Source organism: Sturnus vulgaris, chromosome 5 (genome assembly GCF_052056855.1).
Source record: "Sturnus vulgaris isolate bStuVul1 chromosome 5, bStuVul1.hap1, whole genome shotgun sequence".
In the NCBI taxonomy this organism is placed as follows: Eukaryota; Metazoa; Chordata; class Aves; order Passeriformes; family Sturnidae; genus Sturnus; species Sturnus vulgaris.
In genome coordinates this window covers 23,188,737-23,249,684 of record NC_142247.1, presented here as the reverse complement: position 1 = coordinate 23,249,684, position 60,948 = coordinate 23,188,737, and the positions used below count along the sequence as shown (strand labels likewise).

Genomic DNA, 60,948 nt, shown 5'->3' with positions numbered 1-60,948 from the left:
CATTGCTTGGTGAAAGTAACATCTCATCCAAGCCTTAAGATGCATTCTTGAACTACATCCATGGAATAAGAAACAGACAACATAAAGCTGAGTAGTTCCAGATTCTGAAAAGCAGGAGAAAGCTGTAAGTGCAAAATGAACGAATGTATGAAGTGAGTTTACAGTAACTTCTCAAAACCCATTCCTGGGATGTGTTTTTATTAAACAAACATACATTCAACCACCAAAGAAAATCTCCAGACCAAATAAATCCCAGTAATTTGCAAAAGAAGCTTTGAACTCAAGTATGTAATCTTTGAACTCAGTATGTAATGTGGAAAAGGGTATGATTCTAAGATAATTTTTGAATCTGATCCTTAGGCTAAAGTTTTTATTAAGGATACTTTACTGTGGTCATAAGATAGTTAAAGAAAAAGGCAGAAAAATGAATGAGTCACTTGGCTGAAGAAGAACAGCAGCATTGAGGTCTGAGTGCTATGTGTTAGCTCATGTCTAGCAGTATAAAATAAGCTGGAAAACAAAAGCTTGTTTGCAATTTGTTTTACAATCTAACACGTTTTCCTTCTAAAATACAAAAAAAAAAATTTGGTTAAACCTATGGCTTTTTAACCTTCTCAGGTTTGTGAAATATCATTTCCTGATCCCACAGGAGGAACAGATGGGTTGTCCTTGTACAAAATATGGTATCCACCTGCACTTCATTAGAGAGCTGCATTTTTGTACATGCCACACCACAAGATCACCATGATGACATAGCAGCTTCAGAGAACAGCGTGACTAGGGCTTTTTTTTTCCCCTTGTAACACAGAGGATCTGGCAGACTTTTACCTCCTGACACTGTTTAGAGCATATATTGGTCGATACAGTCTCTTATTGCATCTGCTCTGGGAATTAAGGAAAGCAGCTTGAAGGCAGTAAGGTAAGTGCTGCTGCATGCTTTAACCGTAATGTTCAGCTGTTTAAATGTAGCTGCAATGGGAATGTGAAAACATGACAGGATAAGTTTGCCAATTTGTAAATTGAGCACAAATCAACAGTTGCTTAGTCGATTCACTTTCTCAGTTTCCTTAAAACAACTTCACGTATCTTGTGCATCAGTATTGCAATTTTTTACAGTCTATTTTGTTCTACATCAGAATAAGATTTGACGTACAGTACAGAGAAGTTTGTCAGAGTACTCACTGTTTACTTTTTCATTCATAATATTAATGAGAGCTCCGTGAACCTCATTTTGCTTCATTCTACAAAAAGATAACATAAACATATCCTGATATTTAAATGGTTAATCACATAAATAATGAGAGGAAAGCAATAGGTATTTTTAAATTTCTAATTAATTTTAAAGCACATTTTAAATATAATAGTGAAACTTTTAAAAAATACAATATTTTGCAAACTGTGTAAGAAGTTAAGCTACATAATTAAGGTTGATTGACTGTTAATTTTATATTTATTTTGTTTCACAATAACTTAATGATTAAGGAAATATAGAGAAGGTCAAACATAGTTTGAATAGTACTTCTACCTTAATGTAGCAAGCATTTTCCCAAAATCATGGATTTACTATTTAGTATGTTTTGGCAAGTTGCCTGAGCAACTTCACAAATTTTTTCACAGGTATTTTGCAACACGACTGCTTAGAACAGGCACATGCAATTAGTTAAAGCTTGTTTATGTTGTAAGAGAAACACCTAAGAATGTATTCTGATTTTATCTTCTGGATTAATGCAGTTCAGTGCAATAAACAAGCATGATCTATTAACCTTTTACACTTCTGACAGTGAAAGACTCAGATACCTGAATGAGAAATGCATGAATAAAACAAGTCAAATAAATTTCCTATTTACTTTGCTATTTTATGTCGCACACATGCCCACATATCCTTGAACTACAGAATTGTCACAAAAATTCTGAAACATTTTTCATAAATTACTTCAAAACACTTGCTATCTAGCATTTTAGTTACTTCCAGGGTTCTGCATAGCAGTTAAACCTTGTACTCTATTTAAAGCACTATAAGACTATGATATCAATAGTGAACTATAGCATTACAAATATAATTTGAAACTAGAAGAAAAATAGAATTTGAATTTAAGATGTCTATGTTATTTTAAAGCTATAAAGTAAAGGAGGTGTGTAAAAAATGTGAATATAAAGCCAAAGAGTGTAGTCCAAGGGGTCCATTACACTCTTTTTATACTTTGAATACTGAAGCACTTGATTTGCTTTCTGTAATGTTTAGTACCTAAATAGGACCAGATTTTGAGATGAATTGTGTTACTGCAGTCTTTGCTTTCAGATGAGCTCTACTGATTTATACCAGCAGGGGACTGAAGCTCATGTCCATGTACTCACACAGTAATGAAAGACAGGCAAAGAAAATGACACTGACAACTAATATTACAATGATTATCCTAGGGTTTGTAATTAGGTAAATGTGATGGGACTAACACCTTGCAGATGATATGCAATCAGACTCCTTTTTCAAGGGACAGCAGCTTAAAATCTACCAGTGGGACTTTATGGGTTATTAAGTGGAGGTAACATTACAACATTTTTTTAAATTTTTTGTGCTGTACTGCATGAGATCAATAGGCCCTGCCTACAAGTGCTTTAAATAAGATTGTCATCTCACTAGAATATGATGTGTCTTTTAGGAAGTCAATAGAAGCAAAGACATTTAGAATTAGTGAAAATTTTTTAGCTATGGCCCTGCACTTTAATATTAAGTCCTCAGTGTAACAATTCCAATAGCAAGACTAACTTACTCTGCTGGAAAATTGCCCAGATCTGAGATCAATGTCTTGTGGTCTGTTTACAAGCTTCACATACTTTCTGAAATTCCTTGAGAAAAAAAGGTTTTATGGATTTTCTTAATCCTCCCGTTCTCTGAAAAGTGTTGAGCCTTGTCTTTTACTGGTGAAAATCAAAGTAAGCTTACTGACTTTATTGATTCTAGACCTACTTTTCCAGGAGAACGTCTATATAGCCAGTAAGAGGCATAAACAAGATACTAGTCTTCACAGATTGTCATCTTGTGGAGTACCTGATGAGAAAGCTATGGCATTAAAAAGCTAAGTGACCCCAATTAAACTGAATCACAAACCTCCTCATGGACACCCAATGTCCTTTTGCTGTATATGAACTAAAAGACTATGTGAAGCCAAGGTTTTATTGTTCAATTGATTTAGAATGGGCATAAAATGTAACCAACACCTCTTTTGTATGGAGAATTTGCAACATTTTCACTATTTGAAATTCAGTCAGGTCCACTGTCAGATTCAGTCATTTCAGATACACTGCACACATATGCACTACTGGTTATTTGGCATGTTAAAGATACTATGCTTTATATTTCTATTTGTTTGTTCTTTAGGTGACTATGAAACTTAGTGGACCATGCTTTACAGAACATAATCCATGAGAAAAAAATCTTTCAAGCTGCACACATCTTAACAACACACAATGCATGAGAGCATTACCCTCTGTTTTTGCTTCTCTGCCTCTTTCAAATTTAAGGGAAATAGCCACATCTTTAGATATGAGACAATTCAGCACATTAGGAATGCTTGATAGAATTTAAATGGCAGAACTGCCTCTGAACATGGCCTTCAGCAAACTGAAAACTTCTGTGGCAAGTTTAAAAACCTTGCACTTCATCATCTTTCTTGTGACTTAATTAATGCAGAAAGATATAAAGAAAGTTTTACTTACAACAGCAAAATGACCAGCAATTTTGCATTACAAAGGAAGATTATACAAGACAGAGGTAGTAATATAATAGTAACAATGTAATACTAACAATTGAGTATTTTTTCTTAATTAAAAACTTTAAATAGGAACTGTAATTAGTTTTTAATTATAACCTTTATGTGGTAAAATTTCAAATATTGCTGAAAGATATAAAAAATTAAAGTTATATCTTGTTTATTCCCTTTTGCCATACAGGAACAAGGCACGTTAGAAAGATGACTTTAAACTCCCTACCTGTCTTTCTGCTGTTGATTAGTGGCATTTTTTGCCAGTATGACTACGGTCCTGGAGATGATTATGGTTATGATCCTTTTGGGCCATCTGCAGCAGTCTGTGCTCCAGAATGTAATTGTCCTTTAAGCTACCCCACTGCCATGTATTGTGACAATCTTAAGCTGAAAACCATTCCAATTGTACCCAGTGGAATAAAATACCTTTATCTTCGAAACAATATGATTGAGGGAATTGAAGAGAACACGTTTGACAATGTAACTGACCTACAGTGGCTGATCCTAGATCACAACCATTTGGAAAATTCAAAAATTAAGGGAAGAGTCTTCTCTAAACTAAAGAACCTGAAGAAACTTCATATTAACTACAACAATTTGACTGAAGCTGTTGGACCACTTCCCAAAACTCTAGATGACCTGCAATTAAGTCACAACAAGATCACAAAAGTCAGTCCTGGTGCATTTGAGGGGCTGATGAATCTGACTGTCATTCACCTCCAGAACAACCAGCTGAAAGCAGAGTCTGTTTCTGGGGCTTTTAAAGGCCTGAAATCACTTTTGTATCTTGACTTAAGCTTCAATCAACTTACAAAGCTACCGACAGGACTGCCTCACTCTTTGCTCATGCTGTATTTTGACAATAACCAGATTTCCAATATTCCCGATGAATACTTCCAAGGTTTTAAAGCCCTGCAATATTTACGTTTATCCCACAATAAATTAACAGATTCTGGAATACCAGGTAATGTCTTCAACATCACATCACTCGTTGAGTTGGATCTCTCCTTCAATCAGCTGAAGAGCATTCCAACTGTCAGTGAGAACCTGGAAAATTTCTACCTCCAAGTCAACAAAATTAACAGTAAGTTAAATTTGCACATATTCATCAAGGCTTACCACAGACTAAATACTGATGGTCAATGCAAGTATCTGAAATAATAGATGAACCAGTCTGAAAAAAAAGTACTGGTTAGACTGCTAGCACACTGACATTTACCTGACAGTTGTTCACATTCATTTTATTCATTCAGATATTTACCTAATAGCCACTCAATATATCCTTAAAATGAGAAATTTATGCTTTGAGACTAATGTGGATTTTTTCCTCAAATTCTTATCCTGTGTAAATTGGACAAAATATACAGAAGCCCATAGAGTTGTCTTATAAAATTCAGGAAAAAACTGAAAAGTTTTTCAGAGATCTTTGCAAAGATCAGTGCAAAAGATGTTCAGAATTCTTAAGTGGACAAAAAGAGAGAGATGTCAGATGAGGATCTGACTATGGAAACCTTTCAGGAGCTGGTAGTCAAAATGCTGGAGGGAGGAAAAAGGGAAAGGACAACAAATTCATGAGGTAGCAGGCACAAGATGCAGTGAAAAAGATGCATCAAAGCAACAGCATTTGTTTCTTTCCTCCCTTGCCTCATGTGGTATCCCTCCAAACATATCTTGAAATCCAAAGAGCTGCCCCTGTTCTTTCTTTTCATTCCTGTTTCATATGATCAGGTGGCAAGTTTGTCTCCATTCACTTATGGTTTGAAAAATGTTCCTTCTGAAGTTAAGAAATGCCACACCTTGCACGAGACCATGCAGGTTTCTGCCGAGGCTTTTACAAGGCTGTCCCATTCCTGGGCTGACAGGGAGGTGTTGCAGAGCTGGAGGGGCCTCACCATCATGTCAGAAGTTCTCCAGCTGCACCTCTGTCAGTGGTAGTCCCTGATGTAGAGGGACATATGCCAAATATAGCTGTTGCTCTTCAGGAGGATTTATATCTTCTTGCTGGTTGACGTAAAGTAAACCACAAACACCTCCCTTCTGTTTACCTACTTGTATCCATCAAGGATTAAGGGTATCAGTGTTAGCTACTCCATACATAGCTAAGTCCATGGAGATGTAGTCTTTAAAACCAAATATTTTCAATGCTGGTCTTATCAGACCAAGGACAAGATATGTTAAAATGTTTTGTATTTACTATGTTTCATTTTTCTCAGTGGCTTTTTCTTCTACAGCATCTCAATTTCTTGCTTTGATGAGGGAAAACAATGAGTTAATACTTCCCACCTAAGGCACTACATACAGTAACCTGTGATATTCTACCAGATACTCTGCCATTCCTAAAATAGCTAACAATGATGATTTTTAATTTTTCATGAGATATATGAAGCACTGTCCCCTGTTTAGAATGATCTGAGCCTTCTGCAAGACACCCAGGTAACAGGTTTGGCTGCTATTCACTTTTCCAAGGACATCAGAGTCAAGGACCATGACAGCAATTTTAGTTTTTCATGGAAAGCTGCATTTTCAGGGGGGTGGTGTGGGGAGTGGATGCTCACCAGCTACACTATCATTGCTTCCCTATGGACTGATGCAACAGAATTATGATTTACTGTTTTTTATCTTTGCCCTAAAATCTAGCAGACTTCAAGGATCAATTTTCTCAGCTATCTATTTTCACAGGCATAATATATAGTTCCCTAAGATGCTAATTGACATTGTGGGATAAAAAATAATTAGAAATAATCATTAATATAGGGCCATCAAACTCCTTGGATTTCACCATTCATGACACTTGACTTAAAGCTGTGAGTGCTTAGTCTTTTGCAAAATTGAGTTGATTGACCTGTGATTATTTAAGTGTCAAACCAACAACCAGTTCCTTTGTTTAATAAATTATTATAATTTACCAGTGATTTTTGAAAGGATTACTGTCAACTAGGCCAGCTTCCTTTCCATACAATGGTACACATATGCAGTGAAAGACTTCTGTCTAAGGAGTAATGATAATTTGTCCTCAAATACACAAAAGGTTTAGTCTTTCAGTTTATGCTTACTTAGTTTGAAGTTTTCATTATACTGAGACCTAACATAAAGATATTTCTCCAGAGTTCTTAACTTGCCAGATCTTCCTTTTTCTCAAGTACCTTAAAGCTTGCAATTAACATTTATATTTGTCTAAGAAAGCATAATCTAGCTCCAACTTTGTCGATATTACTGGAAAGAATATTTCTCTAAATTACTGTCCATGAGTTTCACCATGGACTTGCTACAAACATTATGCATTGTCTTTCACAAAAAAAAAAAAAATTGTTTGAGAAATACCCTTATTTGAAGAGTCACCTTGTTTGTTTGAGTGACTCTGAGTTTTTTTGAACTAGAACTGATGAATAAACACACTAAAATATGTAGCAGAATTGGCTTAACCTTAGTATGTTGTTTCACTCTGTATTGCAAGGAGCAGTGGATGAAGCAGATAGCAAACTGTTAAGAAAACAAATTCAGATTGCAGGTGTGAAGCCTACAGTTTATCTACTGTACTTGATGCTCATTGGATCTCCAAGCTAGAATAGAACCATGGAAGATTTAGAAAAGCCTTTGCTTTCTCCATACCTCAAACCTAAACTGTAGTTTCTAAACTGAAATATCTTTAAGATGCCATTATTATTATACACACACACACATGCATGCACACAAACACACACAGACACAGAGACTTGTGTTACAGACTCCTCAAAGCAAAAAAAGAAACTCTGTAGGATGAAAAAAAAACAAGAACCAAAGAAGTTCAATGAAAGAAGAAGAGGGTCCAAAGATGGCTTTCATATTTCATCTGTACTTGTAAGGGATTAAGGAGAAAAATGTTGCTTCCACATGAAACCCCAGGAAGCAACGGAGTTACTCCATGTAAATGGAGTATGAAAAGGGAAATATGAAAATGTTACAGAGGACAGTTAAGAGACTATATATTGAATTGTGGAGGTACTTTATGGTCTTTTATCTAGCTCACTCCATCAATTCTCAAAGGAGTTTTTTAATGGCCTGTCTAGAAATGTTTCACATGTGATTAGTGGAAAATAGACCAACAATAATGACTGTGGGACTTCAGATCCTGTTAGGATTGCTCAGTGTACTGTTGAAAATCCAATTTTCATCCAATATTTCTTATTCTCTCAGTGTCTGGCCTATGCAGGAAATCTGTGCTGTGAAAAAATGTGGGAAAAATTCCAGTTCTACTCTCTTTAAACCTGAATTTTATAAATTCAGGAAGACATTTTTTCACTTGCAACATTAATAAGTGTAACAAAAGATGAAGTAAACGACTGAGATATTTTATGCCATAGTACTCCAGCCTAAAAGATTGCAGTCCCCCATGGAGATCATACAGGTAACAGCCCATCAAGTGCAGTCCCAAGAACAACTGCTCTTATTTTCTGCTAGTAGAGACTGCAATTAAAATGAAACATTTTTAAAATATGCTTTTAACAACTGACAATTATATGAAGAGTTTAAAAAATTGATACCCACATTTAATCTATGTAAACCAAATGTTGGAATAAAATCCCACTGAGGTCCATGACTGAGTTCATTTGACTTCTGTGAGGAAAAGATCTCCATCCACTTCCTAAGTGGTTTTAGTCTCACAAACAGTCAGCACAGATCAGAATTTTGTTATTACAGCTAAATTTTGTGGTTTACATGTAAGAAGTTTATGTCATTTGAGTGTTAGCCATCCAGCTTGTATAAACATATCTTCTTTTGCAGCCAAAGGTTTTATGCATTTATATTCAAAAGTGACAACATGGAAAAAACCCCTAAAATTTAAATTTAGAAAGTTTTAAAATATTTTTCATCAGCAACAATATACTTACAACATCATTCCTGAATGACAAGAAGATGGAAAAATTTGATATTAGAATTCATGTTTATTTTAAACTTTACAATTTAAACCCAAGTTATCCGAAGAAAACTGGAAGTAAATAGTCAATGGTATAGCCCAAGAGTTAAACGCTCTTAAAATTTATGTTTTCATTCAGCAAAACTCCACACAGACATAATCTATAAGCATTTCTTAGATCATATGATCTTAATGAATAAGAATCATTAGTTTGTTTCTGCTGGTACATTCTGAGCCAGAAGAATATCAGAATTGGTCTGAAGTCTTAAAATGTAACTATATTACAACATGGACTGCCCAAAGGATGCAATTCGTCTCTCACCCTTCCGAAAGAAGGCTACACACTACATAAAATCTAGGAAATTGCTTTGATTTGTTTTAATCAAATTGATGATCAAGATCTGACTGTTAAATTATATTTCCTTAACCCCTACTCAAAACAGCTTATTTTGTGGAAGGTGCATGAGTCTTTATCCACTCTTAACATCATATCTCTCTCAAAAAATGACCTAAGCTCTTATTCTCTAAAGAGCTGCCTATACATTTATACCAAGTTTACAAAAACCATGTTTCATTAGTGATAGAAAATTATTCTAATGCAAGTCCTGGAAGAATCCAGTTAGAAGAATGTTAATCCAGAAGTTAATGAGAAGGTATGAAATGTACTTCCTCCACTTCCTTTAGTACTGCAATTTGATCATACTTAGATGAGTTAAGCAGCCATAGAGAAAAGATACATAAGGTATCCTATGGAAGGTAAATCAAATGGTATTTGATTTGATAATACTGACTTGATGGCTCAGATATTACGAGGTGCATGGGTTCATTGAAGGAGTCCCTTTAAGCTTTTAAAATATTTTCTGTGTGAATTCATCTGATGTCAGTGTTCTGAAGAAGAAGTCTCTCAGACTGTAGTTATGGAGCTTTTCAATAGACTAATCCTCTGTCTGACTCAAAGGAAACACAGGTTAGAATGAAGACCCTCTTTGCAAAATTACACAATGTAGTATGCAGGGAACATCAGATTTATTCACATACATTCTCTCCTGAGGATAGATCTCTGCATGAAAGGGGTCTACAATATGGGTATGTGTGTGCTCTGCATACTGAGCAGAGAACATCAGTGATTCATGTAATTTCTAGCTTACAGTTAATACTGATCATAGGATACAAGACAAATTTCCATTCAAGATCTATCTGGTGTTATGTGAACCAAATAATACCTCAACTGAATAGAGACCATACATAACACAATATATAGATTATAATAAATATAAATATTTCATAAGTATTTTTTGCATTCATAGTCATATTCTAATCCTTATGCGGAAATGTTCAACCGCACAATTTAAATGTAAAACTCTTCTCCAACCCTAGATCCAAATTTCATTCTCAAGCTGGTAAATCAAAATGGCACATATAAAATACATAGAAAATACACAGACACCCATTGAACTGCCTGTTATTTAGAGTGAAGCTGTATTATGGTTTCAGTTTCTCCAGAAATTTTTAACTTCCTTCAATATCTTATATAACAGTTTTATCCTTCCATTGTAATATACATAAACTGACTGATTCCTCCCTCTGCATCTTTAGCTTTTTTTAAAAGAATGATTTTTCCTTTTATCTAAATGCTAGATTAGACCTTTATAAACTCTATATAAACCTATATAAACTCTGAAGTCTAAAAGTCAAATTTGTACTGGAAGAAAATGGCATTTGAAAATCTCAGTCTTGAAATTCTGAAACTCTCACAACTGACAGAAAGAACATCTCCCAATACAAGTTGCTCAAATTCCAATAAATTTACAGGGATTTATATCGGTGTAAATGCAAAATATTGAAAATAGTATGATGAATTAATGCCACAATTTCCAACTGAAATTAAAAAAAAGCAGAAAAATAATGGCTTTGTCCTGTTTGTCCTAATTATTCATGTTTTCCTCTTCTTTCTGTTCTCTTTTCTTCAGAGTTCCCATTGAGCAGCTTCTGTAAGGTAGTTGGGCCAACCACCTATTCCAAGATCACACATTTGCGCCTGGATGGAAACAATCTCACTCGGGCTGACCTGCCACAGGAGATGTACAACTGCCTTCGGGTGGCTGCTGAGATCTCACTGGAGTGAGATGCCTGACATCATCCAGTTCCCTTCCAGGGGCAGTAACTACAGGAAAAACACATCATGATAGTGCTTTAAAATTAGGATTTGCCTTAATGCGTCGATCTGCATATTATCTGTTCTGTTTGTTAATATTTAGCATGGACTCAGCAAACTTAAGGGAACATGTGCATATTTTTACAAATGGTTCTATTTAGAAAACATAAGAATTACAGAATCTGGTGCGAAATGTGTCTTTATCTGGCTAGATGAGTTGATGAAAAAGATTCAACTTCATAAAAGTCTATATCCATGCATGCAGTACATGCCACCATGTCCCAGACTCACAGGGAAGTGAAGTAGGATTCAGTGTGGGTTACAGTGAGCAGTAGGGGCTGGCCTGTGTCAATACAAGGTTCCTGTTCAACTAATTATCTATCATACCTTTCATATATTGTTACCCATTGCAAAGAAAAAAATATTTAACATTATACGAAAAAATTAAAATTTGTGAAAATATGTGTTCAGAGCTATGACATTGTTAAATTAATGGATTACATGAAAGATAACAAGGAAAAAATATTCAGGTTAAATAATTGTTTGCTCTTCTTTCTGTCATACTTTCATTTAACTTTCATGATAAGATTTTTATTCATTGTTGGTATAATTGTTATTTCAAAATAAATCATATATACACATATTTTATTCAATTACTTGCATGCTATTTTTAACCAGACTGTAGAAAATAAAACATATTAAATAGTGTCCTTTTGTCCATATCATTGACAACTATGTTTCTTTCTTTTATAAAATGGAAAAAAAAAAGGTTAAGACAAGAAAATCTAAGCTATTCTGTTATTACTAAAATTTATTGTAAGGTTAAATAAACTGTTTTCTCTACTTTGATGTTTCAGTATGTTTGTATACATAATTTAACATGTGCCACTAGACTTGTGTTGGCCAATAAATCGATGCCTTATGAAGTTTGCAGTATGGGAATCATGCCACTATGAAAACGTGCAAAATAATGTTTCAGTATTGTCAAAAGAACAGTGAAATCTCTCAGAAACCACAGGTGGTGAGTAAAATGCAGCTACACGTGGTAAAGACATGGTAGTATGTTCCACTCAGGAAAAAATAGTCCAAATATTGTCAGCATCTTGGAACACACTAAAATAAATGTGTTAGTAACTGAGAGTAAGTGGCTTGCTTGCAAGTACAGATCATCCCATGAGTACTATTTTCTTTTCAACTACTAGCCTATTAAACACTCAAACAGAAACTTTGTTAGTTTCTATAGCAAAAGCAGAAACTATCACCTCTGAAAAAAGCCCCAAACCAATTTATACCAAACCATTTAGTCGGCACGTTGCCAATTCCAGATGTTCAAAATCAAAACACAATTCACAAAGAAACCTGGAACTAAAACAAAAGGAAAGATTCAGAAAACAATAATTTTTCTTCATTTTGGAATTCATAAATGTTGCTGCTTTTTTACCCATATTCAGGAAGGATTCACAGTAAAATTTGTTACAATTCAAGTTGGCTAGAATTTTCATTGCAGAAAGAAGGCTAAATCTGAGACTTTTTGAACACATCAGAATGGGAATCACTGTGGGATAGTACCTAGGCATTGTAACATAGACAAATAAGAAATAAGTTCATGCAAAACTCCCCAAAGAAAATAAAAATGTATGGGAAATGGTATTTAACCATTTCCAGAGAGCTTTTAACCCAACTGTTCCTGTTATAGAAAAATATACTAAACACTAAGATTTCTAAAGCACAAACTGAGAATGAGATTTGTCACTTGATTGCTGCAATCTAACAACATAGCAGAAATATATTATTCTTCTCCACTTGTTTCAGCAAACCAATTAATTTTATGCAACATGAAAGAGTGTGAACAGTGAGACTGAGAACAGTCCAACTCATGATAGAACCTCTTAAGAGAACTTCCCTCAACCTTCTTTCCAGCTAATGCCAAGGTATTTGCCTTAGCCTCTCTGAATCTACCATATATCTCAGTCCATGACTTATTGCAGTCTGCCACTGCCTAAAAGAGGGATACAGAAAAAGTATCCAGTTTTGGGGTGCATGGTGAAAGGGAATGGCAGCAAAGAAAACGTTTCAGAAAGAGAAATTTGAGCTGGACATTACAAAAATCCCTCACAGTGAGTTCATAAAGCATTGTCACAGATTGCCCAAGGAGGCTGTGGACTCCCCATGCTCAGAAATTTTCATAACTTGCATGGGCAGTGCCCTAAGGGACAGATTTGTCTTTGAAGTTAGCCTTAGTTTTAGAAGGCGGTTGAACTAAACAACCTTCAGATGTTTCTTCAAACTTATTTATAATTTCTGCAAATCTGTAATTCTAAGAATACTAGTAACCAATGGGGAACAATATCAATTTTAATAACCAGCTCTACAGCTGAAGAGTTTAGCATGAAATTCATGTGGAAAATTTCTTGTTTCATAATTCCAGCTCCAATGATACTCACAAAATCTTAACTTAGGTGACATTTGTATATGGACTCCACAGGCAGGACTGTGGAATCTTTCTCTTGATACCTTTGCTGTGCAAATCTGCTCCCATTTTAACACTTGTGATTTACTGAGTAGTGGCAGTGAAACCAGAAATCCCTCCCTTCTAACTCTCCCGTGTGGGACAGCACTAGCAAACATGCCACCACCCTAATGGACCGAGAACTCAGGGAGGCCATTTTGGTTGTAAACTTCTTTTCTGATTCAGATATTGGTTAAAAGGCTTTCAATCCATAAGAAAAAGAACTTAATTGGTAGGCCTTAAGGCTTTCACACAGAAATAACTCCCTTTTCTACTTAGTCTGAGAAGTTCAACATCAGCTAGTACAGAGAAAGAAAAGGAGTGCTAACTGCACTTTAGGACTCTCACCTTGAATGTAGAAAGGTCAAGCTCAAGTACCAGGGCAAATTATCACTTCATTATGCAAAGAAAAGCACCTTCAGAGGCTGGAACGCTTTTTGTCACATTATACCCCTGTTCTGAGATAAGATTGTGATTGTGGACTAAAATGTACATATTGCTACTCTTTAGTGTTATAAACATGATGCTTTGTGGGTGTAACCCCTTCTACCTCTTTTAAGAGATGAATTACCTTACTTTTCATAATTTTAATTCTTAATCTACAGATCAAATAATGCAATATTTTTAGCAGGTTTTGATTGCTAGAATATTTATTTTTAAGTATCATCCCTCTTATGGCATAAGCATACCTTTTTTTTTTCTGAAGTTATTAAAGAAAAGCAGAAAATAAAGTCTAATTAAGAAGGAAGTGAAGAATGAGGTAAATACATGAGATGAGAAATATTATTTATGGTCCATATGACAGTGTAGAAGCAAAGGGATTTAGTCAAATGCACCTGACTCCTGAAGAAGAGGAAAGCTGCAGCACTGTGCAAAAAAGCAGTTTTGTCCTAATTCTGTGAATCCCAGTGTGGGACAATGCATACAAGTCAGTTGTGGTATTTGGTCAACCTGACTAGAACACATATTAAAATAACTACAAAGACGCTTTGGAACCTACTAAATAATATTTGCAAAAATATTTTTCTGTTGATGATAATGCTTTCATTGAAACACCATAATATTTCAGGCAGAAGTACGAGAAGTCTTTATTAATTTCATATCTTATAAACCAATTTAATAATAAGCTGTCTTGAAGATAAACAAGTCTTTCAAAATTCTTATTTCCATCATCCTTCCAGTATCATATAATGATTTTGCCATTCATCTTACTATACACACTTACAGTTTCCAAACTACATGAACAAATGTTTCCAGAACTTCACTTTTAGATTTCTTCATTGCAGCCATTTTGCTGTCAAAAAACCCCAAACAGTAAGACCAGTAAGTTCGCAAAACTATGTTCAACATTGCATTGATTTGAACAAGAATTTGTGATCACTTGTATAAAGAGAAAGATTTTTTTTAAATTCAGATTCTTAAGCTTGTGTAAGAAGAACCATTCCCCGCAATATTATTATTCTCACTCTCGATTCAAAAGAAGGAAAGGTGTGTTACTTCTAAAGAAAATCACAGCCTTGAGGTGAGGTTTGTATTATACAGAAAATGCAAAAGGCATTACTGCTGGGATTCCCAGCTGCCACCATGAAGAGCATGGAATCATCTAAGAAAAGAACAGGTAATATTGAATAATATCTCTTAGATTATTTAGGGTTATTTAGGTCATTATTTAGGGCTCTGGAGCACTGCATGGTGCTTGGACAGGGATGGGTGATGAATTCTCCCTGGAGCTGGGTTCCAGAGCTATCTTCAAAGAAATCAGTTTGCATCAAAGTGCTGGATGTTGAGGAATTTCATCTACACTATAAAGACTTAGTTTCAACATGTTCCATCTGAAAGGATAATCAGTGACTGGAGAAGTCATGGTGAGTGAGATTTGAGCTTGAAGTTGGGACTCTGGAAGAAAACTCAAGTGCTTTGGGAAATACCAGCTCTTGAAAGTGATGACTGATATCGTAATTTAAGAAAATAAAAATCACATAATCTAATGTTTAATTTCAGTATTTCCCAAGAGTATCTGCATTAAAAATAAGAACAAAAATTACTACAATTAATGGAAAATAAGAAATGAGTTTTCATATAGCTTATGCCATTTGGCTTTTATTTCTAAATATTAAAAAACCTCCAAACCTTGAATTTCTCATGTGACAAAATCACTCTAGCAGATCATTACTAAAAAGGGAATAAAATATTTTTTTTCATTAAGTTGTGGGAGTTCTTTTTCATGCAACCCTTGTCATTCATTTTAGAGGACCGAACTTTTTATAAGTTTAAACTTCTTGAAATCCAGTGTCTTACAGTGGGGATCTAAAATGAAGGTGAATTAAAGTATTTTTGAACTTCTTTAACAACAGAAGAAAATAAGAAAACAGAAGTTAACATAAAATAAGGATAAGGATATAATAAAAGGATAGTGAAACCAGTTTGTTTTCACTACTCATGTGTTATTCCAGAATATTTAATCCTTGATGGTCTATGGTTCAGAACTGCAGGTTCACAGAATGGGCATCAGATCATTGATACATGTTTTCATTAACATTAGTTGTCTAGAAAATATAAATCATCTAAATAGCTACACGTGGTCCCAGCAACTCAATATATGTGTGCAATTGATAAATGCATGTTAGATATTTTAATTTAAGATACATTTAGCATTTTAAAAATCAAGTCCCAGGGTAGGATAGATTTGTCTCAGTGTTGAGATCGTTGAAAGCATGAAAACAAAGTAAATTAAGAGATTGACAGTAAGACTTACATAGTAGGTAAAGTAAACCTAGCAAGCCAAGATAAATACCAGATCTTGGCATTGTGTTATGGAACCTTTTTGGTGTTGCTGTGTAAAGAGTTCAAAACAGAGAGAAAGGGAACATAGTGCCAAAAAATTATTTAATGAAGCATATTCAGGAGGCCAATATATTTCCCATAAAAGCTGAGCCCTTTTCCATAGTTGTTCTTTTCTGACATGTGTTGCTCTGCAATGATCTCTTTCAGCTAAGCTACTCAGTTCCCACTGTAGTTTTGATAAGGGAGTGAAGTTGTGCAGAAAGTAAACTGCTAGAGTTTTGTTTCTGGACTTTTAGAGTGGGATCTTGTCTTCCTAAATCCTGTATAAACAAGAGGTCAGGAGACATCTCTATTTAACAAATTAAGCCAGTCAAACTTTTTCCCAGGGTTTCTTTAAGCAGTGTATTCTGATTTAAACTGAAAGTTCCCCATGTGAGCTCCCTATACTTCAGCTGCCTGCATATGCACAAAAAAATGCCTATTTAAATAAGAAATGCAATTTCTTCCACTGAGAGGTTTAAGAAGGTAATTCTAGACTTCTAGAAGAGGTACAGAATTCCTGCTCCTAAGTCTGTTTTGTTTTAATTTCTCCTGTTCACTAGGAATGATGTAGACTAAAATACATCCATAGGAGCAGGGTTTGGAACATCTGGGCTGGTCCTTTGATCTGTCTACAGTGTCCCTTGGGCTAGCCTGAAGGGCTCAGTCATCTGCTTTCTTTTAGACTCTTTGATCTTGCTGACCTTTTGTTGCTGGTTTTTAAAAGGAGCAGCAGATATTATTAATTGAGATATATCACTGTCTGGTGGTCAGGGAACTGTTTGGAAATAGAAGTTTTGTCTTTTTGACTCTGGGTAAAACTCTGAGCAGCAATGCAGAAAGAGAGAGATCATGCCTGTCATCAGAAGTGAAAGAGGCAGAACTGAACCCTAAATAAAAGTCAGCACCCCCATGAAGATGTCTGAAGCTACCATTGGAGTATAGCATGAATAATACATAAACTGGGCTTACTGTCTTCAGCTTTTGAAGTGACACCTTTTCTCTAGTAATCATGAAGATAATTCAAGAGCCTGTTTCAGATGAACTGACTGTGGAGCAAGGCACATAGTTTTTAGTAAAGTACTGCCCAAATTGAGGCACCTTGGATTGCAGCCTTTGCTAAATGGAGCAATCCACAGGGCTAATGAATAAGCTCTGCTTGCAGTATACTCCTGGGTTTGCTGATGATGAGCTATACACATGCTTGATGCTTAACAGACCTTGCTTCAAATTCAATCTGAGACATATGGCAGCCATTACTGAAAGAAAGCAATGCATTTTTTCACTGTCAGCAACTCCGATGCTAAAACAGAACAACAGCTCCAAACAGCACTCCCAGTTGTCCATTTCTCCTCCCAGTGGGTCTTTCCAGTCTATCTTTTTTACTCTTCTATTCTTTACCAAGGTTGTGAGCTGTTTTAGTTTCTAGAATGTACATTACTTCTCTCGAGATGTTACTATACCCTGCAGTTGTCGATGCTCTTTGCTTTTTTATACATTTTTTTAATACAAATTCTCTTAACAGTGTGGATTGAAAGGAGACACATGGAGTAAAAATTCTGTAATAGCTTCAGACATCTTTCTCAAACTAGAACAATCCCAACAGTATCTCTTAGAAACTATCTCCAAAATTCAGGACTGTATCCTCAGTATTTTTACTATATTATTTTTTTTCCAATTCCTTTTATTGTTGTGCAAATATCTTTAATACTACAACTTTTTGGGAGATTGTTAATGGTCTCAGAAGCACTTTGTGTTTCACTGATATTTGCCTTTGATCACTCAGTGTCTCAAGTTAAAAATTACCTCATTAACACAAAATTTCTAGCTGTCTTTTACTGAAAATAAGGCTCTGGAAAGAGTCTTGGGTTGGATATGCAAAGCAAAACGTCTCCCAAACCATTAGTCACTTTTGAAATTCTTGGCCATGGTCTTTTATTAGTCTGTAAAACTTTATCACATTAAAGTGCAACCTTTACATAAGAAATATTTACACCAGATGATGGAAGACTGAACAGAACAAATGCATGATATGTGCATAATCTAGAAGGCTGCATGGAAAGCAGACTTTCTGCAAAGTCTGCTTAGGTGTCCAGGCAATCATTTGTCTCTGCAGAAATATTTCAAAAATTTTTGAGAGCATGTAATAATATGTACTACAGTCATCACACTCTTGCTTCCTGATTTCTTATCACTTTTTTCTGCTTTGTTTGCGTTAGAATAAATGGAAATTCACATTATTGAGAAAGTCTTAGAAAATGTATTCTATTTTCTTCTCCTAGTGAAGAGCTCCTCCTTTGAATGGGATGGAAACATGTTGATAGGGATCAAATACCTGGTCTGTAAATCCACAGAGGGCAGAATGTGACCCCTTGCTGAACAGTATTTCATACAAATAATGCCACTGCCTGCCACAAGGTAAACAGCGAGTCCTTTTGCCAGGGACTTTTGTGATAACATAATTTATATCTGGACATGATTAACAGGTAAAAATAACAGGTAAATTTAGACCACCATGAAGTGTAAGATAAATCTATCTTTTTTGCTGTTGCTGAATGTAAACATCTGGCAACATGCAGTTAAGTGTGTCACAGCAGATATCTGCCATCAGGACTCTCAGCTTTAGACCCTTCAGTACAACATTCAGGATGGGCTCGGCTCATTCTTTAGTGGCAAAGAGACCTCAGGGTCTCCATAATCTCCCCACACACTTTTTGTGAAGATCTAGCACAAAAGCAAACCAGTTTTATACTTCACTGTTTGTTATTTACAAGAATCATTGATGCACTTTTCATGGTGCAGACTCCTTAAAGGGCTCATAACTGGACATAGAACTATTTTAAATTTCTCACAGTGGTGCCTCTGCCTCTCCCCATCTCCCTTGGATGGACTCAAGCCAACAATCATCTTTGTCACTAATGTGGGGTACCAGCTCTGCTGCAGGACGTCCGAGTCATAAACATTTTAAGTTCTAGGTGTTAAAAGTGACACTCATAATGAAAATGGGAGGGGGGAGGTTATGTCTTTTGTCCTATAATTAGTAATCTGCTCAAAACTAGAACCTTTATTTTTGAGTATGGACATAAATTAATTTAATCTAATTTAAATTATTAAAATATTCTACTTAGTATGCATGAAGAAATCAGTTTTACCTGCTTTGTAAGAAATTCCTGATAATCTTTAAGAGGTGTTGAAGGGCCTGGAATTCTAGTAGAGTGAAACACTTAAGCACTCATTTTGTTTTTAAGCACATAAACAATGCAAAAATTAATGATGGTAAGGATGTATTTTTTCATAAACAAGAAACAGAGCAATACAAACATAGACTCATGAAAAAAATTTATGATATGTTTACCATTAGCCTTACTGCAGTCAGTGAAAACTACCCATGTGTTTAACGTTTGCTTTTTTTTTTTTTACTACATTTGGTCTTTTCTGCTTCTAAACTTCTTTTAAGTCATTCTGAGTTTAAGAAGTAACAGGTTGGTATGGGTTTTATGGTTAAAATCAAACAGATGAAACAAAATAACGATACAGCTAAGTTTTAAAACGAATATAACCTATTAAAAGTATCAGGATTTTATGTTTTCAATATTTTTAATTAGCTTTTTCCATAAAATATTTATGTCATTATTCTGGCTTTGAACATGAATAGTTTCTCTGATATGAAGTTGTTCCTTTAAGTTTGGACTAAAAAGGAAAACAAAAATCTTCCAAAATACTTAATGTGAGAAATATGTGTCTATCCTTGGAGAGCAAGTTGGCTGCAAAGTTTGCTTTAGATCAATGATAAAAGAAAATTGCAGGAGGCATTGGGGAATATTATAACTTTGCAGCAATATATGTAAATATCTCTCTGAACAAAAAGGAAAAGGTAAGATTTAATCTATAAAGAACTGAAAATATGTTATTAAAAAATTCTTAGCAAATGCTTTTGCTCTCTTCTTCTCCTAATCAAGAATTTTGTCTTTAAATGGCATGACAGCATCTGCATTTAATAAAAATCAAATAAAATATTTCCGTAGAAACAGATGGCACTGGTTTTAATTCTTTGTGGCCAATTCAGGTATTATGAGAATGAGTTATGATGTAAGTCAGCTTTGCATGTAACGTATCTTCTAACAAAAATGTTGAATAAACGTGCACTTTGGGTTACCTGTTTCATCTAGATCAGCTCCCTTCATCTGATAGAACATAAAAAATCCCATGCCTTCAGCTCTGTGGCTGCCTGATATTCAGGCCAGGATTTCCTTCTTTCCCTGCCTAGGTGCTGAGGGGCCTGAGCTGTTTCAGGGGTTAAAAGCTGTAACCACTGATGCGTATATATGAGGCTGTATTCCTAGAACACGGCTTGTAGCCTGACTCAAGCTATTACAGTCTAACAACAGGGACCAATAGAAAGAGAAGAAGATCCAAGAAAGCTGAGGTAAGCCCAAACTCTGAAACAATGTCAAACTAGAAGCAATAGCTAATAAGGTGTGCATGGAAATACATCTGGGAATACTAGTATGTACTTCCAGTTTTATATGCTGCTAATTCTTAGGAGGACAGGAAACAAACACAGTGGTTAGCAGTCAAAAGTGGTGAATTTACAGTGATTTCTAACTGGCTTCAGATAGCTCCAGGAACTTGACTAACAAGGTAAATTGCTTTATATTTCTTTTTCTTTTAATGTGTTATTAAGGTTATGAATATTTACAGAGTAAGAAGGTTGCAAATTCACTGTGTGAAATAGAAATGTTATTCTTCAGAAATGCTTTATTTGTCCCTTTCTTTGGAATGCTTCCAGATAACAGTTTCTGGGGCTGGAAAAGCTATAGGGTACTGCACTTGTTACTGCAAATAGCAATGTTGAAAACTATTAAATTACTACATATCATATGCAGCAACTGAACCGAGCTCTTAATCTTACTGATGCATTAATCCTATGAGAGAATTTAATTTTCATTTAAATACTATTTTTGCCAAAACCAATCTCCTAATTTTGAACAGCAATTTCAGCTATCAGTCTCTCAGCCTCTACATTGCAAAATGCTTGTTAATCTTCATGAGTCAGTAAGAAAAATAACAGAGGTTTTAAGGCACTGTTTTTGTGCTATACAAATATTTCTTTTCTGAGTAAATTATCAGTGATAATTGTGTTCATATTTTAACTGTGGAAGAGGCTAAAAAAGGCAAATAATTTAAGTAGGAAAATATTAAAAGATGCATAAATGTATATGAATAGTTTGGTTAGGATTTAGTTTTTGTGGATATAATTTGGTTAGGACTTAATTTTGTGTCATTTACAGCAGACATTTGTTTTGTCTGCTTGCTTTAGGGAAGGAAATTTGTAACTTTGGATATGAGGGTGTGAGTGAGGCGGGGAATGGATTAGTCAAACATATTCCCTCCAAGCTTTTAAGAGCATGCCCAACAAACAGCTGTTAAAACACTATTTGATCTTCCATTTTTCAATGAAGACAAAAGACCCTGGAAAATCTGATCCAGATGCCATTATAATTTAAGAGAGAGCAAAAACAGAAAAGAGGGTATGATTAACTTTAAAAGAAGGAACACTGAGTACAGTGGTATTTATATCATTGTGGTATTGATATCTTTTCTGATGATTAACCATTGTATAATGTAGATTATAGGTCTGTACATGAAAACTTACATAAATTTAAAAGAGGCACTGATTTATTTAAATAATGATCCATATTTTCTAAAAATGATTCATATTTTCATATTCTTTGAAATTATATTTGCACGAACATCAGTTAAGCTGGTAGCTAAAGTGGAGTCTAAGCTGAATCAGGGAAATGTTTATCAACATATAGCACAGAATTGTTTATACCTCTTATATTACATTTCATTTTTTCCTTAACAGGCCATGAATAATACTCTAGAGGACAAAATCTGCTGTTTATAAAGAAAATGTTATTTTGTATACAAGACTGTTTTGTTAATCTAGTATGCTTCTAGGGAGTTTTATTGAGAAACAGCTAATTGGTTTTTTTTTCCCCTTCCAAGGCCAACACCATGATTCTAAAAGTCTATACAAGCCTTTTTCTCTTATTCTTGGTCAATTCTGTGTGGACTCGATCTGTGAGACAAGTTTATGATGACCTGGATCCTGAGCATTGGTCTCACTATACTTCTGAGTGTCCACAGGAATGCTTTTGTCCTCCTAGCTTCCCCAATGCATTATACTGTGATAATAAGGGACTTAAAGAAATACCTCCAATTCCAGCAAGAATTTGGTACCTCTATCTTCAAAACAACCAAATTGAAACACTTTCAGAGAAGCCTTTTGTGAATGCCACTCATCTGAGATGGATAAATCTGAACAAGAATAAGATCACAAACAGTGGAATTGAGAGTGGTGTGCTGAGCAAGTTGAAAAGACTGCTTTACTTATTCCTTGAAGACAACGAATTGGAAGAGGTGCCTGCCCCATTACCAGTGGGTCTGGAACAGCTAAGACTAGCTAAAAACAAAATCTCCAAAATCCCAGAAGGAGTCTTCAGCCACTTGGAAAACCTTACTATGTTAGACCTGCACCAGAACAGTTTGTTGGACAGCGCTCTTCAAAGTGACACCTTCCAAGGACTCAACAACCTTATGCAACTCAACATAGCAAAAAATTCACTCAAGAAAATGCCTCTAAGCATTCCAGCTAATACACTGCAGCTGTTTTTGGACAACAACTCCATCGAAGTTATACCAGAAAACTATTTCAGTGCAATACCCAAAGTGACTTTCCTTAGGCTGAACTACAATAAATTATCTGATGATGGTATCCCTCCAAATGGGTTTAACGTTTCATCTATTCTAGACCTACAGCTGTCTCACAATCAGCTCACTAAAATTCCACCAATCAATGCTCACCTTGAGCACCTTCATCTTGATCACAACAAAATCAAAAGTAAGTGTGTATGACCAGTGTGGGACCTTTCAAAAACATATCTATTTTAAACATCTACTTAACTATAAAAATGCTCTTTGAGATAAAGTGGTAAAAATCATAGAATCATTGAATAATTTGGGAAGGAAGGGACCTCTAGATGTCATTTTTTCCAACCTTCCTGCAATAAGAAGGGACACTTGATGAGGACAGAGCCCTGTCCAGCCTGACCTTGAAATTTGCCAGGGATGGAGCATCCACCACCTCTCTGAGCAAAATGCTTTTGTGTTTTACTGATTTTACAGCATATTTGTTCTACTAAGATTTATGTCCTCAAAAGTTTTCCACTTTGTGTAAATGAGATGAGGTTTTGTACCCAAGGCAACAGAAGCCTGTTAGTTTTAATAGTTTCACTTCCAGGACTGTTTCCAAATTCATCCAGGTACAGAGGGGGTGTGGTGGTTAGGGACATTGCATACTCTATATAATGAAAGTATCTACTCAGTAAGTCATTTCATGCCAAAAGCCAAAATAAAAATGATGACTTTTTATTCACCACTGCACAGAAGAAAGCCAAGTTTCTATATTTATCTTCCCATCATGGTAATTTAATTGAATACATGGTCCCTTACCACTTTTGTGTGCCACTAATTCAAAAATAAACTAAAAGTAATGGTTTGGCTTTCTCTCAAAAGAAGGATCGATGAAAGGAAGATACTTATTGATAATTTACATTTATTCATTGCATTTGGCAAAATAAGTGTCAAATCATGTAAATAAAAAAAAATTAATTGTATAACTGGCACATATTTAAGTGGCCTGCAAGAATTCTAACTGCTAATTAGAGTCAAAGCTTATGACAGATTTTTTTTTTCTGAATATGTTTTATTGCCCCCTGGTCACTAAAGGATTTATTTTAATTGCTTCACTGCAAGGCCTCAGGTGCAGACTTTATTCTGTCACTTCAAGTGACACAAAATTTAAATCAGTGGAATGTAGTCTGTCCAGTTTAAGAACACTTTTGTGTCTAGGTAGTATTTAAAGAGCTGTACAGTCCTCTTCTTTCCCCAAATAAGTTTGGCAAAGCTTAAGACTATGAAAATTAACTTTTGTTGTATGAGTAAAATCAAGTCTCATGTTCCAATGACACATGACCTGTGAAACTAAATCATTATGGTTTTCTGCAAGTCTTGTATTCCTTAATGCCTTTACCACTGTTCAAAAATCATTGTCAACTTAAGAACAAAACTGCCTTTAACAAAGAAAAAAGAATTCTTAGTAATTGAATATAAAATAGTTGCAACCTGATACCTCAAAGGAAAATTGGGTATAGCATAATTGTTCAAGAAGTAAGGGATAATGACATAGTCTTCATGAGACATTGCTCTAATAGAAAATATCTTAGAGGATTGCAAACAAGGAACGTAGTTCCATCAGGCCACAGTAATAAGAGCTGATTTTAATTCTGCAGATTGGTTTTGTCTTCTTAAACCCAGATCAGTCATTATTTTAAGATAATGAATTCAAAAGGTTTGAAAGAAAAATATCTGTAAAGTCCTGATCTGGATTCTTCACAAAAGAGTCCTGCTGAAGGTTTACTTTTATGTGTGCAGTACAGTCCTTTTTTATAATGGTAATTCTCAGGTATTCCTTCACAACTGCAAATCACTGCTTTATTTTCTGCTGGTGAATCATAGTTACACTGTTGTCATTGCAAGAGTTCAGCAAGACATGGCATTTCTATGTAAATAATATTTGTCTATGTTTTATTGCATGCTATTTTGGGATATCAATTCCTTACATGTGTGCACAGCCTTATTTCTCCAGAGACCATTTATGAAGATATAAGCCTTCTGAAGCCCAGGAAAGCCAATGATAGTCTCATCATTTGTCTCAGTGGAACAAAAATTTCACCTGCAATCCCTTCTTTAAGGATCTCAATCCACAGAGGAAATATATTATTCTAATTTTGGAAGTAAAATCAGCTTAAAACCAAAACTAATTATGGCTCCAACAGATTTGCAGCACATTTGTTCCATGGCACTTTAAAACACACATGCCTAGATATTTACCCAGTAGATACACTTGTGAGGCTCTGAGGAGTTGTTAAATAGTGGAAAATAGAATGTTAAAGAAAACAAAGAGAAGGTATGAAATGATGATGTAGCAAGTGAGCAAGGGTAAGCAGGTGGTATTATCACAATGCTATCAAAGGACAGATGAAAGGGAGCAAACAGTAAGTTCCCCTGGAAGAATACCAAGAGGCTGAGATAGATACTATGAACTAATACTATTCCATATATGTAGAGAAAGAGAGAAATCCTTGGGCCATATATCAAAATTTTGTTTCTAAATTAGGAGTTTTACTGGAAAAGAAACAGGATCTTCTGCAGTTCTTCAGCAGACATACAGTATTATCCTTTAATGAGAACCACTTTGACAGTTTTCCCTTACAGCAGTCCTAGATTTCATGTTTAAATATTAAAAGATATAACAATTCTGTTGACAAGGGGTGAAATTCATCTTCTTTGAATAAACTATCCTAGATATTTGGATCTAATTTGTCATAGTCATACAAACCTCCTACTCAGTGGAAAGAGATACACAATTGTTGTCAGTCCCCTTTTGGAAGCAATCATCTCTCTCGAGTTTATAAAGAGACTCAAAATGGTTTACTTGGGCTGACAACTTCCACGTGGATCAGTTTAGGCAAGGTGAATTGTATCTCTGGAAGGAAAGACTTGTTCCTCCTGCTTTAACAACCTTCATTCATATATTCGTGAAGAGTATTGAAAGAGAGAAAAAGAGAGAGAGGCTTTTACTCCCCTGATAGTTGGGGTAGAATTTACTGTTTATAGGAAGAAAACAATAGAACCCAAACCAATTCATACCACACATCATCAGGAAACATCTTCTTCCTAGGTGGCCTGTGGTTAGATAACTGCTGCCTCACTTCAAGGCTGGAGTAAACAACCCGGTGAAAATGAGTGCAATGAGATATTTTCTAGGTCAGAGAAGACAGAAATTTAGGATACACTTGAAGCCATCTTGTCTCTATGAACAGTAGTGCTGACAAAGTACATATTTTCTGCTAGATAGTGTTGATTCACCCAAAACTTTTAATAGCTGCTTTCATAATGAAAATTCATAAGCTTTCTGTGTTGTAAATTCACACATAAAAATAAGTTATATCTTGTTTCTTCCAAGAATACCAAAAGCTTTGCCAACATTAATCAAATTTAACAAGATAAACAAACACGTTTTGATATCACGGATACAACAAAAGCTTCAGGTCTTGGCCAACTGGATGTATTTATCTAGTTTCCATGACAAAGATAAAGACCACTTCCAAGATGTTGCAAACATCTGGGCAGATTTTCAAAATAAAGTAGAGGGGGGAAAAAGTAAGTTATGGAAGAAAAAAAAAAAGTAAATTATGTTGTTATTTTTACTTCATAACTTTTCTCTGATTTTGGGGATCATAGTCAGAAGATTTGCTGCATGGTATCATTACTAAATATAAAGGGAGAATTTCTTTTCCTATCACTTTTTAGTAAAAAAAATGTATCCTAAAAAGTCTGTTACATACACATTCTCCATTCACTTTTTTTTTTCCAGTTAGTCTGGGGCCAAGATCCTCAAGTAGTCAGATTAATCCAAAAATATCATAATTTGGTCAAGGGAATTTGACATCTTTGATAAACAAACACCACTTCAGTGTTTTCTGGAGGCCTTTTTGAGGCTGAAATAAGGCAACAGCTGCCTGAATATTTAACAACTGAAGACAAAATATAAAAACCATGTTAGCCAAGTGGCAGTGCAGAGGTAACCTAGAGGAAACATAAAGCCCAAGCTATTCAACTTATATGAATATGGATAATAATTGAAGCCATAGTTTCAAATTTTATCTGTACAGAAAAATATTATGTGTGATGTATATAGAATTTTGAGGATTTGTTAGCTTTCAGATTAGGAAGAAAAATATCCCATTGCACAAGTTATATTTTTGTAATTAAAACCAACTCCACTTAATTATGTGAGAGAACAGAAAAGTACAGATGTTAAAAATTAAAAAAAACACTATAAAAAAGTTCCTCTGATTCAATATTACTATTGTTTTGAATGCAAGATCTTCATTAAGGAATATTATCAGCTAAAAAATTAATGTACTGTCATTGAAATAAGATGTGCAAAACCCCTCAGAAATAATCTTGTCTTGCCCACTCAGAGTGTAAAGAGCTATTTCTCAATGCTTACCATGCAGCTGTCTAACTTAGTATCCTCTTTGTCCAAGAATAAATTATGCATGTAATGGCCTTTTTTCATAATTGCAGCACACTAAATATGTGATTCACTGATCCACATCACATTATATGAAGATGCTTGTTTTGAATCAACAAGGTATTTAAACGGTTACAAAACCAGCAGCCTCCCATGATAGCATCAGTGGAAGTTTACTTTATTTGTGTCCTAAGTGAATTTGATCTTCATGAACTTTTCCCATGGAAATAACCTAACATGTTGACTTACATTTTCAGGTGTCAATGGTACTCAAATATGCCCAGTTTCCATCGCCCTGGAAGAAGATTATGGTTACTATGGCAACATCCCTCGCCTCCGATACCTTCGTCTGGATGGAAACGAAATTCAACCTCCAATCCCATTGGACATCATGGTTTGCTTCCGACTACTTCAAGCTGTTATCATATAAAGATATTGCCGTGTCACTCTTGTACTGTGAGAGTGCTAAGATACAAGTTTTGCTGGAATGAAACTTGTTCTAACTCATAAATCAAGAAGTAACAGCTTTATTTGACTTTAATTTTTTTTTTCTTTGCTTGTATCTTTTCTTCAGCCGAAAAGGTTTTTCTTTCAGAAGGGATTTTGTGTGGACCTGAAACATGTCCTATAAATTCATAATGAGAATATATTGAAAATCATCGGTGTAAGATCCTAAATTTTCCAGAGAAATTTCCTGCCTACCCCATCTTTCTTGTCCAATGTGACAACGCCTACCCTACTAACATTATTCCTATAGACAAGTTATGTGTCCTTATTTTGTTATATTGTAGCTAACACAATGAATTTGGGTGCAGTTGGCCAAATGCATATGCTAATAAAATCATGAGCTGCATGATTTTGTTATCATAACTGCCACTGACATTTCAGATAGTGACTCGTGGTGAACAACCACTTAACATGCAAATAACCCATAAATTCCTGTCATCTTTTGAAGACTAATACTTTTTAGACAAAAAGTATATGAGGCTTAACATCCAAAGCAGTATACTGAATATATACCACTGTAGGGATTCATTCAATGAATTTCAGAACTGGAATAAATGAATCCAACTCAAATCCAGGGATAAGAGAACAAGATGAAATTTTGTTCTCTCAAAGGCCCAGTTTTCTGCTGTTTTATTCCATTTCTAGATTTGATACTATTTCTTTCAGCAGCTTTGGGATTGACATTAAATATTTGGTTAATTTTAGTTTGCAGAGAGATACACCAAGAATAGTAATGATTGCATAGTTCATGGATTAGGTACTTCATAAAAATTTGAATGGCTAGTTAATGCAATGGTGATAAAGAGAAACTTAAGAAATTAAGAGTTATGTCCCCTCCCAGTTATTTACTGAACTAGGAAAACATTTGCATAATTGTGTCATTTAAGCAAATACAATCAACTCTGAGAAGTAATCAGCTACCTGCTAAATCATACATGCACACAATAATTCTGGATTTTAGAGAAGTCCAGATTATTAGAACACAATACATTAATAATTCACAGGGGAGATATCAGAAGGCAACTTTTTATGAAATATGGTTGCTATTATCAAATCTAGTTTATTTTTCCTATTTTTTAATATTGGCATTTCAATAAATAACTTGAATATTAGAGTCAACTATTCATGAGACAGTATGACATTCTTATTTCTGCTAGCCAGCACAACAGACAATACATCAGTCATTATTTTAATCTTCTTGCATTTCTAGATAGAAGCAATTAGTTGCTCATTGATATCTTGCATCTATTACTAACATTTTAAGACTGGCCTCAGTAGCAAGCATTTAAAGACAATGCACATGGTATAATTTTTGCTTTGCAGATTAGGTATTTTCTTAAAAGTATATTTTTAAAAGTGTTGAGAACTGTAATTTCTGACAAACAATCCTTTTTAGCTGAAAATCAAGTCTTATTCTGCTCCAGAGAACTTGTGGAAACAACCTAGTATAGAAACCCAGCATAGGAATAACCCATTCAGAAATCTGATCTCTAAACCATTTATTTTTGCTGTTCTTTTAGTGTGATTGATGAGAAAATCCTGCCTTTCTAACAAAAGTATTTTCTGTACCTCTGTGTTCATCTCATATGAAAAAAATATTTTTAAAGATTCTTTACAATATATATGCATGTTTAGCTATGTTCTTTACTCAATAATAGCATAGTAATTTATTTTTAAAAAAAGAATTATGTGACAATACTACTAATTAAATTATAACAATAATTATGTTATTGTACTTGGAAATTAATTTCTACTTTAAACAAAGGACAAATACATATCCTCCAAAGTGAATATTCACAGGCATATATGCATTTATTGATATTATTTGCAGTTCTAATCATACAGCAAAATATCTTGAAGATCCAGTAAAAAAAATATTATCCTTTTAGGTACCGTGTACAAGGTTTAAGGAAAGACTAAACCTTTCCCAAAGAGATATTAAGCTTACATATGGCAAATGTTGATATGTAAAATCATAAAGGGATACTAGAGCATCAAGGTATTCCATTTGCTGGATAGGGGCATTATATGATGGAAACAGGGGCACAGGATATGATGAAATAGTTTTTAACTTTCACTGACTGTACTGCTCTTTTACCAACTCAGCATAATGTGGATATCCTTATAAAATGGTCCTTCAAATAGTCAGTACTATCCTATGCAACAGTTCTAGAACACATGCAGACTGATGCCCAAGATGAATTTCTGTCAAACCCCAGTTAATCTGAGTGATGTGACACATCCCAGGACAAACTTCTACTAGGCTCAAGAGCTGCTGCTGCCAAGTGCTCTGTATTCTACACCTTTGATGCAGTGCACCAACTCCACGTCTGGGAACTATTTAATAAAGAGAAAATCTTAAGTATTCTGACTTAGGCTAATTTGTTCCATCTTGATGCTCTCTCCCAGAACCAGCTCTACTTATGAAGTAGAATAAAAAACAGTTATGTTGCTCCAGTGACCTTCACAAAATAAATCAATATTGATTGGATGTTAAGCTTCTTTACTGCATGTACATGGCCATTTGCAACAGTTTTAATATTCTTCAAGGTCCTGGGAAAGTTGGTGAAATTTCTTTTCAGACTATAGTAGCAGGCCTAAATTGCATTATTGTGTGGTACTAAATAATGTAGGCTTTTAGCCACTACACAGTCAGTTCATTCATTGTGCCAGAAGACTGTAAAGGAATATGTAAAACACATTGTCTTTTTCTCAATGTTGAGAGCCTCTAATACAATGTAAAAAGCATCACTGCACTTGAAAGTCTGATGGCAATTCTTCCTAATCCAAGATTTCTCTAAGACTTCCCACTGACATTTCCTGGTCCAGTAAAAATTGTGTTCTTTTCCTCTGAAAAAAGGGAGGAACACACCTCTCAGCTGTCCTGTCTGAAACTGCAGCTGGCATAATAAAATAGTCATTTGCTTCCCTGACTTGTCAGAACACATTGCAAAGAGTATTGAATGGAATACTGTGTACAGAAACAAAGACATTTACAAGTATGAGAAGCTGAGAACAGGTCACCATGAGCGTACTGCAGCCATGGCCAATCACTAATCAAACCACAAGCATCTAGTGCTTTTTGCAGAAATCTTTATTGCATATTAGGTAATTTTGAAATCAGAGTTGTCAACACAGACATGTTATCATCTCAGCCCAGGGTACATACAGTTGTCCTGTAAAGAAAAGTATTAAAGCAAAGTGAGAGACTCCAGAACTGAAAAATACCCAGATGTTTCTGACATGTCTGCCAGCATGATTGGAGGCTGGTATGCTGGATCTATCAAAAGGCTGTGGGGTTTTATAACACAGCTGGCTCTGCAGGAAGAAAAGTCCTTTTCAGATGCTGCCAGCATAGTTACAAATTTAGCCTCAGGTGTGATTCTCCCTGCTCCATACTGTTCTCTGGCATTTTCTGGTTTGTTTTTTTTTCTCAAGATTCTAGTGTGCTACCACTATTCGTCAACATTTTGAGGGAAAAACACCACCACAACAATCATGCATAGATGCCAGTGACCACAGCAGCTTGTATGACACCTGGAGGAAGAAACACAAACATTGAGGAAAAAATTCGGAAGATAACTAGCAAACTAATTTGCATGTTTGTTTGTCCAGTACAAATCCTGTGTCATGGGAGGGATTTTCAGTCACCCTTGCTTCACCCAAATGGTTTCCAGTGTTTGCTATAAGTAGGTGCTGTTCCCTTTTCCAGCCTGGAAGAACTATTTGCTGATATCACATTGCAACTATTTTCATTGCCTACCTGGAGTCAGATTACTGTAACATCTACATTTCTGTGTTGATTGTTAAACAGCTGATATCCCTCTTTTACCAAGCATAGCTGAGAATCCATGGCATTGTTAAAGTCGGCAAGTTAATCTTTTTCTCTTGACTGAAAGTCTCCTCTATGATTGCATTTTTTTTACCCAGAATTGCTTACCTATTTAAACATGACAAGAGGCTCTACAGGGCACCACACTGCCTGTATAGTGATACTCAGGAATAATAATAACCACTTCAGGTCAAGTGTATGAAGCAATATCCATAATTTACATCATGTTCTGCCCTAGCTAACTTACTATCTGACCCATTAGTAGAAGTGATATTGTTTCCAAGCCCTGTGCTTTCTCTAGCAGTGTTAGTTCCAGCAAATCTACACTTTAATGAATTCAAAACCTTTGCCAAAACAGTTTTTTTCTTATAGTCCCTGCACTGTTGCCAACAGCCGGTATATTCTTCTTAGTGGTTCTGTTTTGATTTCTGTAGCAGTGGAATGAGCCCAGAAGAGGGTCACTAAGCTGATCAAAACACTGCAACACCTCTGCTGTGAAGACAGAGAAGGTTGTGGCTGTTCAGCCTGGAGAAGAGAAGGCTTCAGAGAAGTTGTAGGTGTCCTGTGCTTGGAAGTGCTCAATGCCAGGTGGGATGAGGCTCTGAGCTACCTGGTGTAGTGGAAGGTTCCGTGCCCATGACAGAGCTCTTGGAACTAGGTGATCCTAAAGATGTGTTCCAATCTAAATCACTCTATGATTCTATACCTATTTGACCAAACTATCTTACTCTCAGCTTGATTTAGTTTTGTTTCTTCAGTGGTTTTTTTGTGCTTATGCATCTTTATGGATGTGGTGTTAATGTCTGTCCTGATGTCCTGCCTGTCCTGGTAGTTCAGCTCCATCTGGAATTCCCCAGGGAAAGGGTTGCCCTGAGTGCACACAGCTATGGCAGCAGAACAGCCCCACTGCTCACAGCTCTCACACCTCCTTCAGTGCCTGTGTGCAGACCCAGGATGGTGCTGTCTTGTAGGCAGAGTATATCTGGAAATCTCTTTTCTGAGGCTTTCTCCCCCCACTCCCAGTCCTTTCTGTAGGAAAATTTGTGAAGAAACTAGAATCACATTTTCCACAAAGAAAAGCTGCTTTTAATTAGGGGCTGGGGCAATGAAAGTGTCATATGGGCTCAGCAGATCTCAGTGAAGTTACAATTTTTTCAATAATTTTTTATTCATTAAAATGGTCTATCACCCTTTTTATGAAATGCTTGTGGATTCAGAAGAAAAAAATGCAAATAGTCTCAGACAGAGTAAAGGAAAGAAAAATAAATAGTGTTCATGCTTCTTACTTAATATTCTTGTTGCTAAGATATCCATGTAGCATGATATGCCCTTTACCAGTTAATGAAATCCTTGAATTTGTCTGAAATCATGTTCCCACAGCTAGGAAGCCTATCTTGAGGACGGTAATCTCCTTTTGGTGCTCTACTTTGTTACAGGACTTGAAATAATCACTCATTCTCTCTCCTGGCAGTGAAGATAGGCTTCATGGTATTATAGGATCTAGGCTCAAGACCCAGTCTGAATCAGAAGCAGATTGAATTGGAGTGTAGATTTTTATTTTTTTTCTCTGAGGAGGCTGTTTTCAGCACCAGACTAGAGGTTCAGGCTGTTTTGTGAATCCAAGGATTTGTTTCTTTTAATGACTGGAACTGCTTCCAATGAAGAAGACTGATGGCAAGCCTTCTCAACTCTGCTTAGCAGCAGAATAGAAGTGAGTTACATTTAAAATGTCTCTGACAAATTTGCCAGGAACAAGGTCCCCAAATTCCCTGCCTCTGAACTGCTGACCAAATCGGGAAGAGATAACTGTGAATGAAGATTTTCTCTGAAAGTCCCAGTAGTTCGGATCTTTTAAAAAGCTAGTTATTTATGTGTTTATTTTGGTTTGGTGTAAGTTCTTGAACATGAAATTTAAAATAACACATATGAACATGGTGTGAAGTTCATTTTTCATTTTTATATGGAGAAGAAGACTAAAATAATTAATTCCCTCTCAAATAAATATAAATATTTTTAACTGGACTGACCATTAAATAAACAGGTAATCGGAAAAGCAAATTTTCTGTTCTCAAGACAAAATTTCCATGCTTTCCTTTTTTTCTCCACTGTTCTTTCCTAACATCTTCATTCTGTCTGGTGTCAAAGTAGTAGACTTATTAGGTATTGAGGAACATTGAGAATTATTTCAGTTGCATGTTTATCCATGCTTCTGATTTTCCTCATGGTATTAACAAAACTTGTGTTTGTATTTTCCTACTTTTAAAAACCCTGCATTACAGCCTCCCTTTTTTTATTCAGGGAAAAAGGTGCTCCCAGAGATTCAAGGCTTTCTGTGGTGTCTGCTTTCCCCATATTTAGACATCCTCTGCTTACCTCCTGATTCTCCTGTTCCTGCTGGTTTAATACTAGCTCCATACTGGGATTTTCCCCAATGCTAGTACTGTAAGGCATGGAGTGGGATGTCCTGTTTCCGGTGGGCTGCTTCTGACATGGGTTATCTGGGCTTGGTGAGGGAATGACAGCCTGGGTGTCTTGTGTCTGAGGAGCTGAAGCAAATAATCAGCAGATCAGCTTATGAAGGCACTGAATTATGTGGCAGGAATCAATGCAAAAATGGGTTCAACAACTCAGTAAAATCTATTGAGCCACAAACATGCAAAGCAGAAAATCATCCAGAGCAAGACAGACAGAGATGAAGATGCAATTGGAGCAAATTGTCAAACTTAAAAGTATGCACAAGTATTTGTACAGGTCTTTGGAAACCTATCATGAATCTTGGGCAGATTGCTGCTGAGGCATAAACCCAGAGGAAGTTCAGAGAGAAGAAACCGTGGAAAGCTGTGAATGCAGAAACAGAAACATCTTTATCCCCCCTTACTGCCTCTTTTGATTGCACTGGCTGAATTAACACTCACAGAGTTTTCTGATAGTGTGTAAGAATTTGTCTCTTGTTTGCCTTATCACAGGTAAACAGTAGGCTGTCAACAGGGTTGGTTTAAAACGTTTTTTCTGTACTGATCATTGTGATTGGGTCTAAACAGTCATCAGGCAGCATTTCTAGATCTCCAGAATCTGTTTAAAACATACCAGTTTGGGCAAAGCCCAGCAGTCATATGTGTTGCTGAAAGCTCATGTAAACATTTAACTTGTTTAAAAAAATCCCAAGAAACTAAAAAGAGTGCCTCTCCTTTGAAAGCTGTTATTGTTTACAGGGAAAATATACTAAGTAGTCCTACAGTTTGCATTAAGTTTTCATTATGTCAGAGACTATTTTCAGAGGAATTCATGTGCCTTATTTAAAAGAAAATAAATTTTGAACAAGCATATCTTGCCATTAGTAGACAATTTGAAAAGTTTTAGATAAACCTTTTCACACTAATCTGCTAGAAGACACATTTTGTATGGAATATTTGCCTCCCATTGAAATGCAAACATTTAATATTTCTAAATTTTCCTGCTCTGGGTGTATGCAGTGACACATATAATAATTTTAAGAGTCTTTTCAAATTCAACAGAATGCCTGATGTACTGGGAATCACTGGAGCTATTGACTCCAGTTAACTTCCTTGCTGGGAATATAAATTCCTATTCATTCAAGAGACTAAGCCCTCAGACTGATTCCTTTTAACTTGTCTAAAGATGAGTTGAATATTCTGAAGCCTTGTCCTTTCTACAGCTGAAAGATAGCTGAAATAAAATTAGACAGCTTATACAGCCGTGGACCAGGATTAGATGAAACTTCCTTCTCTGCATCACAAAATCATGGAGTTATTTTGTCAGTTGTAGAATTGGGAGCAGATCCAAACTTCAGTGAAAAGGAAGTGATGTGATATGAACAAATCAGAAATCAGTTAACAGATCACAGTCAAAATAGCTATGGATAACATTCTATACTTAGAAAGGTATATTAACTTTAGCCCTATAGATGGCCTTTTTCCACTTTTAAAAAAGTGCCCTTTCACAGTATTGCAATTGTAGAAAAACTGCCTTTTTAGGGAGAAATCTTAGAGATCTCAAAAATACGTGCAGGAGCCCTAGTTTTTACCACTTTTACTCAGTACTTCCGGATATAGGAAAAGGCTCTTGTTGAGGTCAGTAGCTGGACAAGTAACAAAACAACTTTATCTTTCATTTTTCATGTAATCAATATAACCATTCTTTGATAAGGAAGAAGTAAAAAGAAGTCAAATACTAGAAGAGAGAAAATAAATGAAAGAGATGACTAGGAAGGGAAGAGGAAAAACGTGATGAGGAGACAAAAGAGGAAGAAGTAAAAATATTTGGAAAAGAAGGTGGCTTGAGAGAAGCCTTTCTTACTGGGCATTCCTTTGCATGAGAGTAAAAGAATGGGGAAGGAGACACAAGATGCTCATGTGCATTTAGGGAGGAAAATTGGGAGTTGGAAATCTTGGAAAATATCGGTCCACAAAGGTACTTACAGCCTGAGACTTATAAGCCTTCAGCCTGGTCTAGAGTTACTTCTTTTGGGAAATGGCATGACAGTAGCAGCTAAGAATAAGCATTCAATATTTGTAATGCTGACTAACACACTGATTAATACACAGTCCAAACACAAAAGGAGCTGTGCAGATGTGTGAATATTACCTGTGAGATTTCTTCAGATCATGCATTATTATATTCTGTGCACTGTTTCAAGCTTTTTTTCATGCATTTTAAAATGAATTCCAGAAGGAATATAGTAATATGCCTCAACCATCAATTTCATTTTAGTTGGAAACCACAGGAAGAGGCAATGTCAGCTGGCAAATCAGCTCTGGCTGCTCTCAGGCATAGTCTTCATCTTGTAAACCATATGCTTCACCATGCTTTAACAGCTTATATGCTTAGTTTTATCAGCTGACCTATCAGACACTGGCTGATGTAAGATCCAAGGTCTACTAATTTTCAGAGGCATGTTTATTTGTCAGGCTTTAAGGAAGTGCTATGACTCCCTAAATACTTTCATGGCTCAGAGGTCCTACAAGATCAAAAGCAAAGTTTTGCTTCTTGCTAGCTTTCATTTCACATCATGCAATGAAAAAGTCCTATTTTTGTCTAGGAACACTAGAAAAATATTGTCCATGCTGAAGGAGAAAAGTCAATATTTGATGGTTATAGAAAAAATGTTTAAAGAAATTCTAAGAACTGTCCAAACACTGCTTAATGTAAAATCTTTGGCCATCTAAATGGGATGGCTTTGTAAAGTCATCTTACTGCTAATGGGAAAACAGCTGGATACTTAATGTTGATTGATATGGACCAAATTGAAACTCATATTTTAGAATGTCAGAAATTTGACTTGAAATTTATTTTTTTTTTGTTCACTGAAGGGCAGGTTACCTTCCAAGATAAACATTTTTCAGTTGTTATTTTTTTTAAGGCAGATAAACATCTGATGTTACATCCTCTGGGGTTCCAGGAACGTAAAAGGGAATTTCTTATTTTACAGATAGATTGGGTTATATTGGTCCCAAATGGATTCTGGTCAACAATTTGACAGTGAGAACAGCAGCACTATTTTGAAATGGCCGTAACAGCAATAGCAACAAAATTCAGCTGTTCCCTCATTCGGGACAATGAAGTCAGTGAAGCAGCCGTTCCCAGACAGGGAGGATGATCTTATGGGTTCCTACTAAAAAACTAAGGGAAAGGGAAAGGCTGAAAGATAAGCTGCGAATTTCCCTAAGCCCTTTTCTACCTCAATCATATATAGAACAGTAAAAAAAGATAACAATTTTGAAATTGAATTTCAAAGGAAAGGGAAAGCTGAGAAGAAAATGCTCAACAGCTCTCCGACCAAATCCCTGCATCCACAGAACTGCTTTTTGGCTCAGCCTTAACACAGCATATTTTTATTTCAATACAAAATCTAATTAGGGAATAAAATGTTGGTTTGGATCATTCATTCCCTCTCCACAGTGACTCATCTTCTTGCCAGAATTCCACAGTGGCAAGGTTGTTCTTTGTGTCAATGGCTCCCAATTGAGTGATACATATGCTTGTCTCAGTACGTTTTTTTTCCAACTAAATATGTGTAGCACATAAAAGAAACATACTGCATGCACGTAAAAGACACAGGATAGAGGAAGAGGCACAAGAGTGAATAAAAGATACTATGAAATGAAGACTTTTATGAAACCGGTTTTAGTTAGAGGAAAATGAAGCTTTTAACCATAATCAATGCTTCAAGCTATTCTGGAAATAATTCAAGATAAATGAAATGAGAATGAGGTACATGAAAGCTTTTGGGTTTGAAAAAGTAACAGCTGTGTCTAGAAAACCTGGACAAGAGTGCTTCTTATTCAAATATGTCTGTTTTAATAGTATTTCTAATTCAAGCATACATCTCAGTCCATTAAAACAAAATAAAAAACCAGGGTAAGCACACAGGACAGACACTATATGATCTTCAATAAACAGATTTATAATCAAACACTGCATAATTATTTCAAGAATCTAGTGCCAAAAATATATTTTGATTCCATGAAATGTACCCTTAAGGATTTGTGAAAAAGAGTAGATATTCTAGGATCTGTGCCCATTTATCCCCTTTTGTTCCACATGAAAGATATTATATTAAATCAACTGTATATCTGGAAAGAATTAAATCATCATCTCTCACTGGCAAACCTAAAGGAAAAATTCACAAGAAAGCACAGTTTTATATAATGAAAGTTCTCATGTTTCATGGAGTTAAAGGGAAAAACTAACTGCCAAAGGGAAAGTTTTTGTTGCCTTTGGTTATTCTTCTCAGACTATATATTATGGAGTTCTCCTCTGCTCCCTTTATTATCTTTATTCAATGATACAAAATTCCAGACATAATGAAATGAAACCATTTCAAATGCTCTTGCATTAAATCCTTCAGGAACAAACTTCTCTGTAGCAGCTGATACAGTGACAGTCACTGGCACTATAGAGTAGCAACCAAAGCTGACTGGTCCCCTCAGCAGGATTCTTTTTAATGATAGAAATGTCTGACTTATTCACTGCAATTGAATTCTATTTAAATAGTGCATGGGCCAAAATCTGCCTTTGTTAATGGGGTTTCAGAGGCGTAAATGAAAGCAATGACTTTTGCCAGCAGACTAAGCTCACCACAGGCTCCTAGTGATTTACCTCAGAGATGGCTTTATTTCAGTAATGTAGTTTTACAAGTCACACTGCACTGTTCTTTAACTAGCTTTGGCCTATCATGCTTATGTATTAGCTATCATTAAACCCCATAAAATGTTCAGAGCTCAACTCTCATCAATCTGCACTCTGACAGAAAAATCTGATGTTTTTCACCAGCTGCAGCTTTGACCCTCAGAATTTACTAAGGCAAAGAAAATCTATGAATACTAGGAATTGCAAATGAGATGAACATTTACATCTCTGCATAACAGAGACAAACTGAAATGTCTTTTTTCCTTCCAGGAAATGATTATGTGAAAAAGTGGTGGTTCTGCATCTTATTTATGGGTTAAACAGCAACACAGTAACTAGGATCCTCTTACTTCTCAGGTCATTCTTCAGTAGCTCTTAGTCCTTCCCTCAATCTCTTACACTCAATGCTGATCTCCCTTTGCTCATTTTCCTTGGACAGTTTGTTGATTTATACTACTTGATCTTTAACCTCTGTGGTAATGTTTCCTCAGTCTCCTGCTGACAACTATATCAAAGAAATTGGAATTTTAAATGGGGAAGTGGGAGCTTACTCTTCTTCTTTAATTCTCCACAATGCCATCTATGTGTCTTCCTTACTGATACTAATATCTCATCCACTCTTCTTTTGGATACCACAATTCGATGGTCTGAATTTTTCACTACATGCTATGCTATTTTGTATACCTGACTTGTTATTTCTGTGCGTGGTTCTTGTCAGTATTTCTATAAAGCTCTGTTACTAAAATATCTTCCTTCTGATCTCCAGTACAGCAATTCTTTTTTTTCTTTCTCTCCTCATACATGGTCATTCAGATACACATCATACATTATAAACACCCAGTTTCAAATACTCCTCCTTGCCTGCCATTTTGACTACATCAGGCTATAGCTGAATATTCTCACTTACTCCCTTTCCCCAGATGCTTAAAGAATCCCTTCTGATCTCCATGTACAACATTTTCATTTGGATCAAAAATCTGCATTACTTGTTATCGCCTAATCTAATTAAGACATTTCTGTGATTTACACTATCATGATCAAAGCCTTTTCACCACCATAGGACAATTCCTCTACTGCTCTTGCAGTTAGGAAACTTTAAAGTTTCCACTTGAATTTATATATGGCTGACAGAAGACCTTATGCCATGGTGTCAGCAGATAATTTTTTCCCCCAATGGACCAAGAGACTATCAAACGAATCAGCAAAATAACTGTGGACATCTGGGCAAGCAACATTATAATCACTGCACTGCTCATCAAAGGACAGAAACAAAAACAAAGCACCATTTATACAGTGAAATTTAACACCGCTTCCTGTGTGCCTGGATGTAGAATTTTTCTCTGCACGGAGTTGGAGCTATTCCCTTAGTCTAAAGCCGGATGAATCCGGATTAATCTGGGTTTGTAGACTTCAGGAAACTTGCACAAGCTGAAACTTCCCCATGAATGATTCCTTCACACATTCATCAGCACAGCTTTGTGTGAAAACAGGACATAAGCAACCTTGAAATAGCACTGAAGCAAATTACAGTGTAACATTTGCAGTTATGAGGAAAACTAATATTCTCCTTTTCCCTTCTATGTAACATCCATTTTCCTTGTGTATTTTCCCAACACTTGCTTAGATCAGGTGCTCAGGCTTTGTTTTGTCTCTTTGGGATGATATCTAATAGTGAAATTTCACTTAGTGGAGCATTTTACCTGCATTTTAGATGTATTGACCGTGCTGGAGAAAAGGCCTTTCATCACCCAGTTCTGATCAGGGTGACTCTCTCTCTGTTAACAACAACAGAGAGATGATGGAGTTTGCAGAGTAGAGACCATGTAGTAATTTGATGGAGATTGTGAGCTGAGTAAATACTGATTTTAAGCAATGATACATTGTGCAGGCAATGAAACACAACAGAAACCTCCTAAAAGACAATGTCACTAATCAAAAGTTTAAAGGCCATTTGATTGTATTATCTTGAGGTGTTTTGAAGCTACCAGGACCTGCGTCTGAGTGTGTGTTTGTGTGTGTGTGTGTGTTTGTGTGTGTGTGTGTGCATAAATTAGAAAAACACTTTTGGAAATGCCACCTATATTTCAAATAGACCTGAAACATAAGCACTAAGAAATAACTTAAGTATTTTTCTTGGATATCTGCATTTTAAAAATATGAATGGCTGAACTGTAAAATACCAGAGAATTTCACAATCTGCTCATTAACAAATGATAGTCTCCTTCACTGTCATGCTCATAGCAACCTGCACTTTTGCTGAACTGCTCTCTGTGTAATATTTTCTCCAAACTTTTAAAAGATGTTTTCCAAACATCTATTTTGTATAAATGAAGGCCTGATTAAAAACAACTTTAATTCTTGTTCATGGCCACATTATTTTATCAGTAATAAATAAATCCGTAATCATTCTAAGAGCTAAAGCCAATTAACAGTTTTCCTTAAAGCCGATGAGAAAAATCAAGATTCTCACATTCTTTGTGCATTAGTGTCTCAAAGGATGTGTTCCCACATCTACTCAGAAAAGAAACAGCTTAAACCAAAAATTCAAACCAAATAAACAGAACTATTGGCTGAAGGGTGATGTGTCTCTTATTTACAGTGCCAGAGGTCCTGGAGTCAGGCTGTGGTTAGCCCTGGCCCAGCCCAGCTGTGTCTGTTTCACTCTGTGCCACTGGCTCGTTCATTCTGCCCAGTGAACTTCCCTGACCACAGCACCCACCTCCCATGCACCACTGCCTGCCACCTTCCTTCTCCACCTTCAGCTGTGGTAAAGCCTGGAATTCTGTGTTAGAGTAAGGGCTGGATCATCTAACATTACCCATACTCAATCACTGATTCCTTAAGAGTTAAGAGAATTAATATATTTCCAATATACTAAATCAGAGCAATGTAAATTAACGCCAGTAGAGCTTCCCTTGAGATCAAAACCCTCAGAGTCACTGCCTTGGCTCCTATAAGAAACAATCAAAAGGAGACAATGTCTATGTGGCACTGAAGGGTGCAACTGATATTTTGAGAACATGAATACTAACTGCATGTCTGACACACTGGTGACTGAGCAAAGGCTTAAAATGACTGATTTATACACTGCACTAATAATTCCCAGATTGTATTCTGTGGTCTGGATGAATTATATTTTTTGGATCACTGCGTGTGAGAATTACTTGCTAGTGAATTGTTCTGTTATAAAATTCAAGATACTACAAGTTATTTTTATCCATACATTTTGTTAAAAAATCAATAAAAGCAGAGAACACCTTTATGTTGCAAATGTAGGATTAGTTAAAGGCAGTCAAATGCAAATGATCATGTCAACTTCATTGCTAACATTTTTTAGTGTTTTGGAAACACATATAGAGGGTATAAACCACTGCAATATATATAATACAAAATGAAAACCTTAGAGCACACATGCAATTTCAAATTCAAACTTCACAGGAAACTGGGAAATATTTATGCTAATGAGAAAAGCAACTTTAATTCATTATATCAATTTCAAATTGTCTCAAGATATTGAGGACACTATGCTACATAAAATCTCTTATATTCTCTATCCATGAAATAAGTGTACTCTAACAGTGTCCACAATTTCATTTGAATAAATGGGTATGTCAACATACAACACAAAATTTGTGCTTTACTGAATTCCAAATCCTTGTTTTATTGAACTTTGCTTCTAGTTTATTTTTCAATCCCAAGCAAAATATCATTCTTCTTTTAGTGATAAATATGATAACCCAGCTCTGAACTGTACTTGTTTAGCTAAGCAAAAACATGCTGAAATTTTCCATCTCTGGGGCCAGGAACTGCGTTTTCCTGAAAGGGTCTAACACCACCAGTCCGCAGGGTAGGCTGGAACAGCAGACAATAGCTCTGTATGCTAATAAAAACCATTTTGCAACACCACAGGCTTGCATACTCAGCAGTGCTATCTTATATTCAACCATGATTAAAGAAAGAACAGCAATTTCTTTCCCTTCTCCCTCTCAAAACTGATGTAAATTATACCTCTTAAACAGCAAATTGTAAATTTGGTTTTAGAAGAATGACAGTCTGTCTAATGTGAGTGGAATAGAACCCAAGTATGTGTGCCTAAAGCTCTGACTCCTGCCTTTGGCCGCATTGGGAATTCCTGAAAATGCCTTCATTAATGAGCTCTGGTACAACCTGCAAAGATCTGTGTGAACGCACGTACCCGACAGACCAACCCAGGCGTGTTGTAAGCCAAGTAATTTCAGAAGTGTGAAAGAGTAGCTACAAGGTAGAAAAAATTGACCCATTAAGATTTCTCCAGGAAAATCTTCAGAAAAAAAAAATCATATTTCCTTCTCTCATATGTGTGTTTGCATGGAGCAGGGAAAAAATTTATCTTAGGCACCAACATCAATTTAGATTATATTACAGTATTATTTCTCAGTTGTTTCAGAACCAAAATTACTAAATATCCTTCAAAAAATATATTCTCTTGATACTTTTTAATCAAATAAAAAGAAGTGCAAGGAACATAATTTTTAATAAAGTGTATTTCAGATCTGTTTTAGCAGAGTTTGAATATTTGGACTTCTCTGATTTCTAAAGTGCTTTTCTAGGCTAACAATATGGTTTATTCGTATACAATATGCAGTAATAATCTGACAAGATTTTAATCCGTGTTAAAATTTATAACATACAGAAAGACTGAATAGCATGCTATGATGGATTTAACTTGTGGGGTTATTATACAAACAAATGTTAGAGATGTAAAATTGGCAATGTATTTAAGGAGGATCTTTGAATTTTACATCAAGCCTGGCTTAAGGTGATTAAAAGTAATAAATTTTGGATCTTGCTCAGTTCAGAACAAAATGTAGTGATTTCAGAAGCAGATATTTAAGGTTCTAAATCACCCTTTCTGAAAGAAAAGTGAGAGCCATCCATTCCTGTTGCTATAACTATGGATGATTTGATTCTACTGTGAATGTGCATGGTCTCTGTTGCAACTAATTATTTTTCTTAACAACTGAGAAATTCCAAGTATACTGAATGCAGTGATTTAACAGAGACTATATAGATATGGTATTTCCATATGCAAGAAAACCATACTCTGAATGCTCATATAGAAATTCATCAGTCTGGTAGACTAGACTGCATGAAAATATTCTGAGATTTTACTGATAGTAAGCAATATTAGAAGGATCTAGCATAGAAGGATCTAACATACATCTGACGAATTTCAAATTGGCATGTTATTTTTTTTCTAAAAGATTTAAAAAACCCTGACCAACCAAAAAAAAAAAACAAACCAACAACCAAAAAACCCAACAACGAACAAACGAACAAAAAAAAAAAACCACAAAAACAAACAAACAAACAAAAAAAAACAACAACAAAAAAACCTCTTAAATCTGAAACCAAACACCTGGACAGGCAGTACAAAGAAAGCAGGAATATGTATTTGAAGGACAGGGAAAAAGTCATATGCTATCTGCCTGCATCAACCATGGAAATAAGAGGTGATAATAAAAGTAACCATAGAAGAAAAGAATAACAGACTTTAGGAGTACATGAATTGAAAAGGAATCTGCCATCAAGGCAAACATGAGAAATAAAACACTTGAGTAGATCTGTATGTAAAGTTTAGTTATTTCTGTGACTCATTAAAAACCTTTTTATTGCTTGAGTTCAATGTTTATGCAGAAACAATTAAATCTAAACAAGACTTTGCTAACAAAAACAGTTGTAGCTATCTCAAATTTTCTGTTTAACTCTCTTTTCCCTGCTGTTTATGCTAATTTGCACAGGGGATAGAACAGTTGGAGCACTCTAAATCCTTCTTTTGTACTTCTCTAAACTTTGATGAGCAAAATGGAAATGCTAATCCCTTCTGCAGACACATGATTTCCTTCCTTTCTCCTTCTCTCTGAGATATTTGTTTTTCTGTTATCCAGTCTTTGTTCCCTAGTCCCAAAGAGGTTCATATGATGCTCTCCTTTTCCCAAGGCCCTAGGGTGGACGAAATTCCACAATCCAGCAGATTCATGAAATGCAAGTGATACTGAGACAGGCAATGGATCTATCAAAGCAGATTCCTACCTCTCCATTCTCTCTCTATGCCTATAGAACAAACAAACAAACAAACAAACAACAAAGAGTCAAGAGTGTTCAGTATTGCAGAAAGAATCAGTCTAAAATTCTGGCCTGAATTTTAGTCCTGAAACTGATCGTACTAACTTCAATGATTCCAGAATCTCACACTGTGCTATTCCTTTGTGATTCTGACCTCATGCTTAAGATTGGAAAATGAATGATAAATAATGATTCAGGAAATAATAAAGTCATAGACCAAAAACAAGGTGAGAAAAAGTTTTATTTGGACATGAAACTGATGCACTGGTACATCATGCAGCATCCATGAAAATATTGGAGGATTTTCATATTAAATGACTGGGAGAAGTAAGATGTCAAAGATGGTTGATCCAGGTGAAAAAGAGAATGCTCTTTGCGATGCACTGTTATAAAATTCTTCATTCAGTGAGCATAATCTGGAATACTAAATATTAGTTTCGTTTGGAAAACCAATCAATTTGAATTAGGTAAAGGTACAAATGTGTAGATAAAAGGATACTGTTTGAAAAAACATATTTTAAATCCCCTTTTTTTTTAATTCACAATAACACGTCTTTCCAAAGAATGGGTGTCTATAGAAGGAGTTACATCTACTTTGCAGTCACTTGTCTACAGTAAACTCAAAGAAAAATAAATTCATTTGCTTCCTCATACTAACCTTAACAAGCTCATGAGGCATAGCATATTTTGAGCAATTAATATTCATGGACCTCCCAGTTCTGACCAAAGCACAATTGTCTTTGTCACACAATAGGAGTGACCCCATTTTGTTCATCTAACAGATGCATTTCTGGTCACAGAATATGAAAAAGTTGGACGAAACTGAATGTGACTTTTTAAGAGACTATGTAACCCAACAGTTGAACTTACTGTCACCATTACTGGAACAATCATGTATTACCTCCCCCTTGTGTAGGGCTGTTCCCTGGTCCATGAGAAGGTGATATTTTATTTTGTTACCATTCTAGATGAGAATACATTGACTTGTTAACTTCTTTTGCTTTATTACTCCTACACTATTGTTTCAGACCAGGAGAATCTTGAAGCCAGGTGCCAAGGTAAAACAACAAAATGAACAAGTTATTTTGGGATTCCCCTGTCACTCTTTTCAAAGCTGGACATATCTTGCTCTTCTTGTTAAAAATCAGTACTAGAATTTTCCAGAGCTGACACAGTAGACTGAAGACCTCTGCTTCTGCTCAGACTAGCAGGCCAAGAAGCTGACAAGAGGGAAAGCTGGTACAATACCCAAGCTCTTTCTGAGAATCAGACAGGATTTTTCATTTTATAGCAATGGTAGCATTTTTTCCACACATTTTTTCTTATCATAAATTCCTGGCAATTAATCTGTGAGGATCAAAAGAAAAGAAAGCGAAGAAAAAATTATAACGAGTGAATGTTGACAGTCTGAATCAAAGGCTCAATGCTCTGTAATCAAAGTTTTGCAAAAACAAGAATAGGACGACCCTGAGGCTCTGGCACTGAGTTCAAGAACACACTTAGGAGTCATTGCACCTCCAAGAACTGGGGAACTGAAATGGAAACAAAGCCCTCTCAAAAAAACAGGGGAATAAACTAATTCATTTACTACTGCCAGAAATTGTGCAGTGGGAATGCATGCTGACTAGGAATGTGTTAGGCAATGGTCACAGCTGGGTATGCTTCCAGTTTAAGCCATGCCCCAAAACCACTGAATGTTATGGAACTCTCCATTAACTTCAGTGAGCTTTTAATCAAGCCCAACTAAGTCAGAAAGCAAGATTTAAAGACAGCTGAGGAAGTTCACAAGACAGTAACTTAGACTGCACAAGGCCAGAGGATCTGGAAAAAACCCAAGTGTGGGTGAAGGGACTAATTAGAGGACATGGAAAGCTCACTCCCAAATGTCCTTTTGTCAGTCTCAGGAATTTCATTATCTTCCGTGATAACAGGATTCAGAAAATGCAAGCTGTGATCTGAATCAGTTTCTAACTCAAGCACAAATTTTCTGTGAGTTTTTTTATATGCTTGGGTTTTTGCTCAGCAATACCACAGGGCCTCTAACTCTAAGTAGTCTTTTACTTTCTTTTATCTTTTTTTTTTTTTGGGGGGGGGGGGGGGGGTCTCTTGGGTTTCTAGTTGGTCTAGGATTGCTAGTGTCAGGACTCCTGTCATCCAAGCTCAAACAAATTGCCAAACATTAATTTCAGCATCAACTAAGGCATGCCCCCTACAGATACACCATTCAATCTCCAAACTCTTGTTCTTTAAATCATAAACCAAAAAAAACAAAACTGATTTCTTATTTGTGTGCTATGCAAACTGTGATGCTTGCAAGCTTATAAAAATCTTTCTATAAATATATTCTTTTTCAGTTAAGTTTCCCTAGTTCTAAGAAAAAAACAAAAATCCAGTATCTGTAAGTTAACATTTGCCTTCAATTAATTTTACTTGCTTAGTGTTTCTGGAAAGCAAGGCCAGCAAAGCATATTGTATTCTGAGAGGAATACAGTATGCCACGGAAATCAAAGTTAATACCAAGACACAAAGTGGTTTGAGGTCTTATAAAACAAAAAAAGCAAATCTACAAACCAAAAGATACAAAGGTTTCAGGCCCTAGGTCTCAGTATGCCTAAATCTATTTAGTTGTGTAAGAATGAAGAAAAACATTAATATTTATATTAATAACTTGTTACAGATAAGAATTTTCCTTCAATAAAGAATAAAAAATTGGGATTTTTTTCACAAATGAAAGCAATGAATATTGGATCTGACTAGAGAGGGCATGTTTTGTAAATGAAGGAGACATATTAGAAGTGAGGATTTAGCAGAATAAATCTTTAATTACCAAGCACAGCAGAAAATACTATACTTAAAAGTGAAATAATGTTAACTAGCATTACAATTATCAGTAACACTAAGAAGGTGAATGACAAATTTTTGCTACAGAAGATACAGATGTTTGCTTTGTTGTCAAGAAGGAGCACACACAGGCATTGCAAGCAACTAGACCACTAAATTAAGGAGTAAGCTGAGGCTATTGATCTGAAGAAAGAGAAGAGCAACAGGACACAACAGTGTGGTGCTTTCACTGTACATGCTGCCCTGCCAGACATCTTGGATTCTTGCCACAAGGCACGTGGCTCAAAATTCTTGATGTGCTTTCAGTGCCTCATGAAAATTTGGCCCACTAGGATGGTCGTACTGGAAAAAAAATTTGCTGTGGAAGTTGCATAAAGCAAAGGGAATAAAGTTTCCTTAGCACATTGGAGCCTTATACATGGATCTTACATCCCTCCAGAGATACAGGAGAGGTTCTGTTGTTGAATGTTGACAATATATAGGAGATACATTTCATTGAAGAGTTGGAAAAATGACTAAAATATTCAGAGCAATAGATGCATGTTGTATAAATACTGATAATATAAAAGCACAGAATTAAGTAGGAACTGATAATAAAGAAAACAATCAATTAAGGAAAGAGATAGCTTGACATACTAATAGAGTAAAACATTTTTCTGGTCTAATAGAGCACATTATACTATGGTATATGCCCATCATCTGCAGCATATGAAAGAGGTTCATATCTATTAAGAAAATGACATTTCCTCTCAGAAGGAAAACACTGGAAATAGTATATTCTATGAGCATTGCTTCATAAGTACTTACAGAAAATAAAGGAGGGAAAAAGTACTTCTGAATACATACGAGGTAATACCTGCAATAGACAGAAATTCATTAAACATTATCACATCTAATAAGTCACAAAATAGAGATGTTACAGATAGGAAAAACCTTAATATGTAAACTAATTTGCTTAAACCTTGATTTTGGACACTGAAAAATTTGTATTTGTAGGTTATCAGGTAACACAAAATGTTGTTTCCAGAATACAACTGACAGTGTTATTGGTATATTGGTAGGAGCAGGAAGAAATTTGAGGGGAATGGGTAAAAACTGTCACGTGAAATAAATGCCATTTCCTTATAACAAATCTTTGTTTGACCTTCCAAAAATTCAGTTCAGCCAAATAATATATAAAGGTGCTTGAAGTCTGAGAAACTCCCTGGGCTGAGGTCTTCAGCTGAGGGTAGAAGCTGTACTACCTCCCACAGCCCCAGAATGCCTCTGCCATTGGTCAGGGGCTAATAGCACCAGCTCTGCCTTCTGAGTAACTCCATCCCATTTGAGGCAGTGGAAGCTAAAGGTAAGTTTTGGCACTTCTCTCTTAGTTGAATTTTTATCACTGGAAATGCTACTATTTGTTTTATTTTATCATGCTTAATACTGATTCAAAGCTCGTAGATTGTGGAGATTATTTATTTTTCCCTGGATAAGTCTTAGTTCCTTCCTGTGAGAGGTGTACATAATCTTCACCAAAATATTTGATCTTACAGCTACTGCAGATGCCAATATTTCTACAGTGCGTTCCAATATATTAGATGAAAGGGAAACAGAGACACACGAAACCTGCAAATTAGTGCAGATACTATAGCCATAGGTAAACATTTTTTTTCCACAGATATTTGCTGGTTTTGTCCCTATATATGCAAAAATTATAGTTATCAAGACTTATACCCTTTAAAAATATTTTGTTTTAGGAATTGTGACATGAAAACAATTTTGCATAATGAGCAATTTTTTATTTAAGAATTGTTTATTCAGAGGAAAAATTACACCACATATGTTCGTATTACATTTTGGATTGATAGATAGCACCCCTTATAGCTGAATTGTCTAGGATAAATGACATGGAAAGAAAAAACAAGACCAAAACCAATTCTGTCAAAAATCGGCAGCAGAAAACATAGAGACACACATGAACCTGCTAATTCTAGCATATTTTTTTATTTCAGAGATTGATTGTGGTTTTATTTTACTTTATTTAATTTTTTAAATAAAGCAGAATACTTTAAGTAATATTGGAACCTAATGCTCAAAGGTGAAATTCATCTAAGCTTTCTCAAAGAGAAGACCCTGTGACTCTAGCTTCTTCCAGCAGCAGCTGAAGTCTTTTTGAATAAAGAAAATGAGAGAAAAATGAACGCCTTGTGTTACTGACCATCCCCAGAGGAATTTCATATCCTCATGCCTAAACCAGCTTTATAAAGACCTCTTTTCATGAAGCTAAAATTCAGCTTGTTGCTCAGTACATACATTAAAAAAAAAGTCTCATGTATTTCTTATACTTTATTATAAGTAGCTACAATTTTGAAGTTACATATTTAAGAGCGTGTATCACAGCATCACATAAGGAGTACAGTTCATTAGACTTATCATTGCTCATTATCACTGTGCTTTTGGTGAAATTAATGTGAGCTGTAGATAAATAAAGGTGTAAGTAAAGCATGCTAAATAGAGCCTTGTGTCAAGCATCTTATATGATAATAGTGAATGCATCACTTACAAGGAAAAGGGAGCGCTAGTGCTCAAGCCTAGCATGAATTTTCTACTGTTTTACAAAATTCTGGAACTTTAAATAGGTGATAATTTAATTTTACAGAACTTTAAATGGGTGCTAATTCAATTTTATGATTCTGTTTTTCAAGAAAAACAGGTGAATGCACTACACCACTATTTCTCACTACTTTAAAAATGGTGTTGATTGAATGACAAAGGAATTCAGAGTACCAGCGCTACTGCCCATGGGGCTGTGGAGGACACTTATTATTTTTTATTTTTCTCCCAAGACCTTTGTAAAAGTATGGTCCAAATGTGCCACACTAATTAAAATTATGTTCTGACAAAACAACAGATGGGTGAAAAGTGTTTTGATTATGCTTATCCAGAAATAACAGAGTTGCTAATGTTTGATAATAGATTGGCGGAGGAGTTTTTTGTTGTTTTTTGGTTGGTTGGTGTGGGGGGCTTTTTGTGGTTTTTTTTTGTTTGTTTTGTTGTTTTTTGGATTTGTTGTTTTTTGGGGTTATTTTTTGTTTGTTTGTTTGATTCCATTTAGGGGTTTTTTATGAAGGAAGAGAGGCATAATATTACATTGTTATAAACATCAAAATATTATTGATTATGATAAAGACAAGTAATATAATAATTTACCTTTCCACTAGTTTCTCAAAAGTTGATATCTAAGTGCAATTAAAATAGATGAAGTTATATGAAAGGGGGAAAATACTCTTCAGACTCTTTCTCACCAAAGTCAGATTATTTTACACCAATAAAATTCAATAGGTCTTTTCTACATTATATGACCATGAATATGGCCAAAGCAGTCTGCAGAATTCTTAGGTCCAGAGACTCTTCATGAAGAAAACCAAATTAAACCACTGAGTCACCATAAATAAATATTAATTGTTCATCAGAAATATTGTGGATTTTATATATAAGTACTGTATTTGTGACATTAAATTTTCATAGATTCCTTGTCAATACCAGAGTACCTACAGTCTGTCCATTTTCTTCTCTTTCAGAAAAGAAAACACAATGCAGACCTTTGTAAATGTTTTTCTGGGATTTTTTATCTTTGAGTCTGTTGGAGCTGCCCCTATCAGTGATACCATAATTTATGATTCTGATTTCTATGACATGCCACTTGGAGAGCTGCCTCATCCATTTGCCTATGATGAAAACAAGCAGTCTGACCAAGTAGAGGTAATTAAAACTTAATTTATTGTCTTTCCAAAGTGCATAAATGCAGTAGTTACTGATCAGTTTTTCTTCGCCATGAAAATACTTATCAGACAAATCTACTGATGTAGTTTCTATTGCCTTTGCAGTTCATTCACTTTTTCCCTAACCCAAAACCACATTCAATATACATTCTGATTATTTGAGGTTTTATTTGTGCTAATCTTTAAGAGTAGGTGAAAGGCGCCATGCTTTCCTTGGGTCTCCATGGAATTCCACAAATTCTGTTGAAGATCATCATTGTGATTTATCTATCTGGGTGATGCAGGGAGGCAGTTAAGTTAGGATTTCCAACATTTCCATTAAATGAGGCTGTAAAATGCTATTTCCTGAGGTTTATGTTCAGTACAAGTATTTCAGAGTATAAACGCAAGTGATTTCTATTGCTGTGAAGAAAGTGCAGAAGGAAGAAAAAAGAAAGGGAAAGCATTTGAATTTAAACACAGGAAAGTAAGACAAATTATTGAAGAACAACTGCTGAAATTCTGATACAGTATGAGCTGGTAAGATATGTCAGCTGTAGAAGCTATGGACTCTACTTGTTGACTTAAATGCTTCCTTCCTCTTTTACAATCCTTTATTTCTTTACATCTACTAAAAAGCTACATTAATTTTATTCTCACCCTGCTGATTAGACATCAGCACAACTTCCCTGAAGGTAATATAAGCACTCTATGATTCAGGATTATGTGTAATAGAAGTTGAATGAAAAATATAACATTTAAATAATATGGTATTTTCATTTTTATGCATAATATTTTCTAACTTTTTCACATAACAATGCATAATTCATGAAAATACAAGCCTTTGAAAGATTCATGATTGCAACAGCAGGGACAGGAGCTACGCTTTCATCAGTGTGAGACAGAAATTTGATAACAGCTTTGAAATCAAAGGACAGGGAAAATTTAAGAATAACTATATTCCAAAACAGGAAAACTGAAGAGATAAAAATCTTAAAGTTAGCACTAAGATCAGAACCTTATAATTTGTAGGAAATAAATTTTCGATCTAAGAGGGATTGAGAAGAACTTTGCTGTAAGGAATTTACCTTGCCTTTGGCCTGTTTCCCTTGTGCCACTCATGTGCTCTATTTGATTCTGCTTGAGCTTGCTTTCCTGATAGTCACTACTAATTTTAGTCACTATGCTCCATTTCACATTGATTAATTAACCACAGTTTCTGTCTCTCTTTGCTCTTAGAAATGAAGCCTTTATCTTTCCTACAGAAACAACTTCTTCCCCAGAAGTGGGAGAAGTGATTTCGAATGAGCCTCATCACTGAGTTTTTCTCATTCAAACAACAGATTTCTTAGTAATGCATTGAATAGTAGGTGGGATTCTCCTGTGCTGTGCTCTCTCTGTGAGGTCCTATGACACCAAAACATGGGGTGGCCCTTTCCAAGTTTCTGAGAGAAGGGCAGAGATTAAACAAGGCTTCAGTGTTCTTTTCCAGCTGAAAGGAAATTGAGGGTGACTGATGTTGCATCCAAAAAGAAAAGATCCCAATACAGGTTGGGTTTTTTTTAAACGGTATGGAATAGGCAGAGTCAGGGTAAACTGGTAAGCTTCTTTTCCAGAGCAGGATTGTCTTCCATTACTGAGCTCTTCAGACAGCCTTTTTAAAATTCATCAGGTGAAGTTCATCCATCACAGAAGTTGAACAGAGCTTTTGCTCTGCCTATGGATGGACCTCCCTGTGAGAGCTTTTTTTTTGTAGGTGTTTAGCCAAAATCTTTTTTTTGCTTACATTCCTAATAACACGTACCGCCCAAGAGAACCCTAAGCATTCATAGTTCCCCATATCCCAGGAGATATGAGTGGTCACTGCTGTAGAAATCAAGCAAATTTTATAGATATGTCAGTGTACTGATATATAGGGCATGTCAGTCTTGCAACTTATATTTTGATCACTGAATATTATTGATGCCACTCAAGTTTTAAGCAGAATGCATTCGATTTCTTGATTGTGGTTATGACTTTACTGCTTAAAATCTTGTTATCATAACGACTTGAACAGCACAAGTGGGTCTATGTGTAAAATTCAATATTTATTCAAGGTCACAGGTTAGTTTTTATTATGCATAGTTTACATGATGAGCAATACCACAGAGACTCCAACAAACAGCAGGCCTTCAACAGATCTAGTCTGTGTGCAGTAACTCTTGAAGACTTGAGTTTCTCTTTAGAGAGCTCTGAATCATGTCTCCAGACTTCTGAAACTGTGAAGAAAAAACTCAAATAGCATTTTATGTCGTTGCTGCCTTCAATTTAAGATTTTAAAATTCAGTTCAGTGCAAATAGAAGTCATTCTGTTTAACTAATCTTTAGACTCATTGGAAAAATGCAAACTTTACCAAGGTTGTGTATCCAACTGATTTTCAGAAGGTGCAGGAGACTGACCAGTTCTAGTACTCCAGATGCATTTAGTGTGCTACTCCTGTTAATTTTTATGTCAATTAATCACCTGTGCACCTCAAGGAATTAAACTAAAGCACCTGTGTCATCATGTCCTTTACCAGACCATTAGGTACTGTAATTACACATTCAATGTGTAATCACCAAAGTGAGGAAAGATCTAAAGATAGCTAGAAAGGGAATATTTCTACTCATTTTATCTGGTTAAAATTAGGCTTGGTATCCCAAGACCATGCTCCAAGACAAGTATGAATCATTCTCTTACGATATCTGTTGAGGTGGCTTGACCTTAGCTGGCTGCCAGATGACCATCAAGATGCTTTCTCACTTCCCCTTCTCAGAAATAAATTAAGGTTAAAAACTTGTGAGTTGACATATAGGCAGTTTAATGAAGAAAAACAAAGGTTGCATGCAGAAGCAAAGGGAAACAAAAGATTTATTCTCTACTTCTCATGAGCAGGTGAGGGCCAAACACCTCCAGGGAAGTAGGACTTGATTATGTGTAGCAGGTTCTCCTGATGACAAACAAATTTAATAATAAAACAAATTAAACAAATTTAATAATAAAGCTCACCCCCTGAGCCCTCGCTGCCTCCATTCTCCCAGCTTTTACTGCTGACCAGATACCATATAGAACATCCCTTTGCTCAGCTTGGGTCACCTGTCCTGTTTGTATCTGCTCCTGAGACCTTGACCACCCCTACCCTACTGGTGAGAGGGGAATGTTGGAGAGACAGCTGTGGTGCTGTGCCAGCACTGCTCAGCACTGGTGCATTATCAACACCTTTTCAGCTGAACACACAAAGCACAGTGATAAGGCATGCCACGGGGAAAGTTAATTCCATCCCATCCTGACCTCATACACCTATCTTCCTCAAATAACTTTTGATGAACCCTAGACATCTGTTTCAGGCTTAGTAGGAGAATTTCACCTTAATAGAGTTAACTAAAAGTCACTGAGTCCAAGTTCATGACTTCTTTGCTACTTCTCATACTCTGGAAGTATTGTTTCTTGTGTAGAGTGTATGTGTGAATATACACACACACTTGCTTGGATTGAAAACATTTTTTCTGAAAACATTTCTAGATAATGGCTCTTGATATTCTTCCACTTGAAGCCTTTTTTTGTCATAGATTATAGAATCATCTTAACGTTGGGAAAGGTTACTTAATGTATACACGTAATACATCAAGGTCTTCAAGGAGAAAGATATGGCAAAGAAATGTCACCAAAAGTGCACAAGCTTTGTGTTGGATTTATCTTCTGAAACAGCAACAGCAGTATAATTGAGCCGATGTATTTTCCCTTTTCTTTACAGTTCATTAATATTTTGAATTAATATTTATATCATTATAGGGTCCAGAGGCCACAGTCAAGAATGGGTCTCCCAACTGAAAACATAGTCAAAGAGAGATTTCCTTCTTTAAAATAAATAGAATCAAACCAGAATCTCAAAGGAGTTCTTGTGTGAACTTCTCACTTTTTTCCTCTTTGAAACTGAAACTTTGTTTGGACAATGTGTGAGAAAAACAAATTGTGGAGAGAGATTCTTATGTACTCATGTATGTACTTATGTATTCATCAGTTACTAATGCCTAATAAAATGGCACTGCATTAACAGTGTCTGTTAAACATAATCAGTCAATTTTTCTTCAGGTAGGATGAACTAAGTTGGAAAAATAAGAAGTAAAAATATAAGAACATCAGAAAAATATTTTCATTGCTAAGATAGGGTATCAGTGGGGCTGAAAAGCAAAGGAGCACTCAATTAAGAATGGTTTGCCTAGCATTGAATAAGAAGAAAAGTAAGGGAGCTACATACAGGTTATGTTAGGTTTACACAAAAGAGGTGAGTTGTAAAGTATAATTCACAAAATATTCAGAAAAAAACACAGTGAAAGTCTAATATTTTATGCATTTTGCTTAGCATTAGTTGGTAGCTTGTTGAATTTGTATCAAACTAATAATAGGTCATTTTGGTGCGTGCACAAAGCTCAGAATTTGAGTTCCACATATTTACTCATGTCTGTGTGCATACACACAAACCATCTCTCCTGCTGGCATAACACAAATGAAGAATAGCCATACTTGAACAAGAACTCACTCTTGCAATTCTGCAGAGTTGAGAGAGTCTTATAATGCTGTTCCTATCTTTGTGGTAGGTATCTGATTAAATAAGAGACTTCAAAGTGAATATGCAATGACTTTTCAGAACATACACATTTTCAAAAAACCCTATTAATTGGTGCAAGTAATGTCCAAATCAGATAGCCACATAGTTGATAAGAGAATCAAACATAGAATTTGAAGCTTTATCCTCGAATAGGAATTTTTCTAGTTTTCCAGAAAGATTTTGACTACAGCTCTTGTTATTCACTTGTCTGCAGAGACTAACAATTCTATTTCTTTTTAAGATAAAACAATAGGAGAAAATAAGCCTTTAAATGCAAAATTCAAGAACAAGTATAGGCCACTTTTGGAAAGGAAAACAAACCTCCCTGCCCATGGCAAGGGAGTTGGAAATAGATTATTTTTTATGGTCTCATCCAAGCCAAACCATTCTGTGATTCTCTGAATAACTTCTACCATAATTAGATATTTTCTTGTAAGCCTTTGGTAATTTCAGAACAGCTATGGGAGAAACCAGTTCCTTTTGATGGGTCAGTGTGTGGAGCAACTGTCCCTTCAAGATTAAAATGACTCTTTTTAAATTTTGATTTTTTTTATTTGTGTATTAAATTTTTTTTTCAGTAAAAGAAACACTGAAACAGAACACACTTTACATTCTTCTGTGGATTTAAACTTATCACATGTAATACATCAGCTTTGATCCTAAAAGATGTAGACATAAAATAGACACATAAAAAAGACACATAAAATAAACTCCTGAGCCTCTCCTAGTCCTTTGTTTGTCTCGCCTCCTTTCCTGTCAATGGTGAGATATAGATACCTAAAGAGCACAACCTAAAAGGAATTCTGTAGCCAGTGTCTGGAGCTGCTTTTCAGAAGTTTTGTCTCATTCTGTACTGACTGTGAAGTGATGCTAATATAAACTAAATGCCCAGCCAATGGATGGCAATTTGTAAGTTGGATTTTACCAATTGCATTTTATCACTTACTGATGTGTTCTGATTTCTGCATTCTTGACTTTCGTAACTTCCTGATATGAAAGGGACTCTGAATTGGCAGCCACACTAAGAACTTTCATTAGAGAATGGAGCCACATTGGATAAATGGATGGGGAAAAATGCAATCTTAGGAAAGATATCACTGTCCTTTTGCATGCTCTGGGACTAATCTGCACTGGTATTCTCCAAACCTCTTGATTGATTCCAAAGACAGAGTAGGGTAACTATTAACCGTATAGATGTCTAAAGATAGGTGATGTGATACCCCTTCAGTTTCTTCTTTTTTTTTGTCATGCATTAAAACTGTCTTGGAAGGGAGATTATTATTTGAAGACTTGTAGTTATTGGAAAAGAGAAACATACTTTATTGTATTTCTCTACAATGCTCTCCCTGCTTTGTGATTTTTCGCAAAGAATAATTTTTTTAAGTAGCAAATGAAATACAAGTCCACTTCCTGCCTAATTCCAGGCTCCCTCCTCCTTCCAAAAAACCCTATGGAAAATAATGCCATTAAGTGATATGCAATCATTTATGTTTCAATTTTTATGGTTTTTTTAGTAAAGTCCAGTTGTCAAAGATAAACAAACATCTGGAAGATGAGGAATTATTCTGTACAGTATATAGTCCAAGAAACATCTTTGTCTTGTTACAGTCTTGCATCATTTATCAAACTTGTAAAAGATAGCTGCATGGATCAGATGACCAATAATGAGAAACAGACTTTTACCTTTAGGTCACTGGTTCAAGTCCAAGTTATATACAGCAAGAAAATACTGCTCTTGCTCTGGGTCTGGTATGTAAAACACATATATCAGTGAACTCCTACTCTGTAAAGAGTATAAAAATTGCAACTACATTAAGTTAACGCCAATAATTTTTATTTCCTCATGAAAATAAGAAAGTGCAGGAGACAGAATAAATAATCTAACTACTTGGAACAGTTTCCCTAAATCCCAGACTTTGTGCATATACAGGGAAACTTTCAAATGGAGACTTTCAACTGAGCATCTACAAATCTAGGTAGCATCCAACAGTAAGAAAGAGATAACAGTGTAGGAATTGAAGTACTAGAGGTTAACACCTCCGCTTTACTACCCAACAGCTACAGTGATTCATCAACTAAGAAACCTTCAGGAAGCATAAAGTAAATCACAAATCCCAAGATAGTAAGTTCCAGAAGTATGCTCCAAATATGCAGAGAGGTGGCAATCAGTGCAGATGTCCCAAATCCCATAACAAGTGGAAGGAAAATTATCTTTGGTCTGATGCCTATTTACAAAGTCTATCTTGCATATACTTTTCTCCAGAATATTACTTTCAGTAGAACAAAAGTTGGATATAAAGACATTAACAGATCTTAAAATCTCCAGATTTAATTCTAAAGTTCAGAAGAGGGATTCTTATCTGATTTCCACAAATGTGGTGAAGAAGTTGACAGCATGTGCAAGAACTTTAGTGCAGTACTAACCTGGGTCAATAAAAGTCTGGAATGTGTCTCTCCCTCTAGGCTTCCTCCATTCGGAGAACAGCTGTCCCATTTCCTTTGTTCCCAAAGCCTTCTTTTGATTTGTCCCCAAGTCCATTCCTGGTTAAGCTGTCTACTGTCAGTGCTGCAGATGGTAACATTGTGTATTTGTCTGTACAAAATGACAAGGTGCATCCTTACTCTTATTTACATCAACTCACATTACTCAGTTCAACTGAAGGTCATTTTACTCATTTGATTACCTTGCGTTTTGTGAGATGACCTTGGAAATGGTATTGAGGCATTTTTATCCATAAACTCAAATTAATAATAGTATCTGTGGCTTAGTAGAATACAACTAAAGCATATACAGAAAACCCAAAATGTTCTTAGTCAAAATCTGAGCCTGTGCAGTTCAGAGTGCTTTCTGGTTTTTTATTGCTTTCATGTTCTCTGTCTTCAGTGAAACTAATTGATATAAAATATTTGAACCTATTGCCATTATATAACCTAAACCAATTAATTTATGTGCAAAAAAAATTAGATTTTAGGCAGTTATTTAGATGTTCTAAGGCAATCCAGGATCATAATGCTTAATACTGCTTGTAATGATATATAGCTATGCTGCAAGATAGTCTGTTATGAGATGCAAAGTGGTTTTTTTTCAAAATTTTCACAGTTCATAGAATCGTAGAATTGCTTGTGTTGTAAGGGACCAAGATCTACTTCCAGCCCCCGCCATGGGCAGGGACACTTTCAAGGAGCCCAGGTTCCTCAAAGCCCCATGCAACCTTGCCTTGAGCAAGGGAATCCATAACTTCTCTGGGCAACCATTTCCAATGCCTCAGCATCCTCATAGTAAAGAATTTAATAATATATAAAAATTTCAGCTTCAAGCCATCCCCCCTTGTCCTATTACTACATGTCCTTTCATAAAGTCTCTCTCCAGCTTTCGTGTAGGTCCCCTTTAGGTACTGAAAAGTTGCTATAAGGTCTTCCCAGAGCCTTCTTTTCTCTGGGCTGAACAATCCCAACTTTCTCAGCCTGTCTTCATCTTCTTGGCCCTCCTCTGGACTTGCTCCTACAGGCCCATGTCCTTCTTGTGCTGGAGACTCCAGAGCTGGATGCAGTACTGCAGATGGGGTCTCACAAGAACAGAGTAGAAGGGCAGAATCACATCCCTTGAGCTGCTGCTTACATATGAAATATATGTACACATACAAAGAGATGCAAATAGGGGATTCCATGCTTGGAATCCAGATGTCAGGTGTTTCAGTTCCTTTAACTTCTATAGTCCACATACAAAATCAAATCTTAAAAATTCTATTTGGCCAGTCTGGGTGCAATTACTTTTTACCTGTACTTTATAATTAGAATTTATGAACACTATTGCAATTGATTTCAACAACTGGTTCTTCATGGAGATAGCAAAGAAAGCAGTAGCTGTGGGATGGTCTCAAGCAAGAAGGTGCTTGTTCAGGTGAAAGACTAGGGATTCAATAGCTTTGCAGTGGTATGTGCTAGAAAACTGCAGCGGACGAAAACTGAAGCAGAATTTTGGGCTTTGGTGCCCTTGCACTTGGAATAATGATACTGTGACAAAATTCCTATATTTGGCTGTGCCTTTGAAAAAGATAAGGAGTGCTAATTGCAGCACAGGAGTGCAGCACTCACAGAATTAAATGCATTACCTACATTTTAAACAATACCTCAGATGTGCAAACCCCTAATTCATTGTTTTGGATTTAAAGAATAAAGAGCGCACTTCCAGAAAGGGCTCTGGCTCAGCTGAACAATATTATTACACACGGGGAAGTGAAGATATAGTGGGAAAGTAACTTGCAAAGATCACACAACTATGTCTGGGTGATAACAGAAAACAACCCGGCCTCTTTGTTAACACAGACCCCTCTGCAACAAGCCTGGCAAGTCTGCAATACTCTTTTTATGAGCGGTGACGTGATACAAGAAAATTGCTACATCTTATTTTTTATCCAGCATTGTCATATAGGAAAATCAGCAGAATGCATTTTTAGAATGAAAGTTAACCTGACAAAATTTACTGCTTTGACTAATTATGTTGAGTGAAGGACTAAAAAATAAATTTCCTAGTTCCATGTAAGGATTTTCCAAATTCTGTAAGTGTTTTAAAACCAAGGTTTTATCCAATATTTTTAACTATATCATTTTTTTCATACTACATAATACAGCTTCTAATGAATGAAGTAAATCAGAGTCTTTAACATATTTGAAAGTTGTATCGGAGTTCAGAATTATTTAGTAGTATTTTTGCATCATGTTATTGTTCTAAGCAGAGACTGCACAGCTATAATGGATTTGGATTTGTGATGGTACAATTCACCATTTTGTGGTAAATGACTTGCACCTTTTTGATATTTCATAGCAAATTTTC

At 35.6% G+C, this 60,948-nt stretch overlaps 3 protein-coding genes across 3 annotated transcripts in view; all 3 read left to right on the top strand.

Annotated features, from left to right (window-relative positions):
- The first annotated feature begins 712 nt into the window (after positions 1-712).
- LUM (lumican) lies at positions 713-11,653 on the top strand. The gene is made up of 3 exons (XM_014889066.2): positions 713-919; positions 3,949-4,845; positions 10,626-11,653. The coding sequence occupies exons 2-3, from the start codon at positions 3,969-3,971 to the stop codon at positions 10,778-10,780; spliced, it is 1,032 nt and encodes a 343-aa protein (XP_014744552.1). The 5' UTR covers positions 713-919; positions 3,949-3,968; the 3' UTR covers positions 10,781-11,653.
- An 8,794-nt stretch (positions 11,654-20,447) lies between these two features.
- Positions 20,448-27,755, top strand: KERA (keratocan). The gene is made up of 3 exons (XM_014889027.2): positions 20,448-20,568; positions 22,155-23,049; positions 27,567-27,755. Exons 2-3 carry the CDS (start codon positions 22,164-22,166, stop codon positions 27,737-27,739), a joined length of 1,059 nt encoding a protein of 352 aa, XP_014744513.1. The 5' UTR covers positions 20,448-20,568; positions 22,155-22,163; the 3' UTR covers positions 27,740-27,755.
- Positions 27,756-51,310: 23,555 nt separating this feature from the next.
- Positions 51,311-60,948, top strand: part of EPYC (epiphycan) — a 16,290-nt gene continuing 6,652 nt past the window's right edge. Inside the window, exon 1 of the mRNA XM_014889078.2 lies at positions 51,311-51,487. Within this exon, the coding sequence (XP_014744564.2) occupies positions 51,320-51,487 (168 nt within the window). The 5' untranslated portion in view covers positions 51,311-51,319. The remainder of the gene's footprint in view (positions 51,488-60,948) is intronic.

Bases quoted from the DNA above. Each gene is read 5' to 3' on its own strand.
- LUM (XM_014889066.2), top strand. From the start codon at position 3,969: ATGACTTTAAACTCCCTACCTGTCTTTCTGCTGTTGATTAGTGGCATT. The intron at 4,846-10,625 runs GTAAGTTAAATT...TCTTTTCTTCAG, and splicing joins CCAAGTCAACAAAATTAACA to AGTTCCCATTGAGCAGCTTC.
- KERA (XM_014889027.2), top strand. From the start codon at position 22,164: ATGATTCTAAAAGTCTATACAAGCCTTTTTCTCTTATTCTTGGTCAAT. The intron at 23,050-27,566 runs GTAAGTGTGTAT...TTACATTTTCAG, and splicing joins TGATCACAACAAAATCAAAA to GTGTCAATGGTACTCAAATA.